At 44.9% G+C, this 72,089-nt stretch overlaps 1 protein-coding gene across 1 annotated transcript; it reads left to right on the forward strand.

The window, feature by feature from the left end:
* The first annotated feature begins 14,674 nt into the window (after window positions 1-14,674).
* On the forward strand, window positions 14,675-45,772 carry B3GNT2 (UDP-GlcNAc:betaGal beta-1,3-N-acetylglucosaminyltransferase 2). The gene is made up of 2 exons (XM_082642505.1): window positions 14,675-14,958; window positions 43,265-45,772. The coding sequence occupies exon 2, from the start codon at window positions 43,274-43,276 to the stop codon at window positions 44,465-44,467; it is 1,194 nt and encodes a 397-aa protein (XP_082498631.1). The 5' UTR covers window positions 14,675-14,958; window positions 43,265-43,273; the 3' UTR covers window positions 44,468-45,772.
* The last annotated feature ends 26,317 nt before the right edge of the window (window positions 45,773-72,089 follow it).

Here is a 72,089-nt window from a genome sequence, read left to right on the forward strand (position 1 = left end):
AGGTCAGGGACCTGGTCTTACATTGGTTTTCCAGTAGCAAAGGCATTGCTTCTTTTAAGTCAGCCACTTAGTCAATATTTACTGAATCAGACTGAGCAAATAGCCCTTAAGTTACAACTGGATACCTCAACCACATCCGTTCTTGGGGATCTTTTAACACACAAAGACATTTGACATTTGTTGAGAAGGACTTTGCTGATCCACAGGCAGAGAAGCTGACCTGTGTTAGGCTGATGAAGAGACATGCTGGCAAAACATGCATCCTGTTGGGAACAATGGCTCCCTTTTTCCTGAAATGCCTCCCAGCTGTGTGTGGCCAAGCCAGGGCTAGGCTCAGATCCTTGCACTAAGGAGTGTCTCACAGTAGCAGGAGAGCAAGTGAGGCACTGCCTTCCTGCTATGGTAACCCTCTTATTTCGTTTCAGTGATACAAGTTATTGACATTGTGCAGAGAGACTGACGCCATCGATTCTTCCCAGAGCGAAGTTGGCCTTTCTGATGATAAGCATAGGACTCAAAGCTGTGTATCATGGAGGTGTTTTCTTCCTGGGTGGATTCGAGGGGTAGAATTCCTTTGGCTGAAAAATGGGGGTATGAACCATAGTAAAAGCTGCTAGCAGAAACATCTTTGCGCTCTCCTTACATTTCTGGCCTAGAACCTCTGAGGCAGAAAACAACTGTTCTCCTTGCAGGAACAGCTGGCCTGTTCTGCAGGACACAGCTTTCCAGATCAAACTCTCAAGTCCTTGGGAGACCTGCTTATCTGGAGACTAAGCTAGACAACAACTTGAGAGTTATCCATAAACAGCAGGATTTGACCCTTGGGGCAGAGGAAGGTTTTAATTAACTTCATCTGAGAAGTTTCCAAGGCCTTTCCAGCTGTTTTGGAATGTTGTGTTCCAGGCTTTAGAGGTTAAAACTTCCATTTTCTGGAATCCAAAAGTGACTTTTGGAAGCAAAATAAGAATAGCTTTTAGACCCCAATATCACAGCACATCAGCCAAGCCTGGATCTTGCCACTAAATGGGGAGAAACTGTCTCTGGGGTCTCCTTAGGGACAGAATGGCATGTTTGACCTTAGACATGAGGACTTGGCAGTCTTGGAGCAGACTCTGCTAACGTCTGGGTCTTCTCCCAATATCTGCGACTCTGAGGGGCAGCTGGCAAAATTAATGGCCAGCCAGGCAGTGTTGAATTCCAAGAGAGGAGAAATGTTGGCCCATCAGTACCCTGAGGCCTGGTTTTCCTGACATCTTGAAGGAGAGGGTACCTGCTGCGACTAGTGGATCCAAAAAAGTCAAGGAAAATGGTATGGGATTTTTTTTTCTACCTAAAAGGATGTGCTGCATCTTTTCATGAGTGGACATCTGATTCTTTCATTCATGGGGTGTTGATTGAGCCCCTTTTGCCCTTCAGGTACTGTCAGTGCTGGTGGTTGAAGGCTAGAGCAGTAAACAGTCACACATTTTAAGGGCAAAGACCATGTTTCATCCTCCTCCGTCTTGCTTATAACAGACATTCACATAGTATTTCACTGAAATGGTTCCCCCAAATTCACAGCTTCTCCCATTCTCCAGTGTCCATTTTCTTTCCCTTTCCCCCCTTTAACTGCTCTCCTATCTCACCACGTCAAGAAAATACATTCATAGTCTTCCCTATGCAAGTTGCTGACTTGCACAACAGTTCACCTTACAAACCAAACCAGAAGAGAAAAAGAGGGAAAGGAAAGTAAAATTGGTTTCCCTTGAGCCCTGCCTGGTTTTCATCTGGCACAACCTGATTCTAAGAGGTTGCTGGTCACACTGGCAAAAAGCCTGTTTCACCCTAACTCTTTCTCCCCAACTGCCTACTCTCTCATTGAAAAAAAAAAAGGTTTTTTTTAATGAATGTTTTCTGATTATGAAAGTAATAAATACCATTTGGAAAAGAGAATAAACTCTTCTCCACACCCAATACATTTAAAAAATGATTTTCCAGGGTGAATTTCTGAAGCCATGCTTGGCTCTTCCCTCCCAGGGTTTTCTGGAAGAGGCAGATGAGTAAATCCCTCCATCTCTGGCCCTTGAATCCATCATGGTACCTGTTGCCCATTGAGAGTGCTTTAGCCCCAGTGCCTGTGATTTTATGCAGATGATCGTAGCTGCCCAGATGTTCATTTTACCCAGATTTTTACTAGTAAAAGTGTGGGAAGACAGGCAGGAAATGGAAAGAGGGGCCCAGAGGTGAGATTTTATGTTTATAGTGGAATTAGCACTGGACTGGGGCTGAGCCCTCAGTTTGAGTCCAGGCTTTGCTGGTAACTAGCTATTTCCTTAAGAGCGTCTCTCAGCCTCTCTGAGTGTTTATCATTTGTGAAATAATAGTTGATTTGGTTATCTCTAAGGTTCTATAAATTGCCCTGACCCATAGTTTAAGAATAAACGTTTATTTGGTTAATCTACTTTCTCTTTCCACCATGGTTCTTACTCTTTTCATTTCAAAGACCTACCAGTTTTACTGTTTCTTATTACCCAGCCCCACCGCTCTTCCATGTAGTAAGAAGCGAAATGTTCTCCTTTCCAACTCTTCATGTCAGTGAGCAAACTCATCTCACTTCTTAGTCATTTCCTTGCTCTTTCTCTATGCTCTTTCTGTTGTGTTCCCAGCCTTTTATCCCAAATGAGACCTCACAAAAGCAGGTTTGCCCCTCTGATCAAGGGCTTTAATTGACACATTCAATTAATTAACAAGTCTTTAATGTGCACCTACAATAAACAAAGCAGAGTTCAGCACTCTTAAAAAACATAAAATACGTTTAGGATGTGTTCTTAGCCTCCTAGGAGACAAGACCTCTAAGACTGCAAACCCCCTTGCTACCTTCTTGTCCTCCACTGACTTCCATGCAGCCAACACTGATAACCATCTGTCATGCTGAAACCTTCTCTTCCCTGGGCTGCTGCATCTCCACACCCTGTTTTCCACCTTCTGTTACTGAACTCAGGTTCGGCTGCTGGCTGCTCAAAAGCCAATACTCAAGAGACGAGTGTTGGTTGGAAAAGGAAAGGTGGTTTATTCAGGAGGCTGGCAACCTACAGAGAAGGCGGACTCATGACCCAGAACCAACTCTCAAGATTCTGCTTGGCCATGAAAGTTTTTAAAGGGAAAAAAGGGAAGCTAGTCTCACTTAATCATTTGGGGAGGGGGTCACTGTCTTCGTCATCTTTCACCAAGTGCAGACTTGCTGACTCCTTGTGATCTTTCTTTAGATGCTATCTTGTTCACACACTTTGCTCGCAGGATTACCGAAGGGGAAGCTGGGGAAAAGATCTAGCCATCCATTAATTACTTATTCTTCATTTCTACTTCTTTAATTTAAGAAAAGAATCTACATGTTAAGCCAGGCATTGTGTGATCAAGGACTTGCAAAAGCTATCCAATTAGTGAAGCATGGGGCATAAGCTACAGGGGTTAGGTTAAATATTGCCTAGTAATCTCACATCTGTAACTAAGTTTTTAAAGTTTGAGGGAAACAGAAATGGATAAAAAAAGGGCAAAAGAGCTGATTACACTTCCTCTCTCACTTCTTCCTGGCTTCCTGATCCTCCCTCAGGCCCATTTACTAAATTTGGTCCTCGGCCCTCTTCTCTTCTCAGTCTCTTTTCATTCCCTGGACCATGTCAACCATTCCCATGACTTCAGATACCATCTATATGCTGATAATTCCCTGAAATATATATCTTCATTCAGATATATTAATATGCCTGGAGCAGCACCTGTGATCAAACACATTAACATATTTGTAGTGAAATATGGGATAAATGAAAACTATAACTACCCCCCCCATAAATTCCAATCAGGTTTTACTGCCAAAATAACCAAGTTAGTTATAGTGCCACTATGAAAAAAAAGTTTTCATTTTCCAGAGATTTATGGACTTCAGAATTGCAAAAACAAACAAACAAAAAAAACCAAAAACAGAATTGCAGAGAAGATTATGGACCTATATGAAGAGGGGTGGCCTTTGTTAGTCCAGAGGGGGAAAAAGGATAACAAAAACTGCTCTGCATTTCCCTTTCCACAGAACAATGAGTATCCACAAGACTTGAGGTCTCTCCTGCTGGAATGAGAGTGACCAGAAACTTGTAAACAGTTTCTCTTGTTAAAAGTAATAATAAGATAATAAAGTCCTATCATATCTGGCTCCTGCCACTACAGTAGTGGCATTATTAGATTCAAGTCCCTTACTCTACCTAGAATTTCTCACTTAGCTGAAATGCTTGGGGTTTCTGTAACACATAGTCTCTGTACTTCCTGAATATACACACAAACACTCCTATGTATGGCTTTAATTCTTGGGCATTTAACTAGATACATAACAATTAACGAAGTAAATTATCCAGCTCCTTTCAATGACAACTGTTTTCATACCCTAGCTTAACACTTCTCTGTGAGTTGGCCCTACAGCCTGATTATTAACAGACCTAGAGAATGTTCAAGAGGCTAGGGGTGGGGGGACAGGGCAGCATGGAGAGGCTGGATAAAATGTTATTTTAGTATTTTCAGTGAGACAGAGAAAAAATTCATGCAAATATCTCTACTCCCACCCCACCCCACTTTTTGTTTTATAAAGCCTTTCTTTGTCCAAATCTCAATTTTTGGATTAGACCCTTGTTGACTATGTCTGCTTAAGTCCTAGATAAAGGCTTATTTGTTTGACCTGTCGTATCCGTAATTGGTCTAACTGCTCGTTTTGATTTTCCCATTGTGTAGACTGTGCTAGGAAGCTTGGCAGGAAGCACACTATAGAAATGTGGAACTGAACAGCTTAATGTGTGTAATTTGGGAAGTTCAGCAGATGCCAGGGCTTAGCAGGCTCCCGGCTTGTTCAAGACTGTTCCTGTGGATTTTCATTCTTGTGGGCATCACGTTCCTTAAGTCTGAGGGCTTGGGTCCCACCCAAACGCAGTCCACATAGCCATCTCCCAGCTGTCCCACTTTTAAAAGCCAGGATGGTAGCTGAAACTTGGAGGCTCTCCTGTCATCTCTTCCTAAGGAAGTGGAAAGGTAATGAGGTAATTGGGTTCCAGAGATGGTTCCAGTAAAGGCTGACATATAATGCTTTCTCTAGACATGAGTGTGGACTCCTAGTTGGGTTCTAGGAGATCTGAGGGATTGTCCATGCAACATCCATCACTCCTACAGCAGATGACATGTTGAGCCACCCAGATCCCCCCTCCAAGACTGAAGCACTCATTTCCCCATCTCCTGGGAAGGTTGACAGCAGCAGTCATCAGCTGAGTCCCTCTCTGAGATTTTTCCTCAGCCAAAAAGAGCCACCTTGCCCCAGGTAATGCTCCCTTCCCAGGGGCAGTGCACATCTAATGTCTGATTGATACAGGAGTAAAAAGACCTAGCTCTCTCACCTCAATTTGGGACAACTCTGAGCCAGCCCAGCACCAGAGCTCCCTGAAAGATCAGCTAAGGTTTTTATTGTGATTTCACTGCAGCTCAACTTCTCCCTTTGTCCATTCCTGCTTACTTCACTTCTTTCAGGTGTTGATGCTGAGAGTACTCCCCAATAAACTTCCTACATGCAGGGCCAGGGAAACCCTACCTGTAACACCCCCTTTGTCCTGGTTGGTAGCACTGTGTTTTGGGGTCCATAACTTCTTCATGTGAAGATTCAGGAGTAAACCTTAATTAGTCTAAACTAGTCAAGGTGGTTCCATTCACTTAGCCAGTGATTGGCTTAGGAAGGGTCATGTGACTCCATCCCAGCAAATGAGTTGCAAAGGGCAATCTCATAGGAAAATTTTCCTGAATCGTAAAAAGAGACAAGGGGAAGAAGAGACCCTTTTCTATCTGAATGAGATGCTTGTAGAAAGGAACAGAGCTGGGAAGAAGGTAGAGCCAAGAGAACAGCAGAGAAATCAAACTGAAGCGGAGGCCACCCTGCTTATGATCTTTTTGTCATCTGCGAAAAATCCCCTTTGACAGCACAGGAGGGGTTTGTCACATAAGGACTTGATGATGGAGTTGGCTCTACAATCTGTGAGTTTTGTTCCAGTTCCAACTGCCCATTCCATTTTCCCACCCTTTGGGGGCCTCTGCTTTTTGAAATGTTTGTTTGTCAGGATTCTTTCTCTTGGAAGTTTCTTGATGACCCAAACTCTCTTTTTTCTGACTTCTGATGATCATTAATTTGACTTTTGTTGATCAATTAAACTGTTTGCTTCTTCTATGGCATTATGGGCATGGAGTTTATAGAGTTAATGTTATGCAATAATGTGTATGTGCAGCTGCGGGTGGAGGGAGGGTGACTTCTAAAGGAGGCTGATTCTGGAAAACCATGTTCTGGGATGGCTTTAGATGAGAAAAGAAGGAAATGGTGACGGAAAGGTTTTCAAATTGTAGAGGAATAAGGGCTTGAACCTAATGTTTGGCCCAGAATAGGGTATTCATTTTTAGAAAAGTGCATCCTCTCCTATCTGTAGTTTATTTTGACAAGTCAGTTCATAGCTGCCCCAGAGTCTGGTGCTGGAGAAATTGCCCAGCACAGCCCTCTTCTTTCTCCCACTTGCCTATACTCCCCTCTGCCTAAACACTGCTGCTTCCCTTTTTGTTTTGTTTTGCTAGTTGAGGTCTAATTCATAACCAATAAAATTCACAAATGCAAAGTGTTCAGTGTGATGAGTTTTGACAGTGGCATGCTCCCATGAAATCATCATTCCAGTCAACAGATGGGACATTTCTCTCATCTCAGAAAGTTCCTTCAAGCCTCTTTCCAGTTAATTCTCTCCTTATCCCCAAGGCAACTAGTGTTCTGATTTCTACCACCATAGATTAGTTTTCATGTCTTCTTGAATGTCATATATATTCTTTGGTGTATGAATTCTTTCATTCAACATGAAAGACGTGGTTTTGAGATTCACCCACGTTGTTACATGTAGACTGCTTCCCTTTGAAGACTATCCATGAGGTCCATTGCTCTCAGATTTCTCTGTCATGTTTAAGGAGGAGGCCCTGCCCCTCCTGGTGGTGGTTTTATTGTGAGACAATTTGCCACGTGAGCTTCATAAGTCACTGATTCCTAAAGACAAATCAGGTGGCTCCTTTCAGGGACAGCCAATTGATCTTTCCATTCTACATGGTGATAATGATTGATGATGTCTGAACTTTTGGGAGTGAAGACAGACAGTGATTTCTCCTATGGGCTCCCAGGACAAAGATTGATAATCCCCAGGATTCTATGCCAAGATACTACCTGAACTTCGTCCTGGTGAGGACTTGGTCTCACTGCCAAGGCCAAGGGAGAAACAAACAGTTATTAAGCACAAAGTGTCTGCAGGCACTTGGTCATAAGTGACTTAATTTCCCTTCCTGGAAATTCTTTGAGATAGGTGTTACAATACCCATGAGGACACACAGGGCTTGATCTGAAAGTAGGATTTGAACCTGGGTTTGTTGGCTTCCATACCATGATTTTTTACCAGCAGCAGCCAAAACTTAATCTCCTATGTCCATTTAAGGTGCCACATGCATATCTCCAGGTGACAGGTACACCTATGACTGAATTGCTGCAGGGCTGGAGAGGACTCAGGGCTAGATGTATTTCCTTTCTCAATAACTCCTACTAGAGTTGGCAGGTGAGTTTTCATTTTCAGAAATGTTCTCTGTTCTTCTTAGCCAGGCAACTTTGACTTTTGGTGAAGGCCAGCAGATCTTTGTTATGCCCCTTGGAAATCACTGTTGTGTAACAGTTGTGTTTACAACTGAGAGAGTTTCCAGACCCAGGGAAGCTTTACAAAGGATGATGCCAGCAAAGAGGCATTAAGTTCTCTAATAGGCTTATGCCCTGATAATCGTATTAATGGCACTCTCTCATGCTTGATGCTGCAATTATGGGCCTCTCCTCTTGAATGTAATTTTGGAGTTTGATAATAATTGAGAATATGATTTTGCATTTCTCTTTAACAAGAGTTCCATTCCCTAAACAACATGATGCCCTTAATAGAGATGACTCTTTGTGCCCCTTCAAATTGCTGACCTTATACAACACCACAATGTCATGAACAAGCTAGACTTTACTCACCTGGGAATTCTGAGTTTTTCCTGCATCAGGACTCTGTGGGCTGTGGAACAAATCCCCTGGGAATCATGACATTGGTTTCTAACATCTGCATCTGATAATGAGGTTTTATGTTTTTCTGCTGTTGCAAAGTCAAAGTAACCTTGGGAGAAAGGGTCTGCTTTAGGAGTCAGGTGATTTTTAACATGTGACTTAATTGTCAACATTTAAGATGTTATCTCTAGTATCAGGTGTTTGGCCTCCAGAAAACTACTTTTGGGGCCTTCTTGTTCTCAGTTGCAAGTTCCAAGGGATTTGGACTAGAATTCTAAGAATTTCACCCTTTCCATCAGAAATTAATATTTTAGCTATTGACAGAAGGTGGCTATTGTTTTCATGGCCCCAACTGGAACTGATTAACAGACTAGCCAATCACTGTGATCCTTTTGAAGAAACCTTCGTCCACAGCATCTATAAGATTTGGGGATTTTTGCTTCTGATGCTACCCCTGTGCGCTTGGCTCTGTGGCATGCTGGGATCTTTTCCAGGCCTGTGGTAAAGGGAGGAGGGAGGTCCAGGGCAGAGGCACCAACCAGGCCATGGGGGCTAGCCACTGAGGAGGAAGGCCCTCATTCTGAACAGTGTCCAGAGGGCTGCAGGAGTTGGCTTCAATATAACAAAGGAGGTGGAAGCCAGCTCTGGCGCTGCAGGTCTTGGGCTCTCAGGGGGCAGCTCTGTGGGGCCTGTATCTGAACGGCAGGTTGCTGGGTGCTTCCGGACAATGAGGCAAAGGCAGTAAAAAGCAAAGGAGGCAGGTGTGGGAACTGGCTCAGGGCTTTTGTTCTATGGACATGCAGGTGCCCTAGGCTGACCAGGTGCCATGAGGCAGATGGCAGAAGGAGGGGCATCCAGGACTCCTTGCTCAAAAGCCCGCAGTCTGGCTGGGCAAAAATACCAGGTGTGTGCTGGCACCAAACAGGGCACAGGAAACTTGCTGAAGATCAACCTCTGTTTCACCAGGAAATGGGTGGTGACATGAGAGACCCAAACATGAAAGGCCCAGGGCAAAGCACATAGGATCCATTGTGTAGCCCAGGCTGCCCAACCAGCTAGGGGGAGCACAGGTCTGTGACTGAGAGGGGAGCAGGGCTATAGGAGTGACAACAGAAGCAGGGGCACCAAGACAAAACGCTTGACCTGGAAACTTTTCGTAGACCCATGTCAGACTGACAACTTTGCAGCCACAAAGGAATGGGCATATTTGCAAATATTCTCAGGACAAGTGATCAGTCTGGGCCCCTTCCACCCCACCTTCTCCAGGAAGCCTCCCAGACTTTCCCAACTCTGGCAAATTGTTCCCTTGTCTGAGCTCAGAGCTCTTATTGTCTGCACCTTACAATTTAGCACTTAATCAGACACAGCTGTGCATTCCTCTCTAATTGTTTTGTGTGTGTTTGTCCTGTCTCCGGGGCAAGATTACAGCTTCCTCTGGAGCAGGGACTCACAATCTTTTGGGAAGGGCTCCTGGGAGAGATGTGGGTGTATGTGAGGGGCTTCTGAACAAGGGAAATCACTCACATTCCTACAGTGCTTTACAGATTAGAAAGTGTTTTTACTTAAGTTATCTCCTCTATTCCTTACAGTTGCCCTGAGAGGGGTGAGTATTTTAGCGTCCTCATTTTACAGACAATGAAGCTGAGACAGAAGGGGTCAACAGCCCACCTGAGGAAGACAGAAGGTGTGTAGCAGAGATGAGACAAGCCTGAGATTCCTGATTGACAGCCAATCAGCCAGTGCCCTGTAGGGGTTCAGTTGGTGGACAAAAAAGCCCCCAGTGGAAAAGACGGGGAGGAGGAAGGGAGGCCTCCACATGCCTTTCTCCCTGATGGGAATCTTGGGGAGGAGAAGTTAGTCAGGGGGATGTGGCCCTGGCTTGCAGAGCTCCTGGGTCAGGCTTCATAGAGACAACTGGGGCAAAACCGACTGGGCCACTGGTTCCTGCTTTCAGTGTCATTCCCTCACGCATCCTCTATCCTGCCATCAGCCCACAGTGCCCTCCCCTTCCTAGGAGTTCCTATCTTCTGAACTCCTGGTCACGCCCTCTTCCTCACTCTCTTAAGACTTTAGCTCTTGGTGCCATGGCCTTCACACCATGACCCTGACCCCACTTCTTGCCCACATGCTCCTGGATGGCTTCACTAACCACACAGATGACCCACCCAGTACCCTGCCTCTCAACCTCTGACCTTATATTCTCCAGTGACTTTCTCTCTTACTCTCCCCCATCACATCCTGGCTTTGTCATTGTCCTAAATTTCTCCACCTCCTGAACCACAAACTTAAGCATCCAAAATCTCTGACTCAACCCCCTCTCCTTCCAGCATGACTGAGCTTTGACCCCTTTGACCCTTCCAGCCCACTGACTTCTGTCCTTTCTCTCTGATCACGCACCATGTCAACCCCACGTTTGCCAAGGTTCTCAATTCCTTGGCAAAAGGAATTTGCTCCTCTGCCCTAGCAATTCCTTCATCTGAGCCTGCACCAGAGCAGACAGCTGCACTCTGCTGGAGGAAATCACAGAGGAGGACCAAAGGGCACCTTACAAGTTCAAGCCACCAACCTTAGGAGGGTTGCCAGCCTGCCTTGCCATCCTGCCGTACCTCTGGTCATCTCAACCTTCTCACCTTCTGCAATGACTGTGTCAAACGTTCTCCATTCTCTTCAAATCCCTCATCTCTCTTGCCCCACTCCCAGTCTCCTCCCCAGAGTAAGAGGAAGTCAATGTCCCATACCAAACCTGCCTGGTTCAGTTGACCTCCAACCGCGCCCTGGCTGTTATAATAGAGGAGGTGACCTCCTGCATGAGGTCAGCCTTTCCACCCAGATTCTGGTTCCATCCTCTCCCATGGTCACAGGACCCACCTTTATTGTCCATTATCCTTCCCCTGCTGTACCTTTCTCTTCCTCTTCTCTATAAGGTCTTCCCCATTGGCATTTAAACACATTCAATGTATTCCACCCTAAAATAAATAAATATAAACTAAGATAAACCCACTGCTGACAAAACATTCTTTTCCAGCTATTTCTATCTCTGACCCTTCACAGTCAACCCTTTCAAGATTTGCCTGTAGTCAGTACCTTTCTTCATTTCTCCACTTCTCACGCACTTTTCAATACACTCCAGTTTATCTTCCATCCCTTCACTCCACCAGTCACTGCTCTGTAAAAGTCCCAATGGCACCAAGGTCACCCAGTCTGGTGGATATATTCAGGCCTCATTTCCCTTGGTCTCTCAGCCATTTTGAGTGTTGTTGGCTACTGCCTCTTTACGAAATATCCTTTCCCTGGCTCCATGACCCCACTTCCCGATCTCCTAGTTTTTTTTTTTTCCTGCCTCTCTGGCTGCTCCTTCACCTCTGCCAGATAGTTTGCCTCTGGCCAGCCTTTAGATAAGGGTTCATCAGGCTCAGTCCTAGGCCCTCTTCTGATAGAACTCTATACTCTCCTAGGACACCATCTCACTCTTGGGACTTTATTGCTGCCTCTATACCAGCTACTTCATCCCCAGCCTCTCCACAGAGAACCAGACCCTACAGCCAAACATCTACTCAACATCTCCACTTGGACATCTTACATCTCAAACCCACCTTGACCAAATGTGAACCTTGGCAAGGTTTTCTCAATCCTCTTTCCCTGAGGGTCCCCCAACTAAGAAAACGGCACCACCATCCATCTGGTTGAAGAAGCAGAGACCTGGGACTTCTCCTTGATTCCTCCCTAGCCAAGCAATCACCAGGTTTTGTTGGTATCTACTTCTCTCCATTTGCTCAACTGCTTAGACAAACAGCCCTTTCCCTTATATTACAGCAGCAGCTTCCTAACTGTCCCTCCACCCCCTCCTCCCCCTTCCCTATTCATTCTTTACATTGCAGTCAGGGTGATCTTACTGAAAATGGTACAGTACACCCTGGATGATCTAGTCTCTGCCTACCTCTCCAACTTCCTCCTCAACCACACCCCCCTTCGTAGTGTGAACCTGCCAGGAACTCTTTTCCACTCGCCTCTCCTCTTTACCTGAGTAAATCCTGCTCACCCTTCAGAGCTCAATGTCACCTCCCCTTGGACTCCCCAGACAAATGGTCCCTCTACCTTGCACTCCCTTTGGCCAATATCACAACTGTAATTATACAATTGATAGTGCATTTAATTGCTAAGCTCCTTTCTCTCCAGCTAGACTGTGAGCTCCAAGAGGGAAGAGTGTGTCTGCTACGTTCACCACTTCAGTGCCTAGCCCTGTGCCATGCACCTAGTAGGTGGTCAACACATATTTGTTAAATAAATGAATACATCTTTACCTACTCATGATGGTCCAAGAGCAGAGACTGCAGCCAAATGTGCATTTCGCATGGAGTAATTTAGCGGAATAGTGGAATTCAGCATTGAGTAATTCCCCCAAAGACACAGTGTAACATTTACAGATACACTCCCAGCTGCATTAATTAATGGCACTATGAAGAGAATACCCTTGTTTTTTAATTTCAGGGTCTGGGCAGCTTTTGGCAGCTGCAGAGGATACAGCTTAATTTCCTTGTTGGTTGCCAGCTGACATTATAGCAGTTCCTTTACTAAAACCCCTTGGCTGGCAGTCCCTGAAAGTATGTCTGTGGCTAGTGGGAGTGCATTTAAAGGGAAGGCATATGTGTAGAAACAATATACTGATCTGATGGCAGAAAAAAATCTTCAGATGTCAGTCTTGTCCCCTCACAGCATTTAAAGATCAGAAGAGCTGCCAGAGATATTTTTATTTAAACCAAGGAACACGGACTCAGGATTAATTATTTTGACACAGAATGAAAGACTCAGGCTTCATTTGTTTATTAATTTATACACTCTGAAGAGTTCTTAAAAGAACTTCTAATATCTTTATTTCTTTAAAAATGTTTCATTAGTTTTCTAAATTATGAGAGTTAATATAACTGGAAAAAAACAAAACTCAAAGTCAATAAGGGTATAAAACTCATCTCCCCTCCTTCTGAAACCCCAATCCCACATCTGGGGTAATGGTGGTTAACAGCCTGTCTGTATCCTTCCAGATGTTTTTCTATGAGTACACAAATATCTGACTGTTTGGACTTTACATCCCAGTCTTAGGAGAATCATGTGATCAACATAAAAGCAAAAAGGACTGAAGGCTGCAAATCAAAACTTTCCCAGATCTGACTCAGAATTCCTGTTTCTAGAGGACCTTACCCACGTGGCTCAGTGCATCCAGCAGTGCGTCCACCTGCTCTTCTTTTTCGCTCTGAGTTTGGAATAAGAGTAAGGGCCCATAGTTGAGTAGGCTGAGCTCAAAGGTGCCTGAAATTACTACTTTAGCAATTCCTTCTCTTTCAACTAATTCCGCCTCAGAAAGCCTTCTGAAAAATGCAAATAATTGAGGGTGTGGTGTTCTTAATTCCTTAGTCTGATTATCTAAAGGGGATTGCTTTCTTCGTGGAGAGATAAATAAATACCAAGAGACGGGAGTTTTCAAGTGCGCCTCTGGCCAGGTTGACCTCCCGGCGGAGAGCAAGGGAAAGGAGCTGACTGCACTGCACTGGGCAACCTCTCCATCCGGTCGCGCCGGGCTTACCTGGGGCCCTCAAAGTTGTGTCAGCAGCAACTTGGACTCACCTAAGAATGCAGTGCTCTGGCGAGCCGGCGGGGGCGCTGGGATAGGAGGGTGCGTCGTGGTCCCCGGAATTCCAGCGGCTGGGTGTGGTTAGCGCCAAGTCCCCATCCTGCGGGGGAAATGTATGTCACTGTTCAACCATTAAGGCTGCACCTAGGTACCTGCCCAAGGGTCAGCCCTGTCCCTTGGGCCGCGGCGCGGGTTCGAGGCCCAGCGTCTGGGCACCTCGCATTTCTGGCTTCCGGAGACTCGCCTGGAACCTCGAGGAAACCCTCTACAGGACACCACAAAGAGAACTAAAACTCCTCTCTCCCCATGTTCTGGGCGACTTCATAAAACCGAAGATGGCATGGCAGTGTCAAGTAGGTGTCATTTGGGCACCTAAGAGGTGGCGGCAGCTACTGGATGGGCAGAGAGCAATGGTCAAGTCCCATTTTGGCTCTGGTTCCCCCTAGCTACCCCCATCTTCCATGGTGGAACCCTGGGTTTTGCGGGGACACATCTGCCCAAGCACTTGGCGGCCGGGGTTCGGTCTAGGACCCGTCACAAACTGACTCCGGCCAGAAGACGCCACTGGAGTCCTCACCAGGCCATGTGCTTATTTTCCCAACATCAGATGTACTGAAAGAGGGGCGACAACAAGAGGGATTTAGGTTAGACTGGAGTTGGAAAATAGTTCTTTTGAACTTCGAGCCGCTCTTTTTCCCCGACGGTCTAGTTCTTGGGGTCCCCTTCCCGCAGTTTAAGCCTTTGCTTTCCAGGTGAGGGCCCGGAGGGTCCCCGGATGCCAAGAGGAGAACCAGCCTGCGCGGGTCCCGCGCATCCACCGCCGGACAAACTCGAGCTGTGCCTTCCCCAAACTCGGGGCGCGGGGCGGTGGGGGCGGTGACGTAAGGGGCGGTGCCGGACCTGATTGGCCCATGAGGCGGGGGCGGGGGCGGGACCGGGCCGGGGAGCCCTGAGGCGGCGACGGCGGCGCCGGGAGCAGGAGCCAGAGCCGGAGCCGGGAGTGAGGCGCTGTGGCGGCGGCGGCAACAAGTGCCGGAGCTGAGCCGAGCCGGGGCCAGGCCGAAGCGGAGCCGTCCCGCCGCGGACACCACCCGACCGCCCATCGCGGGCGCAACGCATGGAGCGAGAGCGGCGGCGGTCGCCGGGCTGAGCCGCGCGGAGCGGCCGGGTCGTGGATGCAGCCGCGATCTCCCGCCCCCGCCCCGCTGAGCAGGAGCTGCTCCCGGACAAGGTAGGGCCGGGCGGGTGTGCACTCCCGCCGCCTCCCTCCTCCCCAGGCCGTCTCTGCGCCCTCCTAGCTCTCTGGTCCCCGGCTCCCCCTCCACTGGCCCACCCTCTCTCCCTCCACAGCCCCGTTCCTCGCCGGTTCCGGCTTCGTACTGGCGCCCCAGAGCAGGAAGCAGTCTCTAGGTGGCTTCTACGGCGTTTAGGTGTCCCGGTCCTCCCCCTCGGCCCCCCGCCACCTTCCTTACCCTAGAGGAAGAGGATAACGCAACCCGCGGCAGCCTGTTTTTTGAGCTTCCTGCCCCACTCCACACACACACACACCCCGGGACCCGGGAACATCTCCGCCTCCCCACTGCACCCCAACTTCCGGGGAAGCGCGCGCCGGGGTGATGCAGGCGTTGGGAAGGGGCGTCTGAGGCCTGGCGTCCTCATCTGGGTTGCACAGGCGTTTTGGGGAGGGGGCCCTGCTGGATTTCGCGCTACACCCCCGCACCCCACCCTCGCACTGCGCTGCCTGCCGTGCCGCATGGGGAGATCAGGTGTTCTGTGAGCTACAGGGCCGCCAGCAGTCGCTCCCCAGCCCCATCCGCCTGCCACTGTTACCTCAGGGTCCCTAAAGGCTGGTTTCTGTGAAACTTAGGAAGAACCTTTTGCTTTGACCTCTACAAAAATATTCCACAGCGCCCGCGTTGAATGATTAACCCGGCTACTTGACCGAAACCTGGGGAGGGGGAAGGGTGGGTGCTGCGGGAGCGTGTCTAGCCGGCCTCTGAGAAACACCTGGAGTGGAGGGTGGACGTGGGGCTGCTCGGGGCGGACTCCTTGAGGGCTGCGGGCGCGGTTTCTGACGGCTGCCCCGGGACGGCAGGCGGACCCTTCTGGAGGCAATAAAACTGAGTCACCTTAATTTCTAGGCCACAGTGCTTTCCACTCAGGGCTGGGGAGCCCCAGAACCTACTGGCTCCCCATCAAGTGGGGAGGAGCAGCCGAGATACTCCCCACAAGTGTCACAGCGTGAAAGCTCATCTCTGAAAATAATATATACGTTTTAAACCTAGGTTGTCGAGGAGGCTCCCTCTCCTTCTTAAAAGGTAGGGGTGGTATGTTTGTCTTTTCTCCCCTGCCCCCCATGGCCTCCTGAACTTCCCCAACTTCGTAGAACGGTAGTTTGGAACAATTATACCATACTCTCTTGCCGCTCCCCTGTTGGAGCCTTGCTGTAGATTTCAGATTGCAAAGCCAGTTGGTGAATATGGGCTTCTACTTGTTATAACAGATCCTTCCAGTGTAATTTTGCTCCGGGGAGGTAATGGGTTGGTTAAAGAGGTGGCCGACAGGGCCAAGAATGGGACTAGAAAGGCGGGGACCCAGCCCAGTCCTAGGGCTCTCAACCCAAGCCATTGCGTGGTCTCCCCCATGTGTTATCTGACAGCTGCCCCAGAGGAAGGATAGGGCTGGGCGGTCACTTCTTCCCACTGCCCTAGTTCCCTCTTCTGTTTTCTTTGTATTTATTATTTATTTATCTTATTTTATTTATTTAAAAAATTTATTTATTTATATTTTTGGCTGCGTTGGGTCTTTGGTGGGGTGCGCCGGCTTCACATTGAGGTGACTTCTCTTGTTTCGGAGCACGAGCTCTAGGCTCGTGGGCTCAGTAGTTGTGCGCTCAGGAGTTGTGGCTCGCGGGCTCTAGAGCGCAGGCTCAGTTGCTCCGCGGCATGTGGGCTCCTTCCGGACCAGGGCTCGAACCCAAGTTCCCCTCACTGGCGGGCGGACTCCCATCCACTGCGCCACCAGGGAAGTCCTTTCTGTTTCTTTTGAATAGAGGTTATTAAGACTGGTGGAATTTGGGAGAATGTTGCACAGACTCCCTGTGCTCTTAAGTCAGATTGGATTTTAAGACCGGGGAAGTTCGGGAGCCCTATAGCACTCTACTTGAGTAAACCTTTTCCTACTGCCAAGCCTTTACAAATGTCTTTATATTTAGATCTGCCATTCGGAAGTACTTTTTCGGTTTGGGCTACTGCTTTTTCCCTTGGGAATCTTCCTGCAGTAGGGGCTCACTGCTCTTCATTTAGTTTTTGTGCAGATGGCATGTGTATGATGCAGGCCTAATTCTCCATAAGAGTTCTGAGTTCCCACCTTCACTGTTCACTGGTCTTGATTCCGCCACATACTGTTCTGTGACCTTGGACAAGTTGTTTATCATCCCTGCCTCATTTTCCATGTCTGGTTTTGGGATGGTAGTGTCTGCTCTACAGGATTGTTTTTGAGGACAAATAGGATAATGTTTGCCAGACTCCTAGCTCTGCATCATGGCGGGGGGGGGGGCGGTTAAGAAGTGCTTAATAAGTGATGATCATTGTGTAATCAATATAGAAGTTCCTCCAGGCACCAACTTCCCCTTACCAAAAACAGTAACCATTTAGATTTGTTGGAGACTGAAATCAGCCAAATTTGGCAGATGGCAGATAGTTTTTAAAATCCAGGGAATGAGGTAATCTTTTGAGGAAAATAAACATAATATGCTTGTAAAAAATATGAATTTTTTTCCCCTGGGTTTCCTGGATGGAGAGTTGAGTATATATAGGTGGCTTGTAATTTTGAAAATTTCCTTGTTTTAAAAAAAAGCCCACAATTTAGATTTCTCTAATTCTGAGATACTAAAGGTTTGCTAAAAATAGGAAAGTGGAACTGATAATTCGTGGTGGATTTTTCACTGTACAGTTTGCCCAGATGCATGGCTTAAAAAAAAAAAAAGTTACATTAGGAAATGAATGAGAACCCAAAAAAGTTAATCATTTTGCTTTACCCAGTGCATTGTTGGTATAAAGCTAAGATGTTCTGGATACAAATGTATGGGGCTTTTTCAGCTGATGCAGGGATAAAGTGAATCCTTTGTTTCTCAAACTTTGAAACTGTAAGAGAGGAAAACTTTTCTCTTTTTCCCCTCCAAGTTCTTTGGCTGATCTAATAATTAAATTGACATAAGACAGATTAATTGGAGAAAAACAAATTTCATATGTACAAGGATAAAAATATGCGACTCAAAGAAGTGACCAAAGCAGGCAGCTTTCATACCTTTTAAAGAGACAAAGAAACAAATATATTTGTGAAGAACTGACAAAACAAAGGGGTTTGGGGGCTTCCCTGGTGGCGCAGTGGTTGAGAGTCCGCCTGCCGATGCAGGGGACACGGGTTCGTGGCCCGGTTTGGGAAGATCCCACGTGCCGCGGAGCGGCTGGGCCCGTGAGCCATGGCCGCTGAGCCTGCGCGTCCGGAGCCTGTGCTCTGCAACGGGAGAGGCCACGACAGTGGGAGGCCCGCGTACAGCAAAAAAAAAAAAAAAAAAAGGGGTTTGGGTTTAGGGTGACTGATGAGTGAAGAAGTAACAAGGTTTGTGCAGGCTTCTCAGCCCTGAATTCCCTATCTCTGGTGATAAGAATGCCTTCTACCCTCCTGGTGCAGGGGAGGGTACCTTCCTACGGAAGATTTATCTCCTGTTTTCAGGGGGACAAAGGGGGATCAGAATGTCCTTACACTGGCTGTTTTCTCAAGTAACTTTAATTCAAAATAGTCATTGTGTCAAAGTGACATATCTTGGGGTGGCATATTTTGCTCCCCTTCAAAACTTTTAAGTTTTAATGTTTTCCGACAATGCTGGGGTTTTTTGTTTGTTTGTTTTGTTTTGTTTTCCCCTTCAACCATAATTTAGGAATGCTGAACCAGAGCTGTGAATGTACTTAAAGCACACTCTGTTCTTAACATACCGGGTCAGTGCTTTTCATTCATTCTAGCTTGCTTAATAGCTACAATATTTGACTCTACTTAGGTTTTTTTTTTTTTTTGACAGTTTTATTGAGCAGTTTGTTAAGGACTTTAAAAACTAATAAATATAAATGGTTACTTTTATAAACATTGAAATTATTGCATCTGGGATAATATTTGGTTATGTAATCTTGCACATGCCCCATAGTGGTGCATAAGTTATCAATACTGAAAAATTCTCATAAATGCCTTTTGGTCTTATATGCAAATGCTCAGGAGAAACTAAAATCATTTCAGTCAATTGCCTGGCACTTTTTGTTGTTGTTGTTGGGGGTAGGAGTTTATTAATTAATTAATTTATTTTTGCTGTGTTGGGTCTTCGTTTCTGTGCGAGGGCTTTGTCTAGTTGTGGCAAGCGGGGTCCACTCTTCATCGCAGTGCGTGGGCCTTTCACTATCGCAGCCTCCCTTGTTGCAGAGCACAGGCTCCAGACCCGCAGGCTCAGTAGTTGTGGCTCACGGGCCTAGTTGCTCCGCGGCATGTGGGATCCTCCCACACCAGGGCTCGAACCCGTGTCCCCTGCATTAGCAGGCAGACTCTCAACCACTGCACCACCAGGGAAGCCCTGCCTGGCACTTTTGGTGTGTACAGAATGTTAAAACATGAATTAAACTCGGCTCTGAATTTGAAGGTTGGGTTTCTTGGCTTGCATACTCAAAAGCACCCAGTAAAGACCATACACTCAGCAGGTGTGGATCCAGCTGTCCCTCCCCACTTCCCCAAAGGTGGTAAAACTGTAACTAGGTGCTTGCCATTATGTCTCCAAATTGTGGATGAATAAATTCCTCTCTCAGGAGAGACAATTACCACTCGACTAAGAGATATATGTATGTGTGGGGTGAGGCTTTGAGCGAAATGATGTAATGATTTCATCATCACCAGCTGATGATGAGGCTTTTGCTAGTCTGAACAAAGCTTTGGTGGGAAGAACTTGCTACTCGATGGAGAATTAGTTATTAGGGCATATGTGGCACAATCACCTTACTGCTGGGAAAAGTTATTTGAGTTTTCTGTTTGTTATAACTCTGCTTTGAGATTTTTACACTCACTGTGTTGTCTCTACTGTGAGATTTATGCACTTTGCCCACCACCTTTGTCTTCTTGCCTTGTCTTAGTTTTTGTAACAAAATTCAAACTTCCTTTGAGGGTCAACATTGTTGATAAAGTTATAATGTATGTCTTGAAATATTTTGTGTAGTTTTATTTAGGTACTTCCATAGATAACTCTTAAGAATTTTTTTTTTTTTTTTTTTTTTTGTGGTACGCGGGCCTCTCACTGTTGTGGCCTCTCTTGTTGCCGAGCACAGGCTCTGGGCACACAGGCTCAGCGGCCATGGCTCAGGGCCCAGCTGCTCCGCGGCACGTGAGATCTTCCCGGACCGGGGCACGAACCCGTGTCCCCTGCATCGGCCGGCGGACCCTCAACCACTGCACCACCAGGGAAGCCCATTAAGAATTTTGTTACAAATTATTTTCTGTGCATCTGTGAACATTCCTTTAGAGCAAGGTTTAAAATTATTTTTATTCTGATGTGGCTACAGACAGGAAATTCCCAGTAGGAAGGAAATTGATACTTTCTACTGTTCATTCTGTGGCATTTAAAAATAAGCTTATTGTTCATATGCCTTCACTCTGATGTGATTAGGATGTACTTCACTTAACCAGAATGTTTTATAAAACTGATTATCCAAGAGAATCAATTCTAGAGTGTGGTCAGGTTCTGTCAAATAGTGGTATGATGGTTTAGTGGTTAAAGAACATGAACTTGGAGTCAATCAAATGAGCATTTTTTTTTTAAACTTGAGGCGTAGCATACAGTAAAGTGTGTAAAGTGCACTAATATTAAGCGTGCAGCTCATGAATGTGTGTCCACCACCAGATCAAGAAGAAAACGTTTTCAGTACCCCAGAAGGTCCCTGTGCCCCTTTGCAGTCAGTCTCCAGCCCCTAAAGGGAACCATTATTCTGACTTGTTATATCATCTTAGATGTGCTGCATATCGTCATAGATAGGTTTTGCCTGTTCTTGAACTTCATGTAAGTGGCATTTCCAGAATTATAGAGTGTGTAATCTTTTGTGAAACAGACCTGGATTTGAGTTCCACTTTTGCCACTTACTGTGTGACGGTGGCTACTGTGTGATAAATTACTCTAAGCCCCAGTTTCCTCATTAGTGAAATAGGGGAGATAATCTAGCTCAGATTTGCTAAGAAAATTCATTTGATCATGCACCTAAAATACCTAGCATTGTGCCTGACATACACACAGTGCCTTTGTCCCCCTTTTATTTCTTTAAAAAGATGGTAACTAAAGCAACTGTATCTTCTGTGTTTTAATATGCTATTTCACTATAAAAGTTGTGTAGGTCTTTTATGGAAAGTTAGAAGCCAGGGGGCTTCCCTGGTGGCACAGTGGTTGAGAGTCCACCTGCCGATGCAGGGGACGCGGGTTCGTGCCCCGGTCTGGGAAGATCCCACATGCCGCGGAGCGGCTGGGCCCGTGAGCCATGGCCACTGAGCCTGTGCGTCCGGAGCCTGTGCTCCGCAACGGGAGAGGGCACAACAGTGAGAGGCCCGCGTACTGCGCAAAAAAAAAAAAAGAAGAAGAAAGTTAGAAGCCAAATCTTTGTTGAGTCAACACTTTGTTGATGTAGCATCAGCTTAAATAAGACATATTATTTGTTGATAGTTGATCCCCTATTATTATTATTTAATTTATTTATTTATTTTTGCGGTACGCGGGCCTCTCAGTGTTGTGGCCTCTCCCGCTGCGCGGCATGTGGGATCCTCCCAGACCAGGGCACGAACCCGTGTCCCCTGCATCGGCAGGCAGACTCTCAACCACTGTGCCACCAGGGAAGCCCCCTCCCCTATTGTTTTTAATTGACATTTCCTCTGTAAGTCATAAAATGACAGTCATTGAAATGTTCCATTTAGAGCTGATTGGTCACCTGTGTGATGTGAGCTAAGATGCAGTGATGACAGCTAGTTTACACGTGTTTATGAAACCCATGGAAGAGTTTAATTTAGATAAGAGGCATCAGTAAGTGCCCAGGATGCCCAGAACAATGTTTTACTACTTTATGTTTTGTAAAATAATTATTTCAGAAGTGAAAACACAGGGTCAGTTGTTAATTGCATGCTTCATACAACCCATTTAAAATGTCTTCAGTTTTTACAGTCTTCTTCTGTAAGTGGTATTGTATATTCAGTGGTCTCATGTCTCCAGTGTGTGTGGTTTTTGTTTTCTTTTTTTAAAAGCTTTTTATTTTTGGAACCATTTTTTAAATGTAACTTTATGGTACTATGGCATTCTAAGAGACTTTTTTCTTATGTTTATTTAGGGAAAAAGTCAAGATAAAGTAAAAGAAAATAAAGTTAATTCCATCTCTTAATACTGTAATTACTGTTAACTGGGTTGAGATCCTTCTAGGTGCTTTTGTCTACATCTGTATACTTCTAGAATGAGACTAGGAAAAACATGTTGCCAACGCTTTGGGCAAATGTAAAGCAACTTGTATGGGCCTTCCTAGAGATACCTGGCTGAGAGGACAGAAGACTTTGAATGTCTGGGTTCAGATCCATCCCCACATCCCTACTTGTGATTGTACCATGGAGTCCCCAGGGACTCCATCAGAGGGACCCCTGTCCTCCAGATTACAGTAGCCAAGGGGGAAAACCTGTCCTTGGACAACTCTGCCCACCCCTCCACCCGACAAGACCTCAAGAAGATATATAACAAAAGGGCCAGTTTGTCCATTTAGCCAACATGCGTTGATTGAGCATTTAGTGGAAGCCTTGCACTGTGCTTGGCCCCTTGTGTATTCCTAGATGAGTCAGGCACAGTTCTTGCTGTCAAGGAGTTAGCAATCTGGTGGGAACTCTAACCAGGAACTGATGAAAGAGCTGTCTGGTAGAGGTGCAAGAAGAGTGCAGTGTTGGGGTCAGCCAGGAAAGGCTCCTGAGGAAGTTGTGTTTGGGCTTAGCCCTGATGGATGAATAAATAACTTTTAGAGACAGAGAAAGGAGGGCAGAGGCAGTTGGGGATTGCAAGCTTGTAGCAATGTGTCAGGGGAACAGCAGGTGATCCTGTGGGTTTGGAGGGCATGGTGCTTAGGGAGGGGTAATAGGACACAGTGCAGCCTTGATGACCATGTGAAGAAGTGACACTTGATAGTTACGGAGGTGATGGGGAGCCATGGAAAGTTCTTGTGGAGAGGATGTGGTGACTTATCATGGTCAGGCTTGTGTTTAGGAGGATGACTTGAGCCAGAGAGGTGGACGTGAGGTGGGTGTGATCATGGCTCCAGGTCATTTTACGGCCTCCTGATGGGGCTCTCTGCTTCCTATTTGCCCCACAGCAGTCTATTCTCAGAAGGAAGCTGGGGGGATATTTAAAATCTGAAATTGCTTTACATACTTCTCTACTCAGAATCCTCCACTGGCCCCTAGTCTCCCTCGTGGTAAAGCCAAAGTTCTCTGTCACCTGTCAGGCCCTTGGCTCAGTTCACTGGCTCTCCTACCTCTCCCCCAGCTCAAGTCTCTGCAGCCACACTGGCCTTTGAGCTATCCAGCCTCTGGCCTTTACACTGGCTGTTCCCTCTTCCTGGAATTGTCTCGCCCCCTTCCCTCCACCTTCCCTCTGAGAAGAGAGGCTTTCTCTGACTGTCCGCATCCTTATCCCCTGTACTGTGCTTTATATTTCGTCTAAGCCCTTAGCAACCTTATGGTAATTGGCCATATAAGTTCATTATTTGTGGTCTGTTTGAAACATTGCTTGGTTTAAGTAGGTACTTGATATTTGTTGAATTAGGTCACTTCATCAGTCTTGCTGGGGGAAAACTGAGGGCCCAAACCAGGTCAAGGACGGTACAGGATTAAAATGGAATCTTAAAAAAAAAAAAAAAAAAAAAAGTTCTGAAGAACCTAGGGGCAGTACAGGAATAAAGATGCAGACATAGAGAATGGACTTGAGGACACGAGGAGTGGGAAGGGTAAGCTGGGACAAAGTGAGAGAGTGGCATGGACATATATACACTACCAAATGTAAAATAGCTAGCTAGTGGGAAGCAGCCGCATAGCACAGGGAGATCAGCTCGGTGCTTTGTGACCACCTAGAGGGGTGGGAGGCAGGGAGATGCAAGAGGGAGGAGATTGGGGATATATGTATATGTATAGCTGATTCACTTTGTTATACAGCAGAAACTAACACACCATTGTAAAGCAATTATACTCCAATAAAGATGTTAAAAAAAAAAGAGGATGTGGTACATTAAAAAAATAAAGTGTATGTGTGCCTGTGTGTGTGATTTATTTGCAAGGGAGTGAGAGAGAAAAAGATAGTGGATGGGATGAGATTTGGAAACCAATTCAGGGAGGTGTGAAGTAAGTGAGCTACAGATAGGGGTACGTTGGAACATTTCTTAACCTTGGGACTTGGAGGCTGTAGTGGTGTGGAAGGAGGGTCCAGAAGACAGGAGTGTAGGGTGAAGGAAGACCCACCATAGGCTTGAACCCAGAACTGTGGAGAGTGCCCATTTTGGGGGATGAGGCCAGGAGCAAAGGCTGCCAAGATGCAAGAGAACCAGTAGAGAATTGGGGTTAGGGGATGGATGGTCTTGAACTTGGGGTGGGAGTAGGGATGGTGGCCACCAGTGTTAGGTGCTCTGGGAAGTCAGGAGAGGCAGCGGACTGTGAAGGTTCTAGAGGGGTGAAGGGGATTGGGAAGGTCAAGGCACAACAAAGGGGCGTGACAAGCCATGGAACCTTTTCAGGAAGTTGTCGGAGAGGGAAAGAGCAGCCTGTGCCTGGAGCTACTGCAGAGGGAGAGCTTTGAGGTGGACGATGACATTGATGCAGGACCCCAGGGGAGCAGCAGCAAGGACTGTCCCAGGGGACAGTAATCTTGTGGGGGCTGGGGATTGACTTACTGAAAAGGGAGACTGGTCCATGTGGAGAACTTGAAGTAGATTTTGGTCCCTGAGCTGACATTAAATATCTTTGTAACCATGGCAACCCACTTAGCTTGTTCCCTCCTCATCCCCACCCCCTGCATAATAGGAAAAAACCTGCACAGCAAAGCTCATATGTTGATTGTTTGAATCTACTGCAGTCATGAATATGGACCATATTTATGGTCCATGGACCATTAACCTGCTAAGGCTTATAATTTGTGCTTTAGAATTCTGTTGTTGTTTATTTTCTTTGAAAAGCACTTAACATCCAAGTGCTTCTTGAAGTGCTTCTTGTGTTTTTGAGTCCTGATCAGGGAGTAACACAGTTGTTTTAAAAAAACAAAAACCAACTTCAAGTCTGGGTCTAGATTGTTCAGTGAAAAGCCTGGTGATGTTTTCAGAATCAAATCTATTTGTCTTAACAGTGAAAGGATCAAAGTGGGTTTGTTACAAATACCATCCTCTATAAATATTTAACCTTTGGGACTAATGACATGTATTTTACATTTATTATTTTATGGCTAAATTTGATGCTTGTTTATAAGGAACTTATGTAGCTTTTATTCTTTAAGTAAATGAGATGCAACCCTTTTATTTTTTTTCTCCCTTCACCACAAAAGGAATTATTTCCTTCAGATGAACTTAAAATATCTCTCATGAATACTCCTATTTTTAACTGACTGTTTCTCTCTTTTGAATTTTTTTCCTCAAGGTTCTGATGGATCCTCTTTAGAAAAAAAAGCCTCTTTATAATGGAAATTTTTAAACAAGTGCAGATAACAGAGGGTGCTATAATGAAGCCTCAGGCAGCCATCTCTGGTTTCAGCATGATGGCCTCTCTTTTCTTCTTTTTTTTGTCCCTGCCCCACACGTGACTAAGATGCTATGTGAGCACCACCCAGAGTGGGAGGGCAAGGTCATGCTGGATTGGACCTCCAGGTGTGGGTGTGGGAGTCATCAGTGTAGAGGTGGCAGAAGTTCTGGGAGTGATTGGACCCCCCGAGGGAGGAAGGAGTGGGCACAGCGTGCAAATGACACAGAGACACAGAGATTGCTGTGGCCCCCGATGTTTCCAAGGAGGTGATAATCTATGATACATGAAGGTAACATTCACAGAGACACTTAAAATTAGGTGATTTAAGAAAACAAATTTAGGGTTACAGGGGGTAAGGGGGAGGAGGGATAAATTGGGAGATTGGGACTGACTCATACACACTACTATATATAAAATAGATAACAAATAAGGACCTACCGTATAGCACAGGGAACTCTACTCAGTACTCTGTAATGGCCTATATGGGAAGAGAATCTAAAAAAAGAGCGGGTATACGTATAACTAATTCTCTTTGCTGTACACCTGAAATGTAACACAACATTGTAAATCAACTATACTCTGATAAAAATTTTTAAAAGTAAATAAAATTAGGTGATTTAAACTGCTTGGTAAAAGAGGCCCAATTTCTAAGCTGCTCAGCAGTGTGCTCATATATTGAGCAAACAACATGTTCTCTTTTATTTTGACAACATAAATTTTTCTTGGCAGGTGGCCAGAGAAAGCGATGTTACTATTTCATCCCTTCTTTAAATATGTAGACATAAGTCTTGGTTGAACAGCTTCCCCTTTAATAGAACATTTGGACAAAAAGCCAAAATGTCACTGTTTTGAGGATGTATATTTTAAATCCATGTGATTAATTTTGATATTTTAAAAAAATCTAAGAACAGTCCTCAAGCACCCATCGGTAACTTGGTGAAATTTAACAACATTTGAGAAAGGGAGAAGAAGCAGGAAAGGAATCTGGGAGATGGAGGCTGGGAGAGAGGGGAGCCACTCTGCTTGTTTGGTACCCCATCCTGAAGTTGCCACCCCAGGGTCACTTGTCACTAGAGAGGTTGTCTTCTGGGAGGAGGATGGCCTCTGTCTCTGGAGAAGAGGTCTTCTCCCAGGGGCACGTATTTTCATTGGATACTCTGTGTGTGAAGAGCAGAGCCTGGCGCTCAGCAGTTGGGGTGCTTTCACCTCACAGTTACAGCCTGTGGGCTGGGGAGCCTCTTGGTCCTGCCTCCCTCCAGGGTGAGGAGAGTGGATCTCACCTCACCTGGAACTATTCAGGCTGGGAAGCATTGCTGGGGGTAGGGGGGGGTCTGGGTAACTAGCTCTTGGCAGTCCTTTTGAGGGGCTTCAGTTTGGGGAGTCCCAGGTGCTAGGAGGAGAGGATTAGATACAGTGCACTAGGGGAACCGAGGGTGTCCTTATGGAGAAGGCAGTGGGATTTGAACCTGTACCTTTAAGTGTGGGGGCAGGATTGAGAAGCAAGAGAATGGGTGTCTCAGGCTGGGAGAGCCAGCATGAGCGATGGTGTGAGTGAGGACAGCAGTTGTTCTTAAGGGCTGCTGGGTCCCAGGAGGGGGTTTTGAGGGTGGCATACTTGGATCTAGGATGGGGTCTTTGTGGGAGCACTTAATGAGGACAGGGTGCCAAGTGCTCCTCCATCCCAGCTGTGCCATCCATGCAGCTCTCTGCCTGTCTTCAAGTTTGGCAGCAGCTGAGATAGACTTGCAGGCCAGGAGCTGCCCATTTGGGTTCCCAGTTCCTGCCCCCTCCCTCCACTCTCCATCTTGGGAACCTCAGACAAGTTTCTGGAAGCAGTTCACTTATCTGTAAAATGAGGATACCTCAGTAACCACTGTGTATTCCCTTGGGCCTTTGGCACAATTCCTGGCACATGGACAAATGTTACCGAGTCCAAGCTTGGACAGCTCAGTGCATGACAGGCCAGTAAATCGAGAGATGAATTGTTGGATCAAGGAGTAGGGGCTATATTCGGAAAGCCAGCAGACTGAGAAGATGGTGGACTGGCATCCAAAAGAACTGTCTTACCTGGGTTAGGATTCAGGCTGCTTTTATGCTAGAAGGGGAGGGGATGTGGCTGGTTGTTGCAGACTTCTTGGTGTCAGAATCCTTTGTTCTTGCAGCTGTCCATGTAGGTGTCTAAAGGTCATGATGCTCCTGTAAACCTCCAACAAGACAAACGTTATTCTCTGTTCTGCAGCTTTTTATATGAATGGGAAAGTGTTATACCTTTAAAGGTCAGAGCCTTGAGAATGGACTGTCCTGTATATTGCAGGCTATAGGCAACGTTCTTAACTTGTAGCAAAAGCAATAGAACGCAAAGGTTAAAGTAAAAGAAACAGATTCAGTATGGAGTCAGATTTCTTCTTCCCTATTACAAAAGCTGCTGGTGAATGGGTAGAGGCTGGTGTGCAGTTGTTAATTTTTCTTGTTGTAGGGAGTGTCCCTGGTACCTCCACCCCATTTCTTCATTTCATTTCTTTTTTCCTCCTCTCTCAAGATGTCACACCTGTTGATTCCTTTTATTTTAATACAGCATTATTTACATCTCAGCACATGTCAATTCTGTACAACTCTGTGCTTTTCATGCATGTTTTTGAAAGAGTGAGTCAGGCAGTTATCTCAAAGCTGCTTCTCTAAGAGACTCCAAATGGCTAAGCAGGGAGTCCTGGAGCCCGAGGCATGGCACTTTATGCTCCTTGGTGTCCCCTTGTGTCCCCTTTGTTGTACCCTTTGTTGTACCCAAGGGCAAATGCTCTTTAAGGAAATTTGTCACTGGAAACCTTCATCCAAATAGCCAAGAAATTGAGACTTCCCAAGGCAATTTATTAAATTATTTAAGAAAAACACAATGAATGTCACTGGTATTAATGCAATCTCAACTTGCAGCATGTTCAAACAATGTTTATTTTGGAGATATATTTTTATTTTGGAAATAAATGTAAACAAATGTAAACTTTTATTTTGCAAGAGTTGATGGAGGTGCTCTCAAACCCTACATTTCATGGGGACAAGGATTACCAAATTTAATAGAATTGGGAAGAATATTGGTGATGTGAAAGAGTTTGTAGAGTACCTTTCGGAAGTGACATAGGTGAATCTCTGTTGGGGAAAATGGCAGATTGAATTTGGCTGCCCAAGAGCTTAACATTAAAGTGATTGTTTTAAAATCTAAAAAATTTTACTTCTCTTTATGGTCATTTATTATAGCCCATGGAATTAAGTGGTGAGGAATGATGTGATTTTGAAAGTCAATCCTAAAACTTTGAGGAGAGTCAACTTTTGATTTTGTTAAATTAGTCTTTTTCTTAAATAGATTTATTTATTTATTTAATTTTGGCTGCATTGGGTCTTCATTGCTGCGCACGGACTTTCTCTAGTTGCGGTGAGTGGGGGCTACTCTTTGTTGCCGTGTGCGGACTTCTCATTGCAGTGGCTTCTCTTGTTGTGCCGTGCGGGCTTCAGTGGTTGCAGCACATGGGCTTGGTAGTTGTGGTTCGCGGGGTCTAGAGTGCAGGCTCAGTAGCTGTGGTGCACGGGCTTCGTTTATCCACGGTACGTGGGATCTTCCCAGACCAGGGCTTGAACCCATGTCCCCTGCGTTGGCAGGTGGATTCTTAACCACGGTGCCACCAGCGAAGTCCCATTAAATTAGTCTTTGATTGAGTGTTTCATGCATTTTACTGTGTAAAATGACAATAATCTCTTTTCCAGTACCTATGTGAAAATATTCTTTCTTAATTGGTTTCACCAGCTTTTCTCTATGTGTGACTGTAGACAGAAGTAGCCCACATAGCAGGCCCCGAGTTATCTCCTCCCCGCCCCATCTCTGTCCACCAAGATTGCCAAGCCATGGCTGATGGCCTGCTTGTTTCCAGAAGCACTTATACAAGGTCAGTTTGATAACTTCGTTTATGTAATATAGTTTATATTATATAATGATAACTTAGTTTCTAGTCCAGTACTGTAATTTATGCTTGAGCATTTTTATTAATTTTTAATTGCCTTCTTCCTCCACTCCTCCCATCCCTTGGGCCTTAGTTTGTTTACAGATTTGTTTAATCATATGAGACTCTTTCCTGGGATTTTTTTAGATGATGTCCTGCACTGAGATGACACCCAGTGATGCTGTGCTGATGGGTGAGGGTGAGGCATGGAGGGGAAAGCACAGGAATTGGAAAAGGCTTATGACAGTTGTGAAGAGGAGTGACCTGGCCTGACACAGACAGCCAGGGGCCAGGGAGGGTCTCTGGGGGGCCCGGAAATGCAGGGCCTGTGTGTGTAATTATTCAACAATGATTTGTGTGGAGCAAAAGATGAAGAAGGTCAAGGAATAGAAATTTTCCTTTATTTAATCCTCGTTCCTTTACTGCCCCTCCCCGTTTATGTCCTTCTTGTCCTCAAATGTATTGACTGTCAATATGTTGTCAGAGTGGCAAACGCTAGAGAGACTGAAATGAAATGGCCCAGCCCCTGCTCTTGATGGCCATGTGCCCTGTGGAGTGTGTAAGACTTGTTACCGGAGAGGTGTGGTAAGTCAGATAAGTATGTGTGAAGTGTTAAAGACAGCAAAAAGGAAGTAATAAAACCACTGTCTGGGAGCGGGGCGGGTTCATGGTGGTGCTGCTGCAGTCCGCCTTGCTGGCCTTGTTTTTTATGTTGATGGCTCAGAATTGAAGCTATGACTATGAGAATGAGACTTTGTCCCTGATGATGATTCTCACTGCGCGACTCCTCCCTACGCTGACCCTGGGCAAGCCTCTGTGCCTCTCTGCATCTTGGTTTCTTCTTCTGTATGGGAGGTGGTTGGAGTAGAGCTATAAGGCCCTGGAAAAGAAATTCTTGTAGCTTCTCTTTGGTAATGAACTCGGGATATGATCTGTGTGTGGAATGCATGTGCATGTTCTGGAGAAAACAAGTAAAAGGGTGAGAGGGTCCAGTTTGTGGCCAACACTTGCTCTTCCATCACCTTTTCTGACATGGCCAGTGTCCCTTCCTCTCAGAGCCTGGAGAGCTGGGCTGCAATGCAGGCCCACTCGGATAACCTCTAGCAGGTGGGAGGACTGTTCTGGGATCCCTTCAGCCTCAGACTGTGGTGCCCCCAGGAAGGGAGGGGGAGAGGAGAGGCAGGGCTTTTTCTGTGTAAAAGCTCTTGCCAAAAAGGTTTGCCCAACAGGTTTGTTAGATTGGGCTGGTTGAAGCTGCTGCCAGTCTCTCATTCCTCAGTGTGGATTAGCACCTACCACAGAGCTGCAGGGACTCCACCAAAGCAGGGGCGGGGCCCGCCTTACCAGACCAGGACCTCTGGGCACCTTAAGACTACTGACTGGTTCCCTTCTGGAGATTCTGTCTACATTATTCCTTTCTCATGCTGCTTAAAAACAAAACGCAACCGCATGGCTTTCTTTGAAACTGCCTACATCTTCTGGGTATCCACAGATGCAATGATTTTACTTCCTAAGTAATTTTTTTTTAAAGTGCAACTTTACTTGAGGATTCTTGAAATCTTCTTTGAGCAACGAGGTTGTGTGGTAGAAAGAGTTTAGACTTGGGGTCAGGGTCCAGGGTCCAAGTGCTGGCTCCACCCAGATTAGCTTTGTGACCTCAGAGTAATTGCTTCACATTTTTGAGTTTGTAACGATTAAATGAGGGCTTCCCTGGTGGCGCAGTGGTTAAGAATCCACCTGCCAATGCAGGAGACATGGGTTCGAGCCCTGGTTTGGGAAGATCCCACATGCTGCGGAGCAACTAAGCCCGTGCGCCACAACTACTGAGCCCGCGTGCCACAACTACTGAAGCCTGCGTGCCTAGAGCCCGTGCCCCGCAACAAGAGAAGCCACTGCAATGAGAAGCCCGTGCACTGCAACAAAGAGTAGCCCCCCCTCGCCACAGCTAGAGAAAGCCTGTGCACAGCAACGAAGACCTAATGCGGCCAGAAATAAATTAAAAAAAAAAAAAAAAAGATTAAATGAGGTGAGAATATCCCGGTGTGGAAAATGGGCAAAGGGCATGAGGAGTGGGAAGTCAGGAAGGAAGCACGTGAATGACGATGGGTCAGTTAAAACAAGCAGAGGTCCTTTTTTTGTGAAGATTAAAAAGAAGGACAGTGTCCACAGTCAACGTGGAGAGTGCTGTGCTCTTGGGTGTGTACAGTGAAAGGATAAATCAATCTGGCTTTTGTTTTTGGTGGGGGATGGGTGGGACAGGGAGTAATTTGATTATATTCTAAATGACTTTAAAAATGTATGTTCTCTTTGTAATTTTTCCAAAGGAAATAATAAGACGATGGACAAAGATGCACATATGAGGTTGTTCATCAGTTTTTCTTTTTCGATTATAGGGAAAATCAGAAACAACTCATGTTTGTTTGTTTGTTTTTAGTATTAGGCTGCGCTGGGTCTTAGTTGAGGCACGTGGGCTCTTAGTTGCAGCACACAAACTCTTAGTTGCGGCATGCGGAATCTAGTTCCCCAACCAGGGATCAACCCAGGCCCGCTGCATTGGGAGTGCAGGGTCTTATCCACTGGACCACCAGGGAAGTCCCCGACTCGTGGGTTAGTGATTAGTAAGCCAGGCCAAATGCCTGTACTCTGTCAGAGGTGCATTAGAGATCTGATGATAGAAGATGAACCCCTCAGATCATGCTGTCTTCCGCTTGTGAACCTAATCTGCTTTATAGAAGTTAAATCTCTGAACACAGTAGCCAACTGTATTTGTAATCAACATGGACATACAATTTAGAAGTTCTTCATTTTTCCCTATTTCATATTCTTGTGTGATTTAGTCAGTCTTCTGTTTGTTTGTTTGTTTTTTTAATAGAGGGGCTGTGAAAGAAAACACGTTCCTATAATCCCTCTGGCAGCAGCATTTGTTACATTAGATGTAGGCATGGTGCACTCCCATCCCGTGGAGAGCCCTTGGGCTCAGTAGCGCTTATCTGTTCTCTCCAGTGGCCTCAGCATCCATCTGCCCACAAACTGGCTGTGTTGGTCTCTGCATGCAGACACCCTGTACCCCCCCCCCCCCCGACTCTTGCCTGCCCTGCTTCTCCTCACATCTCTGAAATCTACCCTGTTTCAAGCCCCACTCAGGTCCCTGCCTCGTCCTCTGATGTCGACAAATGGACTGTCTCGTATTTATTGCTTGTCTATCGATTCACTGTACAGTTTTATACATGTTTTATACACTTTTCCCCTAACTCCAGACTTGAGTAACAGTGTTCCTGGTTGGAATATGACTTCAGGTTGGTGATATAGAGATCTCTAACTTGTATCAGTTTTTAACTATTGCCTGTCAGCTCCAAATTCACCCTTTGTTGCCTGATGTGTAAAAATGGATCAAAGCCTTCAAATATTTTTCCTTTGCCTTCTCTAAGTTGAGGGCTCTGAAGAGGATGTTGCAGGAAAAAGAGATTTTCCTTCCTGGTTCCCAGAGTCTAGAACCAGGCTTCCTGTAGAGCCTGCTGTTTTCCTGCGGGTCTGCAGGCCACAGCTCTCTCCAGCATGTGGCTGCTGTGTCCTCTCTCCAGCTCTGGCAGCCGTGGTAGAAGGGGGAGCCTGTGCCCAGCCCAGGTCGCTGCATCTCTTCAGCCCCCACATGTATACACACTGGGAGCCCCGTGATCCTGGCCATCTAGTGAGCTGGCCACCTGATCTTTGTCCTGAGCAGTGGCCCTGAGCTGTGCCTGTCCGAGTCATGCATTGACGTGCTAAGCTTCTGCAGAGGGCGGCCTCTCCAGTTCCTGTCCCAGCAGCAGCCAGACTCCCTGTGTGTGCATGACTCCTTCCGCACCCTCGTTCTCTGTGCACACCGTCCCAGCAGTCTGCAAGGTTTGTTTCCTGAAACCCTCCTGATGGGGACTCTTGCGTGTTCCAGGCTTTGTGCCTGCATCCCAGAGGGTTGTTCATGCTCTCCTGGTGACTGGACCATCTCTGGCCTAGGCACCCAGGAACTGCCATGTATGCCTACTTCAACAAGCTCTGAACTTTTCTTCCACGCCTGTCCTTTCTTGGGTACTTTTCGTCTGGTACAGGGCATTAGAGTTCTATTCCATCTTTATAGTTACTCAATTATTATATTTTTAAACTTCCCCTGCTTGAATTACTGTGTGGTTTCTGCCTCCTGATTGGACCCAGACTGAAATACATTCCATGTAAGCCAACTAAGCAAACGGAAGGATGAATCAAAGAGAAATCTTCTAGGGATTTCTCTGAGGGCTTGTTGAGAGCCTGCCAGACTCTACTGGTTTGTACATAGGTCCTGGAGCTTGGAGGGGAAACACTTACCAAACCATAGCCATGTACAGGCTCTTAACAAGGGCTTCCAAAGCACATGAAGCTCCCCCAGAAGTGACTGCCTGCATTGCAGCATTTCTTTTCTAAAATGGTTTCCCACCTAGGTAAATAGATGCCTCCAAGCTTCCAGTCTGTACTGGGGCCTGCCTTCCTTTACGCACTTTCACCCTGTCCCTCTGCTATCATGGCCTTGGTGGGGGTAACACTTGCTGGAGGTCCTTCCCTCACCAGGAAGGAATGTGGAGGCTCCTCTGGGGATGGGATAAAGGAGAGTTGGCTTGGGTGTGCTGCCAGAGGAGGGATGGAGCCCTCACCTAGAAGCACTGCTGAATCCCATGCTTCTGCATTCCCACACTGGAGGGCCTGGGCCGCCTGTGGGAAATGAGGGGCTGGGCTGGGCTTTTCACCACAGTTTACCTCTTCAAATCTTGCCCACACCCACCCAGGTGAGACAGATTTCTATAAATACATATGTGTCGTTGACCAACACACATATAGGTGATTTTTCCTGTGTCATCTCTTTGGAGAAAGGGTATGTATATTTAATTAATCTAATTTCTACTGAACATCTGTATTCAGTGAACTTAACCAGATGACCCAAATACCTTTCTATTCAGTAAATGCTGAATGACTCTCAGATGCCATGTGCTGGGGTAATGGTGGTGCAGGGTGAAGACCTTGATCACAGAGGATACCCTAACTCCTGGGAGGTGGGCTCTTCAGGAGTGACACTTGACCTAATTTAGGAGTAGAAGCTCTTCAGGAAGGCATGGCAGACAGAGGGCACTCCTCAGGTGGCAGAGTGAAGCTGGGATTTTTCTGGAAGAGAAATGTGTTTGCGGTAGTGGAGGTTCAAGTGTATATGGTGTAGAGATGGAGGATGTTGGCAGGAGGTGGTGTGAAAGGAAGCACAAATCATCATAAAGGGACCAGAAGGGCATGTGAGTGAGAAGATTGGAGGAATGAGGCTGGTATTTAGGCTGGGGCATATCCTTGGTCAGGAGAACTCACAGAAGAGGGGAAGAGGTCATGAGGCCCTAAGCTCCAAGATTGGAGCAGAGAGGAGTTTTAGAAGACAACACAGTTACAGTTAGGCTATGAGGGAGCGGTGCCATGTTGGTGGTGGTGACCAAACCAGGGAACAGCATGAGAGGGAATGTATGTACAGGGGCTGAAGACTGAGTAGCTGGGGGAACAGGGCATATTTGGGAGCTGTGGGAAGTAAGGCATTGGGTTCCTCCAGTAGCCAGTGGCAGAGCCTGAATGGGATAGAGGACAGGTGAGGAGGAGGTGCAAGTGATGTTACAGAGGTGGGAACACAGATGTGCTGGATGTGGAAAGCAGGGGGAAGAAGCAATTCAAGGTCCTGCTGGGGAGTGCACATGGGAAGTTGATCCATTGCAGATGGGGGGCCCAGGAAGAGAAACTCCACACGGCATTTACTATCTGGAGTTAGCTGGGTCAACTTGTGATACTTCTTCTGGAGGTAATGTTTAAGACGATGGATAGATGGGTTTCTAGAGAGAGAATATTTGTAAAAGAGGCAATGAATGACAAAACTTGGGAAGTATGCTTAGTGTTTGGAGGAGGAATCAGAGCCTGTGAAGGAAAACTATTGAAAGCCCAATGCACAGTAGACAACACCCTGGTGCGGTAGGTTATATCATCCCCATTTCACAAATGAGGAAACTGGGGCTCAGAGAAGTCAAGCAACTTGCATAAGGTCACACAGCTAGTAGTAGGTAGCATAACCAGAATTTAATTCTGGGCTCTCTGACTCCAGGTACCAGACTAACTATGGATCTGGAACATTTCCATCCTCAAAACATCTACGAGCCTTGTTTTATAATGACATAATCTTATACACTGAAGATCTAAAATTCTTACCAGTTTTACTAAAGGCAGGGGCAGGATGGCCTCTGGGAGGGTTAATCCCTGTCACTGTTTACTAAATTTTCCTCTTTCTCCTTTTCTGAAAATTCTATGCACATTTATTTAAAGAATGAACTTAGTGATTGATTTTATTTTAAATGATAAATACCATTTGAGAAAATTAGCTACATTGGGTTTTGGGGGAACTATAATCAATGGGGACCAAAACACGTCCTATAGACACTTTGATGTATAATGTCACCTGTGGGGGCATGTAAGTAAATAGATTCATCATATGTACTTTTCCCTTTAAATTTTGAACATGAAGGGTACTGCTAATGACTATGAAACAAATTCCTTGAATTTAGCTGATAGTTGTTCTAGGACTTACAGACCAGAAAGCAGTCAGACACATGTTCTCGCTTCATGCCAGCTTCTAGGTGAGATTGTGGGGGGAATCCTGGGGCTCCCCGGCACCAGCCCAGGCAAGAACCGAGGCCAGGCTTCTTGCTCCCATTAAGGAACGAGCTCTAGGTATGGCCCAGCTCCTCTGGTCCCACTGAGCTGCTGCACTCACGCCCTTATCACCACCCCACTGTCTGCCCTGAGTGCTGGGAGGTGGCCCCACTTAGCTGCAAGCTCTCTGTGTCTCTTTATCTGAGCAGAATCTGGAAAAGTCTGGCAAGGACCAGGCAACAGATGTTAGAAGCCTGGGAAGTAAGGATTTAGCCACTCTCACCAGGCTTCTGGAGGGAGGATGGGGGAGGTTGGGCAGGCAGAATGACGTACACGTCCCCTGCTCCCGTGGTATGGCAGCGGGCTTGGGCTCTTTATCTCCTGGAGGATTTGTGGGTCCCATTTGTGCAGGAGAGTGAGCAGAAAGCAGGACGCCCCTAGACACGGAGGCCGCCTGCTCACACTCCCGTGACCGAATCAGGAACTTGGATTTCTCGCCTCCAAGCCTCAGCCTGACTAGATGGGGTGGCTGGTCATTTCATTTCCTGATTACAGGAAGGTGCTGCCTTTCTTTTATCTTTCACTTTGGTACTGGGGGTGCGGGCAGCAAAGGCAGTCCTGGGCACAGGTTTTGGACTGGGTCCGGGTGTGGTTGCTGTTCTGTCCCTGACCAGCTACTTGTGGCTGCCTGCCTAGCATGCCGGAGCCCCTTGGGGTGGAGGAGTCAGGCTCTGACTCAGAGCTTTGTGAGAATGGGTCTTTGTAGCTGTCAGTGGCCACATTCAAATGTCTTCTGGCCAGCGCTTCGCTTTCAGAACTGGAGGGAACCTTTTAGGACCATCCTCTTTAGTGGTTCCCAGTCTAGTGTCCAGGAATGGAACATTGGGATTGTTATAGACTGCGTATTGGGAAGCGAAATGACTACAGAATAGTCATTCAGTAAATGTTACTTATGACCCCGCCCTACCTCTCATATCTGACTTTGACTGATGGTAGTTTTGAGGGTTCAGATGTATAAATATAAAGCTTTAAAAATTTTAAATAAAAACAGTTTTTAAAATAATCTTTTAAGAAGATTAACCATTGAAAATCAGACCATCATCCTTTTAGTTCCTTACGTCCTAAGCCTGTGCTGCAGTGTTCACTTGTATCATGGTTTAAAACTCAGATGCTGGAGTTTTAGGAGGAGCCGCTTAGGTTTGAATCCCGGCTCTGCCATCTGCCAGCTGTGTGACCTGGGACAAGTTAAATCTCCTCTCTGAGTATCTGCCTCATAGCATCACTGGTGCCTGGCACATAGCCAGTGGTACCTAAATATTTATTAAAATAAAGCATAAGTGTTCATATTTCACTATTATTTTGAGGAGTCCTCTCTAATAGATGGCTTCAGGCAGAGAGCACGGGCCCACGGAAAGGTGTGCAGTGACCTAGGGATGGATGTTGTGACAGAGCCTGTGCTGAACACCGCAGGGTCCAGTACAGGGCTGGAGTGTCTGGGACTGGGAGGCCATGGCCCAAGCTAGTGATGTGGGCTCTAGAAATGGGGACCTGGCATTAGGATTTGTGTGTGACGTGCCCCAGCCCCCATCCCAGGCAGTCTAGATGTGAGTGGTAGAGGCTGCTGAAGGGGGAAGATGGAGTGGCAGCATTAAAGAATATGAAAATAACCTATAATCCTACCACCCTGATTAACCTGGTTTTGTTTTTGTGTGGTATCTTATCTGGATTTTCACATAGTTTAAGCATGGCATCTGTACCATTTTATAATCCATTTTCAGCTAACACAAATTTTTGTGTGTGTGTCTCTACCTTTCTAAATATTTTAATTGCAAAATAAAGAAGGAAGTTGTTGTTAAACAAAATCAACTGAAGTGTTTTAGAAATTTTAAGACTGTTCAGTCTCTGTTGGGGAGAGTCTACTCCCAAGTACAAAGTGAAAGCTAAGGTTGTTCTTTGTCTGCATATGGGATTTTCTATTTCTGTTACAGTAAAAATTCTCTGTTTCACAGTGAGGGTTGTATAACATCTTCCCTAGCTTCAGGGTAGGTTTTCTTACTCAAAATTCTTTTTGAGCAATGTAACTTCCTGCTCAAAAAAGGACACGGAATTGGTTTTATGTCTGTAATGGGAATATTTAGTCAAATATTCAGAGAGCTTTTTCCCACAGATATTTTTATGGAGGTCACTGCTTTATCCTCCTTTCCATGAACTTTGGTTTATTGTAAGAGTCTAGTTCTCATGCGAGGGACTGTGCCTTGGTCACAAATGAAAGTTGACATTTACACTCGATGGAAATGTATAATTGAGAATCTGGATGGTTTTCCCACCCTTCCTTCTCAGGTTGGTTTGGAAGAAATGCCCTTTAGAAATAGTGGTAAGAGTTAGGCCAAGCTGCACGTTTGGGAATTTAGAAAAAGAAGGCTGGCCCCTTGTCAGAAGTGGGGCTGGGAGCTTCTAGGCTCCAATTTCCCTTTCTTTGGAAAGTCTTTGTAACAACCAAATGTACCATGACCCAGTGATTTGGGTCTTTTCAGCCTTGAGCCAGCCCTTGAGACTTCACTGTTGACCTGGACCAGGTTACAAGAATGTGGCCATGCCTTGTAGAAAAAGGAGGAGATCCCAAAAGCCCTGGATTAGGAGCCAGAAGACTGTGTCATCTTGGCCTTACCTCTTAACACTGTGGTGACATTTAGGCAGCCCAGTTATAACCCTCTTGGAGCCTTTGTTTTTCTCCCTGGTAAAGTGGTATCCTCTCAGCTTCCCTGAGGGGGCACAAATGAGAAATGGACAGGAAATGTTCTGGAATCCTTGAATCAAGGACTCGAATCCTTGAAACAAGGGGAGGATGGTGTCCCTTTGAGAGCCACAAAGCCCTGTCTTGGCTGAGAATATGGGAGGTCCTGGCTGGGTCTTGATGGCAGAAATAAAAGCCTGAATTGCCGTGATAAAGCTGGAAACCTTGGCCAGGGTCAGCAAGCTTAATGCACTCTTCAAAGTATTCCTGAAAGAAGGATTGGTGCTTTTCGTGATACGAAACTTCACACCATCATTTCAGATGGTTCTGGCTGGATTGCAGGTATCCATAGGTCTGGATGCATAACTGGCTCATTTATCTGGAATTATATTATCCACCCTGAATCTTTTCCTAGAAAAATTAACTTACAGTTTCACGACCTGCTATGTAAAAGTACTGTGCTTCTCTTTTTTTCTCCCTTAAGCTGTCCTGTTTTACTGTAGAAATTTCAGGAATAGTCTACTGATATCCATACTCCTTTTGTGAGTTGAAAATTTCTGCCAAGTAGTTAGCTGTTCATAGCATGTGCTGTTTTTCCTTCCAGATCTTCTTGCTCATTGTAGTCTTTCTCTGTTCACCCTCATACTTTTCCTTGTCCTCCTTTCAGCCTGTTCACATGAAGGGCAAGACCAGTGATACTGGGTCAAGTGCTACTTCAGCTTTAGGAAAATTATCCTAATTTAGAGAGAATGGTTTTTTTTTTTTTTTTTTTGAAAGTGTTTTGTCTCGAATTTGGAGGCCAAAAAAAACCCAACTTAAAACTATCCATGATTTATTTGCTAATAAGATGACTGATTCTTTAATTGTATCAGATACCCACACAAATACATTCCAAGTGTCCACTTGAGCTCTCCTGTCCTGGCAAGTTAGGCCCAAAACAAAGAGGTTTAGGGTGCCGAAGATGTACTGGCCTTCAGTTTGCATAAAAGTTGTGCTCAGAGGCTCACTTGAAAGGAGCTGACCTAAGGAGGGCATGGACCATAGACTTATGAATTATTCAGGTTGTGTGTGACTCGGGGCCCTTTAAAACTATAATTAAGGAGTAGGGAATATCTTGTGGGTTTTTTTTTTTTTTTTTACCGCCATCTTTGGAGGAAGTTTAAGAAGGCCCTTTCTTGGTACCTCAGTAGTGGGATTCTTGAGGGGTGGAGGGTGGGTAGTGGTTGAGAAGTGAGGGGAGAATGGAGTGGTGATGGGAGGCTGCTTACCTGGGTGAGCTGAGAGCACCCACATAACTTTATCATCTGCCATGTTCTCTAGCTGTGTACAGGCTTTGAGGAGTGGAAGGTATGGTGTAGGGACTGGTTTTATAAAAACATCTTTTACTTACATATCCTTAACCGAAACTATTTAGCAGTGATAAATACAAGCAACTAGATTTGGATCTACTGGACAGATTTTAAGAGACGCAAAACAGTTTGTGAATTCCCATTATCTAATCTGGGCTGTTCAACGTAGTGATAACTTCACAGCATTCTCAGTGTGACAGATACTTCTGCCTTGAGACTATTTGTTAGAACCCAGTGAATTTTTAAATCTTATAGTAACAAATAAATAAATAAACACTACCCTTGATTAAAATACATAATCAATAAGTTACAAGGATGTAATGGACAGCACAGGGAATATAGTCAATATTTTATCATAACTTTGTATGGAGTATAATCTATAAAAGTAGCAAATCACAATGTTGTATACCTAAAACTAATATAATGTTGTAAGTCAACTATGCTTCAATTTTAAAAAAACAAACAGGGCTTCCCTGGTGGCGCAGTGGTTGGGAGTCCGCCTGCCAATGCGGGGGACGCGGGTTTGAGCCCTGATCTGGAAGGATCCCACATGCTGCAGAGCAGCTAAGCCCGTGCGCCACAACTACTGAGCCTGCGCTCTAGAGCCTGCTAGCCACGACTGCTGAGCCCGCGTGCCGCAACTACTGAGGCCCATGTGCCTAGAGCCCGTGCTGCATGGCAGGAGAAGCCACTGCAATGAGAAACCTGTGCACCACAACAAAGAGTGGACCCTGCTCACTGCAACCAGAGAAAGCCCGCGTGCAGCAACGAAGACCCAATGCAGCCAAAAATAAATAAATTAAATAAATTAAAAAAAAAACAAATAAACAAAATCGCATGCTCCTCCAGTGATACCAAACTGTTTCCTTTACACCATCCTTTTTGAACTTTCACATTTTGTATTGAAATTTTAGAAGAATCAATGTTTATTAACTGCAGCCCCCCCAATAAAAAAACCCATTTTGTTCTAGAGGTCAGAGAAGAGTGGCTACCATTTGACATGGTGGTCTTAGAACCCCCATCACCTTGGCTAGGATTCCAGCTCTGCCCTTAACACAGTTACTTCTTTAAATCTGTTTCTTCAGGTATAAAATAGGAATAAAAGTAACAATACCTACTTCAGAGGCTCCTTGTATCAAGATAATAATGCACCGTGCCTGAGAAGCAATACTTCTTTGGGATTCTTTTCTGAGCATGAATTCTCAACTGTAGAATTAACCTGATAAGAAAATTCTTTTTTTTTTTTAATTTGTTTTTGGCTGCATTGGGTCTTTGTTGCTGTGCATGGGTTTTTCTCTAGTTGTGGCGAGCAGGGGCTACTCTTCATTGCAGTGCACGGGCTTCTCATTGCGGTGGCTTCTCTTGCTGCAGAGCACGGGCTCTAGGCACCTGGGCTTCAGTAGTTGCAGCACGTGGGCTCAGTAGTTGCGGCACGTGGACCCTAGAGCTCGCGGGCTTCAGTAGTTGTGGCACGTGGGCTCAGTAGTTGTGGCGCACAGGCGTAGTTGCTCCGCGGCGTGTGGGATCTTCCCGGACCAGGGCTCAAACTCGTGTCCCCTGCATTGGCAGGCGGATTCTTAACAACTGTGCCACCAGGGAGGTCCCAACCTGATAAGAAAATTCTTTACCGAGTATTGCCATTCCACTTTTTGGGGTTGTCTTTTAATGTCAAGCTTATCTAACTGGTTGTTCTTGGGCCATCTGTCTCACTAGTGTTAGAACTCTGCAGTTACAACCCCAGCAAACCATCTCATTACTCTTTCTTTGTTCTGTTGCCCACAGCCTGAAATCTATTCTTAGCCTTTGATATTTCACTAAAATGTCGTTTTCATTTCTCTTTTCCTTCTTGCTATAAACAGCAGGGATCTTAAGAATACAGTTTGACTTTTGACAAATGTATACACCCATGAAACCTCATCCAAATCAAGACATACACAGTATATGTCTATACCCAGGAAGGCCCCTCCTGACTCTCTCCATTCAAAATCCCTACCCCTATCACTTTCAGATTTCTACGGCCTAGATTAATTTTGCCTTCTTGAACCTAACATAAATGGAGTTTGAGGTCTCTCTCTCCCTCACTGTTGTTGCTCATGGCAGTAGTTTTCCTCTTTATTGCTAGGGGTTGTTCCAGTGTATGAATATAGCACAGTTTCATAATCCATTCTTCTGTTGATGACATTTTCGTTCGTCTCAGTTGTGGGCGACTTGGATGAAGTTGGTGTGAAGCTGGTTTCATCTCTCTGAACACAGTGTGGTTAGTGTCTCCTCCACCTCCTAACCCTGCAGCCCTGGGCAAGTGTCTTAATCTTTCTGCCTTGGTTTCCTCATCTGTAAAATGGAAGGTCAGGAAGCAATTCAAGGTTGTGGCCACCATTTAAAAAAAAATAGAGTAAAATAGGGGATCAAAGTGAATGACATGGACCTGCACATGTTGCAACTCACATAAATACAGTTATGTGTGTGTGCAGGTATGTACATAATAACAAATATAAACTGTATTTGTTATTATGATTTGTGAGTACATCCGTTTGCAGCACACTGATTTGTATATGTCCTTGTGTAAGCAAGGAAGTTGAAGCACCTGTGAATTATCTAGTTAATGCGTATCTTTGCCCTCCAGTGTCCAAAACAGCCACAATGTTAAGGGTCATTTATACACAGCTCACTATAGGCCAGCCACTGTTTTAAAAGCTTACATATAAAGGCATATAGCTCTCACAACCGTCCTATGAAGTGGGTTATTATTCCCATTTTATAGATGGAGAAGCTGAGACATTGGTTATACAACTTGCCCAAGGTCACAGAGCTTGAATCTAGGATGATAGGGCCATGATTTGAACCCAGGCAGTGCAAGTCTGGAATCTGTGCTCTAAACCGCTATTCCGGGGGACATAAAAGAGGCAAGTGACATGTGAGCAAACGCAATTAATAATAATCTAATCAATACAATGCTCCTCTCTTTTATTTCAGATATGAGAAATGAGTGTTGGACGTCGAAGAATAAAGTTGTTGGGAATCCTGATGATGGTAAATGTCTTCATTTATTTGATTGTGGAAGTCTCCAAAAGCAGTAGCCAAGAAAAAAATGGAAAAGGGGAAGTAATAATACCCAAAGAAAAGTTCTGGAAGATATCTGACCCTCCCAAGGCATATTGGAACAGGGAACAAGAAAAGCTGAACAGGAAGTACAATCCCATTTTGAACATGTTAGCCAACCAGACAGGGGAAGCATACGGATTTTCCAACATAAGCCATCTGAATTATTGTGAACCTGACCTGAGGGTCACGTCAGTAGTTTCAGGTTTCGACAGTTTGCCAGACAGATTTAAAGACTTTCTGTTGTATTTGAGATGTCGAAATTATTCACTGCTTATAGATCAACCTGATAAGTGTGCAAAGAAGCCCTTCTTATTGCTGGCGATTAAGTCCCTTACTTCACATTTCGACAGAAGGCAAGCGATTCGGGAATCTTGGGGCAAAGAAACCAATGTGGGGAACCAAACAGTGGTGCGAGTCTTCTTACTGGGCCAGACCTCCCCAGAGGACAACCATCCTGACCTTTCAGATATGCTGAAATTTGAGAGTGAGAAGCACCAAGACATTCTTATGTGGAACTACAGAGACACCTTCTTCAACTTATCTCTGAAAGAAGTACTCTTTCTCAGGTGGGTGAGCACTTCCTGCCCAAATGCTGAGTTCGTGTTCAAGGGTGATGATGATGTTTTTGTGAATACCCATCACATCCTGAATTACTTGAATAGCTTATCCAAGAACAAAGCCAAAGATTTGTTTATAGGTGATGTGATTCACAATGCTGGACCTCATCGGGATAAGAAACTCAAGTACTACATCCCGGAAGTTGTTTACACTGGTGTCTACCCACCTTATGCAGGGGGAGGTGGATTCCTGTACTCCGGCCACCTGGCCCTGAGGCTATACAATGTAACTGACCAGGTCCTTCTCTACCCCATCGACGATGTTTATACTGGAATGTGCCTTCAGAAACTTGGCCTCGTTCCAGAGAAACACAAAGGCTTCAGGACATTTGATATAGAAGAGAAAAACAGGAATAACATTTGTTCCTATGTAGGTTTGATGTTGGTACATAGTAGGAAACCTCAAGAGATGATTGATATTTGGTCTCGGTTGCAAAATGCTCATTTAAGTTGCTAAATTATGTACAAAACTAAATTTTGCATAGAAAGATGTATCTCAAATAGTTCCCATGTTGTGTTCTCTCACATTAGAGGTAATTTCTATGTAAAACCATCAAAACTGCCTTTATGAGTAGTATCCATATGAGGGCCTCTAAACCTTTCAATGTAGTACTTTCTGAAGAGGGAAAGCAGAAGATCCTAATTTTTATGTAGGATATGACAGGATGAATGGTTCTGACCCTTCCTGCTGGCTAGTGGTCATTATTTTCTAACTTGTCCCCCTTGTCATCTGAAATCATGTTTCTGGAATCTGATCGTGTTAAGTTATTTTTGTTTTGCCCTCATATGATGGTAATCCTATTTCCCATTATAATGAGTGAATTATCTGCAATTTAGGTATTCATAAACCTATTGGCTACAAAGACACTGTTATATATGACTCAATGCTTTTTGTGAAATGGAATTACATTTATTTTCATGAAATTTGGATGAATTTTTTAAATAGTCAGGAAAAATTAACTTCTGTTGAAATTTCCTGCTGCCCCAACATTTCCTTGGGTTAATCTAATCAATCAGTTTTGCAAAATGGGAATCACCGTGTGACATTCATCCAGTTTATCTAGTATGGTCTTTTGGTCATAATAAGGAGAAAGCTTAACTATCTTGTATTTCGTTTGCTGGGTGGTCTCGTGATAGTTCTCTCTTTTTTAGTATTTGAAAATAATGAGTATGATTCCATAACCTTCAAACTGAAGATTGAATTGACCCTGGTAACCATATTGTGTTTATGATTTTTCATTGTGGACCAGGAAAGCATATGTAACTTTTGAACTTTAAGTGAAAAGATTGAAGTTGCAGACCTTTTTATCAGTGGTTTTTCAGTTTAAAACTGCACAATTCTATTCTTGCCACATGATTACATGTTGCTTATAAAAAATTATTATCCTGAGTAGTGACTGCTTTCCTGTCTCAGTGTAGAAGTGCCTGTGTTTTTATTTATTGTTCAGATCAAATACCAAAACATTTTCTTAAATATATTTTGTGTAATATTTTATTTGTATACAGTGTTGGTGATTAATTATTTAACTAGAGCATGGTATTTTAAGTAGTAAGTATAACATATGTTAAATAAAGTTAATTGTTATTTTTGAATTAAAAATTTGGGGGGGGTATGAACTAGAATTCTGCCAAACTATTGCTTATATATACTGTCTTGTAACATGCTTTCTTGAGACATTTTTGTGTTATAGATATGAAGATTCTTACCAGATGTGATACTGGGGACTGTAAGCAGATGGAAATAAAGTCACCATATTTTTAATTGTCACGTGTATTGTGTAATCTATAATCTCTGTTTCCAGCATTTAATTACATTTTCCCCAAAGATGCCATTTTTCCCCCCAGAAACTATTACAGTAATATTGAACTATACCTTTTCATCTGTCTTTGTATTTAAAATTCTTAAAAGTGCTTTCCCATGTAGTCTTTAGAGAGGAGTATGAATACTTATTTACACTTCCACTTTCAGTGAGTATAAAGGATTTAACTCTTTATACTCACTGAAAATGGAGTGAGTGGGGCTTCTTTGCTGTGCAGTGGTTGGGAGTCCACCTGCCGATGCAGGGGACATGGGTTCGTGCCCCGGTCCGGGAGGATCCCACATGCCGCGGAGCGGCTGGGCCCGTGAGCGATGGCCGCTGAGCCTGTGCATCCAGAGCCTGTGCTCCGCAACGGGAGAGGCCACAGCAGTGAGAGGCCTGTGTACCGCAAAAAAAAAAAAAAAAAAAAATGGAGTGAGTGGAATGGAGCAGCGTCTTAAAGATTGTATCATCCTAAGCCATGTCCATTTTGGGGTTTGTATCCACGGTGATGAAACATAGAGCAGCTTTGACCACTTAAGTTTCTTTCCTAGACTTTTGTTGAGAAGAAACTGCTAACGCTCAATTAAAAACAAGTAGGCATTGGATGAAACTCAAAAAACAGAACTGTGAGAACATGTAGCACACTGTCCTCTCCTAGTGGGAATGTTGAGGCCATACATGTGAGCGAGTATGAGGGCACAGACACTTGATATGGGTTTGAAGATTTGTAAGCTTGGTCCTTCTAAAGGGTTCATGTGCCTGCATCTGACCTCTCTGCTCCAGTGGTTGCGAGTAGAGGGTGGTGGCCACATCACCACATCAGGTTTAGAGAAGAGTAATGAAGCTCTCAGAGCATTCATAGGCATTTGGTTCACAAATTGCTTGTGTCCATGTAACTTGACCATGTGTTCTTAAGTAATAGATTTCTCCTCTGAGGAAGATTTAATTTTTTTCTTTTAGGGAGTCTCCTTCACTGAGATTTCAAGTCTACAGAGAAAGAAGAGATGTAGCAGGTTTTGAAACATGTTTGGAGGAGCACTGAGGGCCTTTGGTGAGCCTCTTCTTGACATGTGCCATTATTCGAACATCAGTCCTTGGTGCTGACAATGTCTGGTGGGTGAGATGCTCTCTGGCTCTTCTTTATTAGACAGAAGCTCTCATGCAGTTGTTACCTGAGCCCACAACACTGGTCATCGACCTCGTGGGATGACCCTTTTCAGCAAAGGGATACTAGATGTTACAGCTTTCCACATGCTTGGGCTCAGTGTTGGTACTGACTGACCCCGTGCAAGCGCTGTTGGTGCCCATGAGGTGGATTCTCACCTGAGCTTCCGTCTCCTGGATGTAAGCATTACAGCCTAATTCACTTTTGGAGAACTGTTCAACAACTGAGGCCTCAGTGGAAACTGCTTTTTGGACCTTTTTTCATGGTTACTCCTAAGTCATGTTGTTTTTGAGTTTGAGGGTTTTTGAGTTTGAGGGTCAAAAAGGCTAAATGAGCATTGCCAGAGTTTGGACTTTTCATAAACCCAACCACACCTTAAGAGGAAAAGGGTGAAAGAGACCAGAATGGCTCATTTCCATCCCTGACCCTGGTTTCCTTTCTTGAGTTGGTTGAGAGAGAATGGAAAAGAAGAGCAGGAAGTTTGAGTCTCACTTGAAGTTGAATCCAGAATTAAAGGCACCCAAAGTGTGACCACCTCCTACTTTTCTACTCCTGATTGGTATGGTCTGGAAGTCTGATGTTCTGGGTTATCTTGTTTCCCTTAGATGCAGGAAGGGAGAATGCATTTATGAAGGTAAAGGGTGGCTTATTTTCACTTCCAGGAAAGCTGAAATGAAAGAAGCCTTTACTTGGGCCAAAAGTTAACTTTTCTGTGATTTGCCTTAAGAAAAATGTCAGATGAAGTAAAAATTCTTGTTTAGAACAGGAAAGTAAATACTTCATGTGCAGGGCTGTCTAGATTATAGGATAAATTAGTTTTTCCTTTATGTTAATTCTATATTAGTTTTATTTTTTAAATGCTAGGGTCATCTGCCAAGTAATTTTGAAACTGAGCTTTACCTAATTAATGTTAACAATCTGAAAATATTTATCATGATTTATTTAGGTCTCAATACACTTGAAAGTTTTTTTGCCCTTAATATCTTTTTTTAAAATAAATGTATTTATTTATTTATTTATTTATATATTTATGGCTGCGTTGGGTCTTCATTGCTGTGCGTGGGCTTTCTCTGGTTGCAGCGAGTGGGGGCTACTCTTCACTGCGGTGCGCAGGCTTCTCATTGCGGTGGCTTCTCTTGTTGCAGAGCACAAGCTCTAGGCGCGCGGGCTTCAGTAGTTGTAGCTCGCAGGCTCCGTAGTTGTGGCTCGCAGGATCTGGAGCGCAGGCTCAGTAGTTGTGGTGCACGGGCTTAGTTGCTCCATGGCATGTGGGATCTTCCTGGACCAGGGCTCGAACCCATGTCCACTGCATTGGCAGGCGGATTCTTAACCACTGCGCCACCAGGGAAGCCTGTCCTTAATATCTTGAAAGATAGAGGCCAAGAATGAGGAACTTTTGTCTTTAAGGAGGCCCTAAAATCTTGTTTGTTCACATCACATATGAAATTCCATATTTATTAATTGTAAGACTCAGTACTTTTTATATACCACTAAAAAGCCCAATATGATTTGTGTCAATTGTACAATATGCCTCAATTGCGGGGCTGTTAAAAAATGAACTATTACATCTTAGAATAATTGAAGTACTGCATTAATGTGTGTATATGTGTGTGTGTATGCCCTTAAATTGAAAGATGAAGCCTCATTTAGGTTTATTTGAAAGATGGAGACCTGTTTAGGTTTATTTCCTGCTTCTCTCACTTTAATCTGTGTTTAGGAATTTTCACCCAAGCAACCATTGTAGTGGCTTCTGAGCTTTGGCAGTTGTTTTCTTCCTGTCTGTTGTGCATTGTGAAAGGGAATTATTGATTGCGCTGAAGCAGCAGAAGTAGAGTTTTTAATTTGATTGTAATCCAAGGGCTTATTTCGAAGTCAGGGGCCAGGCGGTTGAACAATGGTGCTTGCAGCTTCCCGACAGCTGCCCTGTATCAGGGAAATGCTCTTTCATCCTACGCAAGCAGTAAGCCGGCCACATGAAGAACTTGCATCCTCATTGTCAGCATGGGCTCACTCATTGCTCTGGAATCCTACCATCCTGTGTACAGCCCATTGCTAGCCTGTCTTCAACTAACACTCTCTTCTAGCTCATCATCCAAGCCCTTCCCCCAATTGGCTTTCCTAACCATTCTATTGAAAGGCCATCAGTAACTCTGATCCTGGTACCAACTTCAACCACCTCTTCTTTTAAAATAATTATATCAAAATAAGATATTATCCTACCCTTGGTTGGGGTTCTTCCAGAAACATCTTAAAGAGGAGGATTCTAGCTCAAGTTAGTGTTTTGGGAAGTGCAGGTGCATGGTCCATGGTGAAGTGATGTTGGGAAGGCAGACAGCCAATAGGAGTATGTGTTAAGCCAACGGGCACCATGGAACTGGATCTCAGCCCCTGGGGCATCTCTGAAGAACAGTCCAGAAAACTTGCGTCAGAAGGATCCCTCCTCCAGCCCGGGGGGGTGGGGCGGGCAGGGGGCTGGGCTATTTTTTGTAACAGTTCTATTGAGACATTCAAGTGTGCTATGATTTTGAGTAGATTAGGGTTGTGCTGTAACTATCATTACAGTCCATGACAGAAACAATTTAGTTTTCAGTCATAACTGTTCTATTACTTAGCCCTTTACAGAAATTATTTATTTTGGCTATGTCTTTTACTTTTTAAAAAAATTTCCAAAGCAATATCTTGTTCTCTGAATACTCCTCTTTCCATAGCCGCCTGTTCTTTATGGATGCAATTACTTCCTATAAGAAAATAAATTAGACATTTATTTTGATAATCCACAGATTTTCTAAGGGCTTGGTTATGAAGAGAGTATTAAGTGATTATTTGCCATTTTTGTGAATGAAGGATTGAACTGACTTTATAAGTTCCTGAGAAGGATTTCTTTTTCAAGGCTATTCACCCAAAAGGTCACTTCCCTGCATTTGGAGTGAGGGTTTGTATGCGTGTGTGTCTTGGTTTAGGCCGATGTCCTTTCAGGGGCTGAGCAGGTGGGGAACAGGTAGATTTGACCCCAGAAGCTGGAGCTGCCTTTCCTTTTTTTTGCTCTGGGCTTGTTTGGGGTGTTCTGCTTAGCTTCTCCCAACCCACATACTGCATCTCTCTGTTCAGTTTAGGGAACATTTCCTAGCATGTAAGCATCTGAGCTCATGCTCACCCAACTTGTGTATATATGTGTGTGCATGTGCGTGCGTGTGTGTGTGTGTGTGTTTGGTGGGGGGCAGTGCTGGTCCAGATGGTGTGCAGCCAGGCACCCCCATTGCTTCCTCGAACCTGGGAACTTCTGTGGGGCTCCCATGGGAAGGCCGGCCGCGTGTCCCCTGCAGCCTTTTCTTGTTCATGTTCTGGACTGTGCTTTCCTTCTGGTTTGTCCATTAATACAATTCCGTGTGTTTTCCATCTTTCCGAGAGGAAATCTTTCTGTTGCTGGTACCATGTTCGTTGCCAGTGCTGCCTTGGGTTTCTTCATTTTTGTCTCCCTTATTGTCATTTCAAGGTGATTTTAGTAGTGGGAGGAGGCCAGCACTTCTGACCGCACTCTATTCTGAACCGGAGTCCCCAGGCTGTTCCTCCTAGCCCCTGACCTCTGCGGCGTTTCACCCCACGCTCTCCCGCCTGCCCTGTGCGACAGGCACTCCTCACCCATCTGCGCCCCCACCCTCTGCTCCTTCATCCTGTCAGCTCCCTGGTTCTGAGCTGCCCACGCTGCTCCCACAGCCTCCTGCCGGGCCTCTCCCTTAGGGTCCTCCTGCTGCACCGCTCCCCAGTATTCCCACCACTGAACCCCACTCTTCAGTCTACCTCCAGTGAAGAAACCAGTGGGAAACCTTCCAAGTTCATTTCTCGGCCCACCCCTCCTCCTCTGCCGCCCTCCTGTCCTTCACTCAGTTCCTCCTCTGCAGGACCTGCCTACCTGGCTTCTCCCTGTAGGGACAGATCTGCCTTGAAGCCCAGCACACTCTCGGGGTCACACTTGTCCACTTTATAGACTTAGGGTCACAGCCAGACCCCCCAGATGTCCCCCCTGCCCCCACCCCCCATCCTGGGGAAATGGGTCTCTGAGGCCCCAGGTCTGGGGGAGGCCTTACGAAGTGGGAGGGGTTCCATTTTATGGTTTCTACAGTAAATTTTCCCCTGACTTAAAAGGACTGTCCCTTGGCTCCTGGTCTCTTTGAATGCTTTTACCTCTGGGACAGGTAGGGGTCGGGTGCAGACCTTCAGTTCCCCTCCAAGCGGCTCTGGGTTGCCCAGGAGCGTGGTGGATGTGTGAATGCCCCTCTGATCAAGGAAGAAGATTAGTATTCAAGGTCAGTTCCTTTGTTGTCGGGGTCAGAGCACTTGCTACCTTGCCTTGTCCTTGTTGATATCTGCCCTGTGCTCCCCCTCAAAGCACCCTCAACCCTCCTCTGACTGCCTTGGCACGAGGCCTCTCCTTCCCTCCCTTGTTTGTCTTTATTATCCTGGTGGTGACAATGGGAATTGGCCTGAAAGGGCCTGGGCCAAAGCTGTCTCCCCCTGTCCTGTCCTCCACGCTGTCCCCTGTGCTGCAGCTACTGAAGGGTGGGGTGGGAGTGAGGGCTGGCCCGGGGAAGGGGGCTCTGGGGCTTGTTCACAGACACCCGGCCCTGCCCAGGCAGCACCCCTTCAGCTGCCCAAAATTCCTGAGTGGGTGGGAGGTGGCCAGGCCTTCCTCGCCTCGGTCTGGTCCTATCCAAGCTCTCCCTGGACAAAGGCCTGGCGCTTGCCTCCTTTGAATCAGTGGCCCTCTGGACTCTTCCTCCTCTCGTTCAAGGGTTCAAGGCACTGGGCTCAGAATGCCTTTTCCCATTTGTCCCACCTCATTGCAAAATGGGATACAGTCATGAGATGTTAACCAATCATTGGATGATTTATTTCTAGTCTGTGGGTAGAGAAGAGGATGGAAACACAGAATTTTGTTGGCCCATCGCCAAGTTAGCCAAGGGGCAGGCTTGGAGGGGCCTAGCAGGAAACCTCACTGTGCAGAGACCCAGGGTCAGACAACAGGTGCCACGGGCCAGAATGGCAACAAGGCTCAAGTCCTGTCTGTTCTGCCCGTTGGAACCTTGAGGCCCAACACACCAGAGCGGCAGTGAGTCAGGAGCCAGAGTTGCAGATTGTGCGGCCTCTGGTCTGCTCTTATCCCCCTGGCTGGTGAGATGGGAGAACCCCAGAGAGGCACAAGGAGAGAAGAACCAAGAAAATGATCAAACCTGGGCAATCCCGAACCTCTTAAATAGCAGTAATCTCACATGTATTTTTCCTCTTGTGGGATGTAAGAAATGAGTATTGAGGGCTAAAGTTGTCGGGCTTAGAGTTGGTGGGAAATGCCTTTATTTATTTGATTTCGAAAGCCTCCCAGAGTGAGTCACTGTGGAAGGAATGAAGAAGGAGGGGCTGTGAGGCATGGTCAGAAAAGCTAGAGAAACATCTCACTCATGGAGTCCTGCTGGATTGGAGAACAAGATGAACAGAAGATGCAGCACAACCCCATGGAGAGCCCGCTGGCCCATGAGGCGGGGGAGGAGCATTTCATGGCCTGTCTTGCTGGTCACACTTACAGAAATCGCAGAGGTGCTTATTGGAATGAGCTGGCACGGTCCCTGCAACTGAGTACCTGCTCAACAAATAGGAGCTATTTTAACAATTTAACAAACTCGGCTGTGGCAGAGTTTTAATAATATGGCAAACAAAATATTTTCTGCTTTACTCAAAGTCTGGGCATTTTTCATTGCTGGTAGACCAACCCTGTAAGTTATTCTTCTGAGATGGGATTGATTTGTTTGGGGAATCTTGCACTTAGAAAACTTGAAATTCAAAAATAATTTAAAAATTTTAATTTTGTATTAATTTTTTGTTTCCAGAAAAGTTGTAGAGCAGAGAGTACCCATATACGTCCACCCAACTTTCCCTAACGTTAACATCTTACATAACCACATCACAATGATCAAAATGAACATCAACCAACCAACAACAGGAAATCAGTACTGCTCTAATTCTATTACCTACACTACAGACCTTATGGGATTTTACTAATTTTTTCCACTAATGTCCATTAGGCTCCTGTTCAAGGTCCCACATTACATGTAGTTATTTTTCCTTGGCCTTCTGCAGTCTTAGTTTCTAAACCTTTCCTTGCCTTTCTTGACTTTAATCTTTTTGAAGTGTACTCATTATTTGAACAATGTCCTTCAACTTGGGCTTGTCTGATGTCTTCTCAGGATTTGCGTGAGGTTTTGTATTTTTGGCAAGAATACCACAGAGGTGGTGTTTTGCCCTCAGTGCGTCCTGTTGGGGGCTCCTGGTGTCACTATGTCCCATTCCTGGCAATTTTAACCTTTGTTTAACCTGGTTTCTCCTCTGTAAGGTACTTTCTCTTTGTAGTTAAGAAATATCTTGGAGGGTATTTGTACATTTAAAACTAACAAGTAACTGAGTTAATGCATCTAAAGCACTTAAGGCCTGGTGTGTAGTAAGTGCTCAAGGAATATAGCTGTTGTTTTTTTCATCATCACTTTTATTGCTGCCTCCGTCCCAGTTCTGTCCCTGGTTTTCCTCTGGTGTTGGCTACCTTTACTGTTCCCTTCATTATCCTCTGCATACCCTGCCGATCCAACCTGCACTGGTCACTTCCTCACGTTGGGGTTGGCTTTCTCATTCAAACCGTCTGTGGCCTCAGGAAGGGCACAGAAGAGCTGGAGGCGTCTCGGCACATGGGGGTTGGGGTGGGACAAGAGCCTACTGTTACTCCAGGGTGAGGGGAAAGCCTGCTAACAGGAGGAGTGCTCATGTCTCTTTATGGGATGTGCTTACTTTAGAGGGGGCCTTGGCTGGGGAGGCCGGCTGGCCCATATCATTCACGGTGGGAGTCTGGACCAGACCCCGAGGACCCACGGTCACATTCCTTGTGGACCTGCAGGGACAGGATGAAGGAGAGCCCACCTGGCTGAGGCCTTGAAGCAGGAATGAGCCAGAGGCAGACCTCCTTCTGTAGAAGGTGGTGGAGTTTTCTCCAGCGAGGTGGTGGGTTGCTGCTCTGAGCCACCTTCAGGGGTCACTCTAAGCGGGAGGGTCAGGGGTGGAGGGAGCCCTGAGCCCTCCCTCCCTGCACAATGCCCAAGTAAAGCGACCCTGGCTCCGCCTCGATGAGAGCAGGGGCTCCTCAGCCAAGGTCAGGAGATGCCAGTGCTCTCAAGGAAGCCTGCTACAAACTGCTTTCCAGGAGGTTCCTTGTCCTTCTAACACACACAGTTTTGTTTGCAGAACGGCTTTTCTTGGCAGCCTTCTCAGCCTCCCAGACTCTTCCCGTACTTTAGAGCACTCGGGCTCTATTTTGACACAGGGATGAAGTTTCCCATGTTTGAAAATAGCTGCCATGCAGAGGACTGTTGTAGCTACTGTTTTTGCCTGCAGCCCACTTTCCTTCATCCTCCTCCTTCTGGAAGCAGACTGAGCCCCGGGACTGGAGGGTTGGGCACGTGGCCGACCAGGACCCACGGGAGTCCTCCCTGCGCTGGGAGAGGGGTGCTCTTCTTCTTCGGGGCTGATGGAATTGCCCGGCCAGCTCCCTGACTCTCTTCAGGAAGCTTCCCATCGGCAGAGGAAACAAACAAGGGTGACTCGTGTGGAAGCAGGAAGGTGGGGTGGAGAGGGCGATGGTGACACATGGGAGCGTTTGAGCCCTGGGTCCACGTCCACCGTCAGCCCTTCCCGGCTATGTGAGTCAACGCGTTCCTTTCCTCTCAAGCTCGCCGGCTATGTGAGTCAATGTGTTCCTTTCCTCTCAAGCTCGCCGGGGTTGGGTTTCTTGGTCCTGGCTGACGCCATGAAGCCTAGTTCCTTCCCTGAGTTCTAGGTTGAGCCCAGCTGTGGATACCTCCAGATTCCTACACCAAGGCACCCAATTTCAGGTCGATTTCTCCCAGGAGGCAGCTGGGGATGGGAGTTGATGTACTTATCTTAGGCCAAAGAATCTGGGTGGAAAGATCTAGGAAGCAGGAAGTAGGAAGTAATCTCCTTTCTCCCAGCGTGTGTTCAGCGCCGGTCTGGAGATCCCCGGATGAGAGAGTTTACAGCTTCTCTTTCAGGGTCAAGTTTATAGGCTCAGTTTATAAGTGTTAGCTCTGGTTGACATGTGAAGAGCCAAAAAAAGAAAAGGAAGAGGCGTGTGTGTGCTCACGTGAGTGTGTGCGTGTGTAAAATCCAGTTCCTTGGGAGAAGAAGATGCTGGTGGGCTGGGAGAAGATTGGGGAGGGGGAGGTGCTTAGCTGCGTCTACACCCAGTGTGTGTGGTGCGGGTACCCCCAAGGGGCCTCACAGTCAGGTGAGGGAGACCCTGGCAGCTCCAGTGGGGTAACGAGCAGCTGGTACCAGCTGTGAGGGGAAGGTGGGTGGGTGCTCATTAGAAGGTTCTGTGCTCCAAGCTGCACAGGGCTCTCCGGGGCCTGAGCGAGCTGGGGCCGGGCAGCATACAGCTGCGGAGGTTGGAACGATCCCCTGCTTTCATAATCGATGTGACCATTCCTGAAAGTGTGCTTGGTGTTGGCAGGCGTGGGGAGGCGAGACCTCTGGTCCTGTTGGAGGGAGTGACTGCGTTGCCGCTGGGTGCAAAGCTCTCTGGCTGCTGGGAGGGGAGTTCAGTGCATCGTGAGATGTGATCCATTGAGCCCAGTCCCGGTTTCCTCCTTCAGTTCACAGATGAGGCAGGTGAGGCTTAAGAAGTTATGTCAACTCAAGTTCACACAACCAGCAAGTCAGGACCCAGAACTTATACTTGGGATGTCTGACTCCAAAGTATAAGGGCTTTACCTCGCTGTGGGACTGTCTCCCTGGGCCTGCCAGAGGAGGACGTGCAAGGCCATCACCGTCCCAGGAAGTACCACTAGCGCTGTGGCATCTCTGCCCAGGTCCCCGGCCCTGAGCTTGTATTTGCCCTTTGGCCTCTGACCCCACTGCCCAGAGATTTTTTTTCCCTCCATCGGCCACCTAACTCAGGTTTTGTCTTCCGAGAGTCTGACCCCAGCCCCACCCTGGTGCCCCACTGTGCAGAGCCTGGGGTTCTACTCACAGACCCACAGTGTTTGTTGATGAAGGTGTGTGGCCACCGAGAAGATGTGTTAGTCGGTGAAAAAAACTGAGGCTCACAGAGCATGTGACCTTTTCATTTCAAATAGGCAGTAAAAGGTAAGGCAGGTTAGTGATTGCCTAGGGCTTGGAGGTGATGGAGGAGGGAAATGGGGAGTGACTATTAAGGAGTATGTGGTTTCTTTAGATGAAAATGGTCTAAAATTCGTTGTGGTGATGGTTGTACAACTCTGTGAATATACTAAAAACCATTGAATTGTACACTTCAAAAAGGTGAATTGTGTGGTATGTGAGTTATATCTCAGTAAAGTTGCTACTAAAAAAAATTAAATTTCACCAAATTTTAAGGGGGAAAAAGGATAAGGCAGGGCCTCAATTCCAAGTCTTGCACAAAACAGACCAAATCAATTGACTCACATTGTTCCCCCAATACCAGTAACGGACATATTGGGCTCTGCGACGGTTACTGCCCACTAGACGTGTCCTTTTAATGTTTCCCCGAGTTGTCCATACACTCCTTCCCAGTTCTGGAGACAGAGGCCTAAGGCCTCTTCCGATGTTGAAATTCTATAATTGAGATTCCATGATTCTGTGAGACCCCTGCCTGGCCGTGAGCTGGTTGCTTGGAATCAGGGGTGCAGTCAGGGCAAAGGGCTGGTGGTCTCTGGGCTCAGTCACTTTGCTGCTTTCCCATCAGTCACCCTGATAGACTAGGTGTGCACCCAGGAAGAGGCCGGTTCTGTCTTGTCTGTCCCTGAATCCCTGGTGCCTGCTGTCCTGTTCCGCCACTTTATTGGCTTCAGAGCAGTGGTTTCTTTTTTTTTTTTAATTAATTAATTAATTTTATATTTATTTTTGGCTGTGTTGGGTCTTCGTTTCTGTGCGAGGGCTTTCTCCAGTTGCGGAGAGCGGGGGCCACTCTTCATCGCGGTGCGCGGGCCTCTCACTGTTGTGGCCTCTCCCGTTGCGGAGCACAAGCTCCAGACGTGCAGGCTCAGTAGTTGTGGCTCATGGGCCTAGCCATTCCGTGGCATGTGGGATCTTCCCGGACTGGGGCATGAACCCGTGTCTCCTGCACTGGTAGGCGGATTCCTAACCACTGCACCACCAGGGAAGCCCAGAGCACTGGTTTCTTTGCACGTAGTCTGCCATCCACACCCACAGGACAGAGGTGTGTCTGTCCTGTTCACCTCTGTATCTGCCCATGACAGGAGCTCAAGGGGTGGGTGTTGAATGAATGAATATGGGAAACATAGTAATATTTGTCCATAGAAGATGTATGTGAGTGAATAGATAAGTTTCCCAAGTGTTTTTCCTAAGATTTTTTTACTAACCAGATTGACTGATTTAATTTGAGTTTAATCTTTGTTCTCTTCCACTCAGTTTTCACGTGAAAGTAGGTGTAAAGTTCTCTGAGGGCAGGTATCTGTTGTGTTTACCTCTGTATCTTGTCCATAATAAGAGCTTAATAGACAGTTGTTGAATGAATGAATAGATGAACAAGGTAATATTTGTTGAAGGAAAAGGTAGTATAACAAGCAAAATGTCCCCAGAGAGGAAAGGGAGAAAGAGCAGGGGAGTGTTTGTTCCACACAGTTGCTGACTCTTTTTTTTTTTTTTTTTTTTAGTTTTTTAATTGAAGTGTAATTGATTTACAATGTTGTGTTAGTTTCTGGTGTACAGCAAAATGATTCAGTTTTAAATATATATATATAATATATATATTCTTTTTCATATTCTTTTCCATTAGTTTAATTACACGATACTGAATATAGTTCCCTGTGCTGTAAGTAGGACCTTTTGTTTCTCTGTTTTATATATAGGAGTTTGTATCTGCTAATCCCAAACTCCTAATTTATCCCTCCCTCACCCTCTTTCCCCTTTGGTAACCATAAATTTGTTTTCTATGTCTGTGAGTCTGTTTCTGTTTTGTAAATAAGTTCATTTGTATCATATTTTAGATTCCACATTATAAGTGATATCAGGTGGTATTTGCTGTTCTCTTTCCACACAGTTGCTAAGTCTATTTTTTATTTTATTTTATTTTGGTGGGGGGTGTCACCTGATTTTTTTTCCCTAGTTTTGTTGAAATATAATTGATGTACAGCACTGTATAAGTTTAAGGTGTATAGCATAATGATTTGATTTACATACATCATGAAATGATTACCACAATAAGTTTAGTGAACATCCATCACCTCATATGTATACAAAATAAAAGAAAAAACGTATTTGTTCCTTGTGATGAAAACTCTTAGGATTTACTCTCTTAACAATTTTCATATGTAACATACAGCAGTGTTAATTATAAAAATCATGTTGTACATGACATCCCTGGTACTTATTTATCTTATAACTGGAAGTTTATGTCTTTTGACACCTTCATCCAGTTCCGTCTTCCCCCACCCTTTGCCTCTGGTAACTACAAATCTGATCTCTTTTTCTATGAGTTTATCTGTGTGTTTGTTTTTTGAAGTGTAATTGACCTACAGCACTATATTTGTTCCTGGTACACAACATAGTGATTCACTATCTCTATATATCACATAAGTCTAGTTACCATCTTTTACCATATAAAGTTATTACATTATTATTGACTATATTCCCCTTACTGTACATTTCATCCCCATGACTCATTTTTTTGTAATTGGAAGTTTGTACTTCTTGATCTCCCTCACCTATTACTCCTCTCCCCTCTGGCTAACTCTTTATTATGTCCTTTCTCTCTGTCCTATCCTGGCCCCTTACATGGACTCAGACTGCCTACACAAGGATAACCTGAAGATAGTAAATACCTGGCCACAGGTGGCAGTCACTTACCTCAAGGACTACCTGGATCACTTCTTGTCCAGTCCTCCAACTCCCATTTGCCTCTGCTCTTAGCTTTGATATCTGTCCCAGTCCTGCATTTAATGACTCACTTTGAGACCTGAATCTCAGTCTGAGACATCTGACTGGAGTCTGGCATTTAATCTCCAGCCCTGCCTATGGTCAAAGTGGATGAGACACTCCTAATTTCTGCCCCACCCTGTAGGCCAACTAGCCAGGTTGTATCCTGTCCAGTGTCCCTGTCAGTGGAGGGAGATAGAAAATTAATCTGGAGATGAGCTTCTTCTTGGAGGAGACTCCAAGTGTCTAAACTTAGTAACTTGCTTCTAATCAGTAGAATACGGCAAAGATACTGAGTGTCACTTTCATGATTAGGTTATAAATGATTTCCTGTTAGCAAACGCTCTCTTTTGGTAGTTTTAATGGAGCAAGTTGTCAGGGCCTATGTGGCAAGAAACTGAGAGTGGCCTCTGGCCATCTGCCAACTGGGAAATGAGGCCTTAAGTCTAACAGCCCTGAAGGAAGTGAATCCTGCCAACAACCACACAAATGGGCTTAGAACTGGCTCATTCCCCAGTTGAGCCTCCAGATGAGACTGCAGACCTGAGGCCAACACACCTTGGTTGCAGCATGGATTCCTCACCCTCAGAAACTGTGAGATAATAAGTGTATGTGAAAGCACTAAGATTTGGTATAATTTGTAACTCAGTTGGAGATAACTAATACATTGTGTCTGTTTTGTTTTATGCTCTCCACCAAGAAATAAATTTACTATGAAGCTAGTGAAATTTAAATTTCTGGGCCCCTCACTTGCATCATCCCTTTGCGCAGCCCTGGGAGAGCCCTTAGCAATGTGTTCACATGGTCATATGTTTTTGTAAAGTTTATAGGAAATATTTTAACTGCAATTAGTTAAGGTTGGTGCTTCTTGCTACTTCAGCCTTCCTCTTGGGTCTGGTGGTATGGCAATGGGGGAGGACATTTTGAGGATTTGACTAAGGGGAAGTTGATTTGAGATACATTTAGTGGGACTTGGGGATGTCCATGTGTGTGGCTTGCAGTCGCTTCTGTGTCAGGTCATGTTGCTAGCAAAGTTTCACATGCTGGTACTTGGCAGAGTTAGGATTCAATCCAAGGTTCATCTCATGGATTTAACACTAGACTAGGTTGATTTTCATCTTCTCAGTGATTCATCAGTAGCTTTGATTTCTTAACTTAAAGGCATGAGACTCTGCCTTCAGATATTTGCTACATTTGACACTTTTTCCACCTTCTCACCTGATCTAACACTCTAGTCTTATCACCCATTGACACCATTCCCTTGCCCTTTGCTTGACCCATGGAACTTCTCTTTTTGCTGGGCCTGCCTGTGCTCATACTTCTCCCTCAGCCTGAAATGGCTTCTCCCAAGCACGCCTATATAGAGTCTTCCTAAGTTTTTGCTGTCTTGATATGAAATACTGACATAACATAAAACTCATATTAAGCCACTGTGAGGATATTGGTGGCAAAATGGGTGATGAGTGTAGTCAATTCCAAGAATAAGATGAGTCACCGAACAAGAAAACTTGAAAGTCCCTGAAATTAGATACAGCTCCTATATAAAAGGAACTTGATAGTTTTCCCCAAATTTGGTAAAAATCCTAACAATATACATGGTATTACAAATAATGAATAGTGAAGCTGAAAGACTTTTCTAAACCATCAATGAAAAGCCAGTTTTGATCAAACATGCTAGAAGAAAGACTGAGTGATACTTCTGTTCTCTCTGTAAAAAATCATTTCACAAAATTGTTGTTCTGTGAAGTACGATCAGAGTGTGCAGACCAAAAAATATAGGGAAAAAGTACAATAGAGGTGTCTCAGGCAGTTTATAAAAATATGTTAATTTGGGGGGTTTATGATTCTTTTATTTCTAAGCTATACACAAATTTTTAATTTGTTGCAATTTGCTTCCTTATTTCAAGACAAATTTTTTGTGTGTATTTGGTGTTTTTTGTTCTTTCTTTTAAGAGGGTCACAAAATTGCACCAGCTTCAGGGTCCAGAAAGCCTGGGACTACTCCTGTTCCTATCAAGTAGGAGAGAAAATTCCTTGATGCAAAGATTGTGAGGGACTTCCCCGGTGGCGGTACAGTGGTTAAGAATCCGCCTGCCAATGCAGGGGACATGGGTTTGAGCCCTGCTCTGGGAAGATCCCACATGCCATGGAGCAACCAAGCCCATGCACCACAACTACTGAAGCCCACGTGCCTAGAGCCCATGCTCTGCAACAAAGAGAAGCCACTGCAATGAGAAGCCTGCACACTGCAACGAGGAGTAGCCCCCTTTCACCACAACTAGAGAAAGCTCGCACGCAGCACCGAAGACCCAACGCAGCCAAAAAAAAAAAGATTAGGATTCCTTCTTCCTACTTTCCCCCCTCTGAGACCAGCTGTATCTTACATATCCTTAGAAGAGCAATATCTTTTTTCTAAATTTAATTCAATTAAAAATGCGTTGGTTTTGAGGAGAGCAGGCAAATGGAACACGTGATTAAATGGGTCTTCTGTCCGAAAGGTGGTCGGGTGGAGCAGGAAGTAGGGAAGTTCTCTATAAACTGAGAAGATGGCAGAATCAGAATCTCAGGTGGAAGTTATATTCAGGGACACTTCAGTTAATTGTGAGAAACACCTTTCTAATAGTTGACCATATATTGAGGGCCCTACCTGGACAGGCAGGTGGATTCTATGACACCTGAAGTCTCCTCATTCAATACCTGGATGCTGAGGGTGGCAGTTCAGGCCTGACTAAGGGAGCTGGTACCTGGAGACCGGACTTGGCTTTGGGGCAGGGTGCACTCTGGGGCACAGGCCCTGTTGTAAGTCTAGTCCAGCAGGTAGACCTCTGGGCCCATGAATGGTGTCAAGGAGACCTTATTAGGAGTGGTGGAGGGGTGTTTGGAGCTTTGGAACAGGAATCTGGTATGGGAATGTGGGGAGGACTGAGCAGGTCACTATGACAGACCTGGGGCTCCAGGCAAATCAGAAGGCCTGCCCGAGGGAGGGGTTAGTACGGAAGGAAGCAAAATCAAACGCCAGACTCTGGGGGAGTCAGATGGAACCCCCTGGTTCGAGATCAGCTCACAGGCCTGACTTGTCTTGTTGGCAATAAGAGTATCTGCTGACACTTAGGAGTCTTTCCAGCTCTTTGCCTCCTGTCAGCTGCACGAGCGAGTAACCATAGTGAAATATCTCATAATACGTCATTTAAATATTGCTCAAAATTCTGAAATCTCATTTACTGGTTGATCTGCTCTACAGTTCTGTCTTCCTTAACGTAAAGGTAGCTACTTGAGATCATCAGAAACAATAGACTTCAGAGGAAGACAATGTCCTTAATCTGATCCTTGTCACTATGCTGCCTCTCAGGCTTTTCATGCTGTCTGAGAAATATCAAAAGGAAGCTCTTGAGAAAGGCTTGGGGCCTCAGTCATTTCCTGACTCTCAGTCCCAACATAGATTGCAGATCACAGGTTGAGAAAGCCTCTCTTAGCAGGGCTGTATTCCTTAACATCTCAAAAGAAAATCGACTAAACAAAGACAATAACAATGTTTTGTGGGGTTTATAACATAAGTAAAAGTAAAATGCATGAAAACAATTACATAAACGCTGGGAGCAGGGAAATGGGAGTATACTACTATAAAGTACTTATATGATACATGAAATGGTATAATATCACTTGGAGGGAGATAATCATAAGTTAGCAACCATTAAAGTAAAGAAACAGAGTTATAGCTAATAAGCCAATAAAGGAGATAAAATAGAATCATAAAATATGCTCAATTAATCTACAGGTAGGCAGAAAAAGGAAGCAAAGGACATATAGGACCAATAGAAAACAAATAACAAAATGATAGACTCAAAGCCTCATTACATCAGTAATCACATTAAATGAAAATGGCCTAAATGCCCCCAATTGAAAGATAAAGGATGGCAGATTGATTATCAAAACAAGACCGAACTATATGCTGCCTGCATGAAACATTCTTAAATATCAAGATAATAGGGTAAAAGTAAAAATGGATGGAAAAAGATGTACATGCAAGCACTAGTCAAAAGAAAGCTGGGGTGGCTAAATTAATATTAGACAAAGTCGATTTCATAGAAATAAAGTCACTTCGTAATGACAAAGGGGTCAATTCATCAAGAAGATGTAAAAATCCTAAATATTTATGTACTTAACAGATCTTCAAAACACATGAAGCAAAAACAGGTAGAACAGCAAAGAGAAACAGACAAATCCACAATTATGGTTGGAGGTTTCAATACTCTTCCTTCAATAATTGATAGGACATGAAGATAGAACATATCAGAAGTTTCTTAACATGTACCTTATATGTATAGGAAGAGTAACTCAGGAAAGAGTACCTCAAAGAGGTGGCTAGAACTTGAGCTTAAGTACCATTTTCAGCTAAAACAAAGGAAGAAAAGAGTGGGAGAAGCAAGTTATGGGGAAGTGACCAGGAAAGGTGCAGTAAATAAGGGTAAGATTTATTATGCAGATTTAAGTCTGTGCCTTCTTCACTGATAAGTCTCCTGTGATCTATAGTCCACCCTCTTTCCTGGTACAGAGAGGGAGACACCTGTACAAATGGAGAGTTCCTTTATAAATGTAAATTTCCCTTATGAAAGGGTAACGTCTACTCTGTTTTCAGTGCTTCTCCTCTGTCTGCTTTTTCTCAAAATAATGAGCCAAAATAATCCTTAAACCAAAGAGGCATATTTGAGGTGGCATATTCGACTCTCTCACAGTGGCCCTTGTTCTGGACCTCAGTCAGTTCCCCTATTACACACTAGTCACGGTGCTCAAGCTTTACAAACATGACTTCATTAAAAAAAAGCCAAAAAACAAGCAAATGATGCCTCAGACCTGCCTTCAGAGAGCCAATAATCTACCTGAGAGACGGGTCTTTCCTCAACTCCCTATAAAAGAAAGACGAAGAATATCAGAATTATGACAGCAGATTCTAAAAAGAGCCATTAATCCTGTCAGAAGATTTGGGAGGGATTCACAAAAAAGGCAGCTTTTGATCCCACCTTGAAGGATTTTGATAAGCAAGGTGTACAGCATGCTTGGATGGAGGATGAGGGGGAGCAACAATCCACAGATGATGATTATTATTTTTTTGATCCACAGATTATTAAAAGCAACAGTTAGCATCGGAAAACCACATTATAGGTGCCTGCTATGGAACTGGAGATCCCAGGATTTTTGTAATTATTGGTGTGGTTGAACAGATTTTCCCATGTTCATGGTCTGCTCATCTGTTTACATTTTATATATTTGGTCTTGGATTTAGAACTTGTTCTTAGATCTTGGCCCCGGAGCCTAATGTTCTTCTGTTTCCGTGAATCACAAAAAGGCTTTCCTTTCATTGTCTTGGAAAGAAAATGCTTGCTCAGTAGAGGTGCAGAATCTGCTTTGATTTTAGATCCTCCTGATGGCTATTTGGACATTTGACCATTCTACTCTTATTTGTTTCAAGATAATTTGAAAAGAAGAGAAAGGAATTCTTGAGCCACAAAACCCAAACCATGGTTTCTCACAATTTGCTCCAGATGGGGCAGGAGGTTCTGAATCATAGCAACATGTAAAAGGTGTTATATAGAGCCATTATTTTTTTCATTCAAGAGTAATTTTTGTTATCAACTACACATTTAATGAAATACTGGCTAACTGTTGACTGTGTATCTTAAAAAGTAGAGAGCACAGGTTTCAGAATCAAGCTGACTTGGGTTGGAATCTTGGCTGTCCATTTATTAGTTGTGAACCCAGGGTTATGTAATTTAGCTTCTCTGAGGCTCAATTTTCTCATCTGAGAAATGGGTCTAACTAAAATATAACCAAGCCTTCCCGGGCAGCTCAGATCTGGCCTCACCAAATAATGACACATTAGAAAAAGAAGGGGAAATAACCCCATAAATCTGGGCTTCCCTGGTGGCGCAGTGGTTGAGAGTCCGCCTGCCGATGCAGGGGACACGGGTTCGTGCCCCGGTCTGGGAGGATCCCACATGCCACAGAGCGGCTGGGCCCGTGAGCCATGGCCGTTGAGCCTGTGCGTCCGGAGCCTATGCTCCGCGAGGGGAGAGGCCACAACAGTGAGAGGCCCACATAACAAACAAAAACCAACCAAACAAAAAAACAAAAACCCATAAATCTGACTACAAAGGGATTAAAGAATAATCTACTGTGTTTCTTTGAAATTAGGACAAATTTTCAACCCATGGGAACTTGTAATTGATAGCTTTCCTTCCTTCCTTCCTTGCACATAAATGATGCATCTTGCCATTGATTGCATCTTGTAGTCAGTGGTGTCTTAGATTAGAAGAAACCTAGCAGATTTTGTACTGAGGTTTTCCTGGAGCTATGGAAAAAGGAATAGGTTGTACTTCATGTACCAAAACTTTGAAAAATCCTCTCCAAATATCCCATTCTTTCCCCCAAATTCTCCTCCCCTCTGTAGTGACCTGACACTTTCCTCTTTTATTGCTATAGCCATCTCTCCCACCAACCAGCCCCTCCCAGGCTTTTCCTAGCCCCTCATCCCTGTCCTTACTTTCTCCTTCCCCTCTTAATCTCCAGCTCCCTACAGTCCCTCAGAGTCTCCATCACTTTATTCCAATTTAGCCCTCTCTCTTGGCTTCTCCATTTCCTGTCCCCAACAGCACCTCATCAAGGAAAAGAAAGAGTCCTCCAAGTAATCTACCTACTTGGAAGGCGAAGAACAAGGAGGCAATTATGAATACTTAACATTTAATTTTTTGTGTGAGGTTTCATAGATAATAATACTATCTACTTCATGAGGCTTTGTGAGGATTAGAAGAGACAGAGAATATAAACACTTGGCAAGTTGCTGGCACGTGTTAATAGTTCAATCATTGTTAGCTATCATTATTTACTTTTGTTCTGTAAATGCTTGTACAATCAACATTGTAACCACACACAAAAGAAAAGAAGACCAAAGGATAAAGAATCACCCATTGTCTTACCATTACATATTTTCCTGGTAGTGATCATAAAAATGCCATGCTGAAATTTGACTTTTATGCTTTTCTAGTGACAGAGCATTCTTATGAATCACAGTCTATACATGGAGATATAATAGGGTAGAAAGAAAGTGATTTTGCATTTTTAATGCATTTTAACATGTAACATTCTATGATATTTTTAGATCACCACAGAGAGGAACTTACTGTCATCTTCCTGTAGCTAGCATGAGTTTCTTTTTCTCAGAAGAAGGCCATCTGGCAGACACTTTTGAAATTCAAAGGAATACTACTACCTACTGTTCTTTTTTTAAAATTTATTTATTTATTTGGTTGTGCTGGGTCTTAGTTGTGGCTCAAGGGCTCCTTTACTTGCGGCTCTCAGGCTCCTTAGTTGCGGCAGGCGGGCTCCTTAGTTGTGGCATGCAAACTCTCAGTTGTGGCATGCAAACTCTCAGTTGTGGCATGCATGTGGGATCTAGTTCCCTGACCAGGGATCGAACCCCAGCTCCTGCGTTGGGAGCATGGAGTCTTAACCACTGTTCCACCAAGGAAGTCCCTACTACCTACTGTTCTAATGAAGTACCTAAAGAGGTCTATAAAAAACTTTAGAAACTAGGGTAATAATTTATAAGATGTTTTCCTATTTCTAGTCATGGAGTTTAAAATGCAACCTGTGGTCTTGGTTGTCATTTCACATCATGTGATTGGGAATTGAAGAGACTGCCTCAAAGGCTGAGACCCTGCTATAGACTGAATTGTGCCCCCCACCAAATTCATAGGTTAAAGCCCTAACCCCCAGTGTGATGGTATTTGGAGATGGGGCCTTTGGGAGGTGATTAGGGTTAGATGAGGTCATGAGGGTGGGGCCCTCATCATGGGATTAGTGCTCTTGTAAGAGACACCAGAGAGCCCTCTTTCCCTGTGTGCACAAAAACAAGAGAGCACATAGTGAGGTGGTGGCTGCCGACAGGCCAAGAGAAGGAGCTCAGAATGAACCCTACCTTGCCAACACCTGGATCTTGAGCTTCCCAGCCTCCCGAACTGTGAGAAAAATTCTGTTTGTTTAAGTCACCCAGCCTATGGTATTCTGTTATGGCAGCCCAAGTAAACTAATACAGTCTGGTATCCTCCCACAGTCAAAGTCAGCATAAAGGTTAACACTGAGCTTTCTTAGGCCAGTCTCTCCAAGCAAAGGGAATTAAGTCTGTTTGTGAAAGCTGAGAAAATGTAAGAACTAAAGAACATATACGTAATCCAGGCATATCTCAGAGATATTGCAGGTTGGGCTACAAACCACCACAATAAAGTGAGTCACATGAATTTTTTTTTTGTTTCCCAGTGCATAAAAAAATTATGTTTAAGCTATACTGTGGTCTATTAACCGTGCAGTAGCATTATGTCTTTAAAAAGTACATACCTTAATTTAGAAATTCTTATTACTAATAAATGTTGACTATCATCTGAGCCTTCAGGGAGTTGTAGTAGTAACATCAGAGGTGACTGATCACGGATCAGCATAACAAACATAATAATAATGAAAAAGTTTGAAAGATTGAGAGAATTACCAAAATGTGACATAGAGACCCGAAGTGAGCCAATGCTGTTGGAAAATTGGTACAGACAGGCTTCCCTGATGCAGGGTTGCCACAAACCTTCAATTTGTAAAAAACGCACTATCTGCGAAGTGCAATAAAGAAAAACACAATAAAACGAGGTGTGCCTGTATTGCACATGAAGCCTTGATGAAACTCAAAATTAGTTTTATTTTAAGAAATTGCAACAGGCTGCTCAAATGTTTCTTGATTTCTTTGCTGGCTAAAGGATGGAGATGATGAGTTCATACCCAGCACAGGGTATACCGCTGTCTCAGCAGGTTTCACGCTGCTGTTTGGGTACTGACCACTTCAGCAGCTGCTCAGAGCTTCTCCTGAGGGCCCTGTCATTTTATGGTTCAGCTAAGATCCCTTAGACTATGTGCCTGGGGTAGGACACAAATGACCTAGGCCCTGAGGATTTCCTCGGCCTTGAGGGCTACTAGGTTCTTCCCTAAAGGCAATTCTTTTTTTTTCCTTTAATATTTTATTGTTTTTAAAAATATTTATTTGGGGACTTCCCTGGTGGCGCAGTGGCTGAGAGTCCGCCTGCCGATGTGGGGGACACAGGTTTGTGCCCCGGTCTGGGAAGATCCCACATGCCGCGGAGCGGCTAGGCCCGTGAGCCATGGCTGCTGAGCCTGCGCGTCCGCAGCTTGTGCTCCGCAACGGGAGAGGCCACAACAGTGAGAGGCCCGCGTACGGGAAAAAAAAAAAAATGTATATATATATTTGGCTGTGCCGGGTCTTAGTTGCGGCATGCAGGATCTAGTTCCCTGACCAGGGATTGAACCCGGGCCCCCTGCATTGGGATTATGGAGTCTTAACCACTGGACCACTAGGGAAGTCCCGTAATGGCAATTCTTAACTCAGCTCTTTTTTGGGCTCTGATAGGGAGAATATATAATAAATATGGTAAATTAAAGAGTAATTTCCCTGAGAGCCATGTGACAGAAAAAATTTCCTCTTCCCTTCTTCCATTTTGCTATTTATTTGTGTGGTGGGAGATGAAAATTTTGCTTTTTAGAACAAGAACCAACTGCTGCCACCTTCCTGTTCTAGAGAAATGTCTTATTTTTTCTGAGGGGAAATGGTTCTCCATCTGGGTGAGTCCCTGGCTGGTCTCGGTGTTCAAGGTGGGCACTCACTCAGATCCAGGCCAAATGCATGGGGCTACGTCTTCCCCAGTGAGGTGGGAAGAAATTTGAATTCCTAGAGGCAGCCCTGGAGCAGGGGCTGAGGGGTAGGGAAGAGAAGGGAGGGAAGGCGGAGAGGTTTAGAGAAAGGGGAATGGAGGACTTAATGTCCAGATAGCACAGAGTGAGGCCTGAGAAGGGGAAGCCAGTGAAACACTCGAAAGGGTAGGAATACTCAACGGTTCAAATAGCAGATGTGAACATAGTGGCTGGCAGTGCTGCAAAGTGGCCCCCTCTCCAGCCTTAATAAAGGTGTGCCACACACAGCTGCCTTGGGCAAGTGATGGTTCTGCAAAATCAACAGGGAGCTGGGTTCCAGGTGTAGGACCCAGAGAAGGGGACAGCCGCAGTGCATGACATAGGCATTCAGTGGGAATAGGAAACTAGAATGAGGTGGCCACGAGAGGGAAAACTCTAGAAAGGCACAGATTGAACCATTGAGGTGCAAAGGTCAAGGACAGGGTCACTCCCTGAGGTGGAGGACTTCCCAGCCCACATCTGAGTCTGGTGTAGTGAGGATGTGGTTTTACTGTTGGGCCCTGGGAGAGTCCTAGCCAGAGTCCAGAGGAGGGAGGACACAGCCAGGACCAGTTTTTACAGTCCTGCTCACCCTCTGAGGAAGAGTCAAGCCCCAAATCTCAAAGCAGAGTCCCAACCTGAGTGGTAGACTTTGACACTCTCGTGGTCTAACATTGGAAGTACCAGAGAGCCTGGAGTTGGCAGCTGGTCACATGGTCCTGTCTTTGTGGATGGTGAGGAGGTAGGAAGGAAACCCAGGTGGGTCACTGGGGCCTTCTGCAGCAAGTACTTGTTATCTTTGGGGACAAGGCAAGGCGTGAAGTAGATAAAATCTTAACTGTGATGAGATCAGAAGCCAGATTGTTTTGATACTTCTTAAGTTTCTTCTGTTTATTCTCTTTCTTTCATGTTTAGCAAAATCATTATGAAAGCCTGCTACAGCTGGGCTAAGAATGTCAAAGTATAATTTTCAAAAAGTTGAAAACATAGCTCTCATACAAGCATACAGTGAGCCCTTGTCAAATATTTATCTAGCTCACGAAGGAGGGAACCAGCATGATGACAAAGCTAGTTCAAAGGAGAATAAACTGAAGTATATACAGCCAGTGAAAAGAAGAATGCTAAAATAAGATGGCTGAGTTAGATATGAAACAGGTTAATGTCCTTATAGGGCAATCAAACTGTCACCTTTGGGCCTATCTTTTCTACCAGACAGACATCATTTACATCTTTACAGGGGAAAAAGTCATTTGCAAAACATACCACTCTTTTACACATTAAGCGTATCTTTACAGGGGAAAAAGTCATTTGCAAAACATATCACTCTTTTACACATTAAGCGTAACTTCACAGAGCCTGGCCTAATCAGCTGTAAGTTGTGGGTCAAACATCCCTTAGAAAATCAGATGACTCACAGGCAGGTTGTTACACAAGAGTCATGTGGTTTTGAAAGGTCATACAGTAATCATTCTGCTGAATTTCCAATTTTTGGATAATTTTTCTTTAGGGGAAGCAGGGCCCTAGACCATTGTCCTCACTTAGACGACTAAAGAGGAGCAGCAGAGTCTTGGTGCCATGATGATGGGGTTAAAGTGATTCAGGAAAGGAAGTCCAGAGGTGGCTGAAACTCCAGGAAGATGAGGAAATGACTATTTAGCCCTCCCCTCCTGGGGATTCTTCTTTTATTTCTAAAACCGGACCTTTCTGCTACTGATCCTATAAAGGTACCACTGGTCTTTATATCCACCAAGACCCTCTGTGCCACCACTTGGGAACCCTTGACCTAGCACCGGGTTCAACACGTTATGGGTAACCCAAGCACTGCCCTACGTACTAGGGGTGGGGGATTTAAACGCTAAAGCCTCTTTGAGGACAATTTGGCAGTATCTATCTATCAACATTTTTTTTTAATTGTGATAAAATATACATAGCTTACCATTTTAACCATTTTTAAGTGTACAGTTCAATGCTATTAAGTCCATCTGCATTGTTGTGCAACCGTTACCACTATCCATCTCCAGCATTCTTTTAATCTTCCAAAACTGAAATTTTAACAATAACTTCCTGTTCCCCCTCCCCCCAGCTCCTGGTAATCACCATTCTCATTTCTGTCTCTATAAATTTGACTACTCTAGGTGCCTCATGTAAGTGGAATTGTACAATACTTGTCTTTTTGTATCTGGCTTATTTCACTTAGCATAAACTCGTTAAGGTCTGTCTGTGTCATATCATGTGTTGGATTTCACTCCCTTTCAAGGCTGAATAATATTCCATTTTCTGTATATGCCACATTTTGTTTATCCACTTATCCACTGATGTCTATCCACATTTTCAGCAAACAAACTTTTTTGACCCAACAAGTCTATTGCAAGGACTTTGACCTGTGAATATACTTGCATATATACACATAGATGGATATACCAGAGTGTTCGTGGAGAACCCTCTGGTTTGCTACCCAATAAACATTTCAGCCTTTTAGTTTCCCAATAGGACCTTGAGTTGGTTCAAGTACCAGGATGCACTGTACTCAGGGAAGGCATGTCCTACCCCAGCACTGGGGGATGAATCTCGATTGATATGAGCCAGTAATAGTAATTCTATTCCCCTTTGCCAATGATTGTTTATGGATGGGCATGTTCCAGCCAATGACGTGTGAGGAGGAGTCTGCAGAAGGGCTTCTGGGACAAGTTTTCCTCCCAGAGAAAATGAGATGTATAAGGAGAAATTGACTTCTTCTCTTTAAACAGAGTTGGAAGATGATATGATGTCTGGACCCGTGGTAGGCCTCTTACTTCCAAACCCAGGGCACAAAATGCCACACTCTGAGGATGGCAAGAGGAATACGGAAGGCATCTGGTCCCTTAATGGCATTGTTGGGCCTCTGAATTAACCCACCCTGGGACCACCTAGCTCTAGATCTCTTGCTATGTAAAATAATAAATCCTTATGGTTTAAACTACTTTTAGTTCTGTATTCGGTTTCCTTCATCCTAAAACACTCTGATACAGTGTGGATTGCAGCATTGTTTGTAATAGCAAACACCCTAAATGTTAATCAATTGAGCATTCATTAAATAAGTTACAAAGCATCCATACAATGGAATGCTACACAGTTGTAAAAAGGAAGTAGATTTATATGCAGATATGGAACAAGCTCTAAGGGATAGTGGGAATAATAAAGTCCAAATGCATGTCTGTGTTAAAAAAATATATGGACATAGATCTATAAGTACAGATATGTGTTTATGTAATTTATACAAATGTATGCAACAAATTGTTAATAATGTATCTCTGGGGGTGGCAGGATAGAAGGGAAACACACTTTTTATTATTATTAAGAGTTTGTAT

This window comes from Mesoplodon mirus (genome assembly GCF_964341445.2).
Source record: "Mesoplodon mirus genome assembly, chromosome: 14".
Classification (NCBI taxonomy): Eukaryota; Metazoa; Chordata; class Mammalia; order Artiodactyla; family Ziphiidae; genus Mesoplodon; species Mesoplodon mirus.

Coding starts and splice junctions, on each gene's coding strand:
- B3GNT2 (XM_082642505.1), top strand. CDS start 43,274: ATGAGTGTTGGACGTCGAAGAATAAAGTTGTTGGGAATCCTGATGATG.